The sequence below is a fragment of the Gymnodraco acuticeps genome, unplaced genomic scaffold (genome assembly GCF_902827175.1).
Source record: "Gymnodraco acuticeps unplaced genomic scaffold, fGymAcu1.1, whole genome shotgun sequence".
In the NCBI taxonomy this organism is placed as follows: Eukaryota; Metazoa; Chordata; class Actinopteri; order Perciformes; family Bathydraconidae; genus Gymnodraco; species Gymnodraco acuticeps.
This window is the reverse complement of record NW_022989849.1, coordinates 89,023-152,276: the sequence shown is the minus strand read 5'-3', so window position 1 is coordinate 152,276 and position 63,254 is coordinate 89,023. Positions and strand designations below refer to the sequence as shown.

The window sequence follows — 63,254 nt, the reverse complement described above, 5'->3', positions numbered from 1 at the left end:
TATGTTTGTGGAATCATTTACTGAAAAATGAATCTGAATTTTTCGATCTGTTACGATTATAAACTGAAGCAATATAAAAATGAGCCCATTAACTGAGTTTTAAACATCAGCATATCCGGTCATAGTCCGGTAATTACCTGCTAACAGAAACTCTGCTACACAATTCTTATTATTATTATTGAAATATGACCGGTAAGTTTCACATTTGTCCGGTAAAATAAATTCTGTCCGGACATTTGACCGGCGAGAAAAAATCCTAGCGGAAACCCTGATATACTGATATATATATATACACGCAGATTACGCAGACTCAAACCTCATCTTAGGCCCAAATGCGCTCCGCAGCCGTTGCGAGGTTCCGGCGCTAACAGTTCATGAGCGTGCTCCCCCGCCCCAACATGAGTGGCCAGCCTAAACAACAATAAGCGCTGCTTGGCAACCGTGTGTGGCGGCAAAGTACATAGACATTTTGACAGGAGAGATTTAGTTTTGCCGGTATTCAACATATTTTACCAGTCATAGTCCGGTAATTATTTACACTCTAAGAAGAGTCCTACACAACAGACATGGCGTCAAAAAGGAGTAATGTGTAGAAATATTTCGACCAGGTTAGTGAGTGCGGTGTAGAGGTCAAACTATGCCAAATTAAACTTATATATACATCAGAGGTCGCGTTAACCGAATATTTTCCGTCAATTTTTTCTAACAATGACTGAAATCTGAAAGCAGTCCGTCATTTTGACAGATTAGAACACAACTCGGAACAGCGCCAAAATGTCCACCAGCGGCCCTCATTATATTACATCCTTAGTGGCCAGGTCGACTGAGGGTGATCTACTCTACTGTAGTCTGTAACTATTATTTAGTCCTTCACACCCCTGTCCAGTTGGTGGCGAGTGTGTGTATATTAAGTAGCTATTGTCTAGTCTTGTTTTTGACCTCGTTGTTTAACCGGCTTTAGCAATCGCAAAATGTCACGGCAGCTGATCGTCCGAAGCTTTTTTAATAAGCCCAGTAATTGTGATGGTGTGGATAAACGAGGTGAAAGAGGGATTGATGCGGTGGAGGATGAAGGACAAGCCAGTAAGACTAAAACTGACAACGTTCAGCCAGCGGCAGAGGGGCAACCAAGTGGCAAGGAGTTCAAGCGGGAGTACCGGGTTCAGTGGGAGTACCGGGTTCAGTGGGAGCAAGAGTTTAAGTGGCTGAGGAGGGAAGACGGCAAAATGTTCAGCGACATCTGTAGAAAAGCTAAGATGAGTAACGGATTCGTCCGAGGGTGCACGGCGATGCAGAAATCAGCATTCAGGCTACAGCAGGTCAATTGAGTTGTTCTTGTAAATGTTTTGTTCATATTCTGATTGTAATTGTCTCATTTAAAACGATGGCATTGTTCATATTTGCCTGTTTAGGCACAATGGTCGTGGTGTTTTTAGCGGCCTCTGCCCCCCTCTGCTGTCTGTCAGTGCAGGAACAAATAAATCATTCAAGTTCGTGTTGACATGAAAAGTGACCACTCTGTTCATCTTTTTTCTCCATGCCCTTAAAAGTTCTGTATGAATCATTAAAAAAAAATGAATGAATGAGCATTTGCTGCTCAGTACCCAAACATACATATTAAATATGTCTCATCTCATCATTAAAACATGAAAAATAAAATGACGGGTAATAATGGATTATGACGGAAATGTTACGATCCTGTCCGTCAAAATGACGGACAATGAAAAAGTCTAATGCAACCACTGATATACATGCTATACCTTGCTATACCCGCAACCTCCGTTCCAGCTGAGAGGGTCTTCTCTACAGCTGGCCTGATTGTGAATCGCCTCTGCACATGAAAGCTGTAGGCCTATAGCTGTCAAACTGTGATCACCAGTTCAATACATTTGACAAATTCGACTTGGTTCCTATACTTATTTGAACATGTATTTATTTATTTCCAAAAGTTATTGAAAAAAAATGTTTGTAAATTTTTTACCCATTTTTATTGTTTTTTATTTTTTATAGGATATGTACATTTTGGTTAACCATTTTTTGGGGGGTCGAATATTCGAATATACATTTGCTTTCAAATTCCCATCCCTAATATATATATATATATATATATATATATATATATATATATTTTACTTTTTAGTTCCGTTTCTATTTTTTGAGACGTTCATATTTTACGTTTGATTACTTTTTCAAACTAAGTGCAATGCCTTTCTTTTAACATGCTGCTGTCACGTACACATTTTAGGATTAATAAAGTGTATCTTATCTTGAGCTAAGTGTCGGAAACTTGCTGGACTTCATAACAGTAATTCAGAAATTAAGAGTTAAAAACCCTCTGATTTCATGCATTTCTTTATTACAGCACGGCATGTGTATTTGTTTAATCTCCCCCTAAAATACAAGTTCATTCTAGTATTTTAAACCTGTGATAAATCATGATTGATCACAGAATATATTTCTTTAATTGAAAGACTGATCCACACAAAAAACGGAGAGATCTAATGCATTTTTAATAGATTCTAAGGGAGCTAAATTGAATACTTGTAAAGACGACTTAAGGTCTGACGACACATGGCAGTGTTTGCAACAATGAAATGTGAAAAGTGCAGATGTTCCTGTACCCTGTTGGCCAGCGTCAGGAAGTTGACATATGGCGCAGCGGAGACAACGAGATCCAAAACCGCGGTGATGACGACTCGTTGACAATCGACAAACTGCACACGCAACAAGCGCTCCTGCAGAAACTCTGGCTCTGGAACTCTCTGAAGAAGCAGAAAAAGGTGGTGTTAATGAGCAGGAGAAGAAACACTCGACAAAAGATTGACATGAGTGTTGTTAAAGACTTACACCGCCGCTTAACTTCATCATAGTCGTGTACATCATTTCCTGCAACAAAAAAAACAACAAGTCAGATTGTTATCCCATCCTGATGATGACAAGTGTCGCAGTGTGTTTTTCCCCAAGAGTCCGTACCTCACTGGATGCAGGAAGTATTGGTTCCAAGACGAAGTGAATGTTGATTGTGTGGCATCCGAACATGACTGGTTTTGAGATGTGACTTTGAGCAAATTTGCAGCACATCGTCCAGTCAGCGAATAACACAAAGGCCTAGAGGTGAAGAGAACAACAGATCTCAATTTAAATCGAATCGAGAGGTAATCTGCACAGGAGAAATGTGATGTTTTTCTTTTACTAGGTTTTGTTTCATTAAGATAAGCGGTAGGTGGCGCCAATTCTCCAGACAGAAACTATCTAGCAGCAAGATGACGAATGCTCCGTTCCGTAAGTCATGTTTTCAGTTCAATGGAGTATTTTAAACCATAGTGTTTCTACTCCTATTCATCCAGGTACTTTTTACACCATTTTCTCCACCAATCATAGAACCTTTCGTTGCATTGTTTCTAGTTTAACTCAAACAATGGTTGAGAAACCAACAGACGTGCGATCGTGTGCTGCTATATTGTATTGCCATGTCATAAATACTTCGGTATTCTACTCTTGCATTTTGTGTTTGTACTGCTATGGTTCGTAATTGTCTTAATGTTTTATGTGAGGGACTGCGGATGGAAAGTAGCTCAAAGTTAAATCCGGCATATTTACACTTGGCACATTTCATGTTTTAAGTGTTCAGTAATGTGCAATAGCCAAATAAACTAATAAATAAAGTTTATACAGATTAGACTTTTGGTCTTCCCCTTACCCTCTTCTGCAGTGGTAAGATCAGCACGTTGTAGTAGAGGGAGTCCAGGTCCTGTTCGGGGAAATAGCTCAGGAACAACGTTGCCATCTCCTCGTATTTGTAGAATCCGTCTGGTAGACCCGTCAACATGATGGTGGGAAACATGGAGCCACTACCACTGGCCTTCTGGAGAAACACAAGGTACAAAACACATGGTGGATTCATATGACGAGCAGAAACACACAACGTGACTCACCAGAATGTAAGGAAAACCGTCTGGAACTTTTTAGGTTTATTTATGCTTTCTTGATACTATCGTATTGAGCAGAATATAAGAGGTTGTTTTTCCTATAAAAAAATCTGACTAAAGAGGGGGTTGTCTTATATTTAGGGTCTAGACTTTTCGATGTAGTCACAACAACAGATCGTGCCAAACGAGACACCGTCTTAAAGTACGTTAGCAGCAACAGGAGAGAAAAAGATGGAGAGAGACAGAGACCAACTTAACAAAGTGGATCAAAAGTTACTGAACAAGAGATGAGAAGTTACAATGCCAATTTTAAAGGTCACCTATCATGCTATTTTTAGGCAATAGCATAGGTCTCAGATATATAAAAAACATGTCTATGAAGTGTTTTGCTCAAAATACCAAACAGATCACCCATTCTAGCCATGCCTCATATCCTTCTATTTCACTTTCTGTGTATTTAGAAAAAAATTGATAACAAAAAAAAGGGGGGGTCTGAGCTCATGCGGGGACCCGGCAGCTACTGTCTAAACTAAATGCTGCCGTGATGAAACGCCATATCATGGATTATCAAGGATTCTCTCTGAAACAGTTTGGAGCTCAAAGGCTTTCTCTCTTGCCGGTTTATACCACAAGGTGAGTTCCTTTTTACTTCCTGCTTCTTCACACACATGCTCTCCAGCTCTCTGAGTGTTAGCATGCTAATGTAAACACCATATTACGTCCAAAACAGTCGGGCATTGTTTCTGATAGCAACGTTTCTGATTGGGTCGTGTGTGTAAAGCCAGCCTACATTTCCAATATTACGTCATATCGGACGCAAATCTCGATCAGCTCTTTTGTAGCCCCGTTTTTAGAGATTTGGGTATGGAGGAAAAGAGAGGGTTTTATTTTCCGACGCTGCGTGAGTTCCCCGACACACCGGGGACACATCTTTATGTATAAAAAACATCAAAAAGTGCATTTTGCATGACAGGTCCCCTTTAAGATAATGGTGATCAACGAAGTCATCAAACAACTGTCGAACAGCAAAGAAATGTGATGTTAAAGAGTATAAAGTTAGAAGACGGCGAGCTCAAAAATGTAAACAGTCAGAGAAAAGCATTCTGCGGTCCGCAAAGGGGCCGTGGAAAAGGTATTTTTCCAAAATGTAGTCTTGAAAAAGAGGGGTCGTCTTACATTCGAGTCAATACAGTACGAGAAAATGTTAACATGCTGTATTCCGCCTCATGCTGATTCTGCAGCATAGTCTGCTCTGATTGGATAAGAAATTAACAACACCTGGAACATTATAGGTTTTCCTGACGTTTGTTCTTGGCTCAGTTGTGCTATGTATATCTCTCCGTCTTCAGCATGAACCCTAGAACTGCTAACATACGTTTTGTTTTATGCATGTCTTTACGGGAACATTTGAGAGAGAAATGACCGAGCAGGACAGCAGAGGAAGAAAGCTTTTGTTGTGGAAATAAAGAGCTAAATAAATTGTTAGCATGATGCTACATGTAGGCAGAGTACTATTTGTGTGTTCAGTGACTAAGATGCTAGGCAGAGATTATTTAAGGTAATTATTAATGTTAGCAAAACAACTAAGAAAGTGATCAAAGTATACAATAGTAGTTTTACTGTAACGTTAGCAACATATTGGAACAGTCTCCTGTACAATATCAACATAAGTGAATATGGAATAACTGATCCTCACAATTATTGCCCTATTTGTCCTGCATATCGTTGGCTTTTTTACGATACCACTAAACGATACTCGACCGATACATATCGTGATACTTTCATGTTGCATAACGGAAAAATGTAAGCGCTTTATGATATAGTTAACATGTCAAATTAATATTACAATTAATTGTGGGACTTCGACCTTTTAATACTGAACAAACAATGAAAAACACATTTGACAACAAGACCGTACATTCCTGTACTCTAATTTTATGTGACAGTAGCAAATGTTTTGAGAGGTTGGATGTGTTGCCGCCTTTCCCAGAAATAAACGTATTGCAGTGGTTACTGACCCCACCATTCAGACTGGCAGTCATATGCAGCTACACTTTAGATGTTCGTGCCGAAATCGAGCTAATGAAAAAACGAAAGCTAACCGAACGGCTCAGACGTTCGGGAGGAAGGTGAAGGGCGTTGCTTGGCAATCAAGCCAATCACCAAAGCCGTTGCAAGACGTGCAATCTGATTGGCTGGCGGTTTGGGCGTGAGTTTAAGGATATTACGCCTCACTTTATATAGGTAAAAAATCAAATTGAAAAAAATTGAAAGTACCGAAAACTGGATCCGATTTCTGTACGGTATACCGAAGCCGCCAGTAACCGGTATTTCGGTAATACCGGGAACCGGTATGCACCCCTAGTCCTGTTACAACGTAATAATGATATAGTAGTAGTAAAGACAAATGGAAATGTATAGGCTTTTACATTAGGCACACCTAATAGCTCATATGCTACTGGATCAATATTATAAAAAGGTCCTCCTAAACTATGTATATAATATAAAATAGGAAAGCTGAACTTAAATGTGCTTACCTCAATGTCGTCCTCTCCTCTGACTGTCAGGTAATCTTGGGGTTAAAAGTAAACAATCTGTTACTCTACTGAATACGTAAACATGGTAGTATCAGATCATCACATTGAATGAAGTCATGATAATCAACTTGTGGAAATGATATTGTAACAAGGTCTCTTACCAGGAATGACAAAGGTAGGAGTCGTGGTAGGAAACATGAAGGGGTGACTCTTCAGAGTGAGAAAAAAACTTCCAGGTTCTTCTTGCGGTGTGTTTCCTGTATGGGGTTAAAGTTGATGTCAATAATATGTGTGTAAATTGTAAATGTAAAACACCTTCCACAAATGCATTCAAAAGATTTGCAAACTCACTCAATTACTATAATAGACAGCGGTACGTTATGTACATTCTTTATCATCATCATGTCATAGTGATACAGTTAGTTTGTGTACAGCCTATATCGAATATATAACTCTTCATAATTTATTGTGTCATTACACTAATGTAAATGTTTACGGTTAATATTGTTGAAGGTTTTATTGTCCTTTTTATACTATTGGCTAGTTTAATATACACCAATGCATTATATTGTTTCAAGGCATGATATAAGTTTCTCAGAGATTGTGACTGCGTATTTGTATAAGATGGTACAAGCAAAACAAATGAGGAATTAACTAAAGGTGATACATCAATGAAGTGGAGTAAAAAGTAAGAATAATCCATAAAATGTGTTCATTTCGACATCCATCCGGCAATAAGTGTAGGGTTAGGTGCCGGTAAAGAGCAATACAGGGACAATACCATTCAAAATAATTTACATCTACCCACAAATTATAATACACAAATCTAACCCCATATTCCTGGCACTTTCGTTTATTAGTCTTTGTCGTACAGCAAAAATGAAAAAAAGTAAAGAAGTGTCTACATGTTTTTTGTATTTTCACCATTGCCATATCACCGATACAGAAATGTGGGGGGTGTGTGTGAGAGAGAAACTCCCTCTGGAGGTAACACAGGGATTTTAGCCTTTGCAGACCATTTACATGCATTAAAAAACAATATAAACACACTACAGGAAAGGGAAAACCCCTAAAAAAGCAGGCCCTTTGAGACTTACCACTGTGTGGAAGCATTTTTGGGAAAAACTTTTTTAGTCTGTGGATTTCGTGGCAGGGCTCTCCGTTCTGACTGTACCAAGCTCCGAGTCGATCAACATCAGCTTTGATATCGAATTCTATAAATACCTGGAACACACACACACACACCTACAGGTAAGACAAAAAGGACGTCCTTTTCCAAAAGCCACATCCTTGCATGTGTTGGTTCATACCTTTTCGAGGAGAGGGAGGAAGTTCCTGACAGAATGAATACCAACTTCTTTCAAAGTTTCTCTCAACTTCAGGGAATCTGTCCGTGAAATGTTGTTGATGAGGACTATATTCTCTCCATCACGAACCGTGCTCTGCATCAAGAACAGGAAGTGAACAAGCAAACCGCAAAGTTAACAAGGAAAGAGCCAATGTCTTAATATGATCTGAATGCAGGTATATATGTGTGTGTGTGTGTGTGTGTGTGTGTGTGTGTGTGTGTGTGTGTGTGTGTGTGTGTTACTTACCTCACCGATGAACTTCATCAGCCAGTTATAAAACCCAAGCTATAACAGAGACATTAGAGTAGACAGTGTTAAGATGCCTGCTGATAATTAGGTAAAACAATATTTTCTGTGTTTCTTTGAACGGACGACTACTGGGAGACTAGGATGATAATCAGCCCTGGTTGTCTCAATGCTTACCGGTCTCATTACAAATGGGGGCTCCATGCCGTCGCAAGTAAGCTCACAACCATGTAACTTTAACTCTTTCTTCTGACAGGCTTCCACTAGCTTCGGCACATGCTTACATGATGGCACACAGATGAATGCCTGAGAAAAAAAACGAGAAAAACAACTGCTTGTGGCTTTACTGCTAGCATTTAAAGTCTTTCAATATGCATAAAAACAGTCTGAAACAGGTAATAGTGTATATATGATCTTGGTTATGGTGTATATAAGATCTTGGTAATAGTGTATATAAGATCTTGGTAATGGTGTATATATGATCTTGGTTATGGTGTATATAAGATCTTGGTAATAGTGTATATAAGATCTTGGTAATGGTGTATATAAGATCTTGGTAATGGTGTATATATGATCTTGGTAATGGTGTATATAAGATCTTGGTAATGGTGTATATAAGATCTTGATAATAGTGTATATAAGATCTTGGTAATGGTGTATATAAGATCTTGGTAATAGTGTATATAAGATCTTGGTAATAGTGTATATAAGATCTTGGTAATGGTGTATATAAGATCTTGGTAATAGTGTATATAAGATCTTGGTAATGGTGTATATAAGATCTTGGTAATAGTGTATATAAGATCTTGGTAATGGTGTATATAAGATCTTGGTTATGGTGTATATAAGATCTTGGTAATGGTGTATATAAGATCTTGGTAATGGTGTATATGAGATCTTGGTAATGGTGTATATAAGATCTTGGTTATGGTGTATATAAGATCTTGGTAATGGTGTATATGAGATCTTGGTAATGGTGTATATAAGATCTTGGTTATGGTGTATATAAGATCTTGGTAATGGTGTATATGAGATCTTGGTAATAGTGTATATATGATCTTGGTTATGGTGTATATAAGATCTTGGTAATAGTGTATATAAGATCTTGGTTATGGTGTATATAAGATCTTGGTTATGGTGTATATAAGATCTTGGTAATGGTGTATATGAGATCTTGGTAATGGTGTATATAAGATCTTGGTTATGGTGTATATAAGATCTTGGTAATGGTGTATATGAGATCTTGGTAATAGTGTATATATGATCTTGGTTATGGTGTATATAAGATCTTGGTAATAGTGTATATAAGATCTTGGTAATAGTGTATATATGAGATCTTGGTAATAGTGTATCTAAGATCTTGGTAATAGTGTATATAAGATCTTGGTAATAGTGTATATAAGATCTTGGTAATAGTGTATATAAGATCTTGGTAATGGTGTATATAAGATCTTGGTAATGGTGTATATAAGATCTTGGTAATAGTGTATATAAGATCTTGGTAATGGTGTATATAAGATCTTGGTAATAGTGTATATAAGATCTTGGTAATAGTGTATATATGATCTTGGTTATGGTGTATATAAGATCTTGGTAATAGTGTATATAAGATCTTGGTAATGGTGTATATAAGATCTTGGTAATGGTGTATATAAGATCTTGGTAATGGTGTATATAAGATCTTGGTAATGGTGTATATAAGATCTTGGTAATGGTGTATATAAGATCTTGGTAATGGTGTATATGAGATCTTGGTAATGGTGTATATAAGATCTTGGTAATGGTGTATATAAGATCTTGGTAATGGTGTATATAAGATCTTGGTAATGGTGTATATAAGATCTTGGTAATGGTGTATATAAGATCTTGGTAAAATAAAAAACCAATACAATTCGGCAGAAACACGAGATTAATAAACCAAACCGACAGATTTGGTGTACGTACCAAACGCAACTGAGGAAAGGCATAGATTAATCTTTCAGAGCAGTCAACTATATATGGAATAAGTTGCTGGACGATGTCGTTTAAAGTGTAGCTGGACTCGCGATAATCCGGCAGGTTGGAAATGAGCATGTGCGGGACATTCTTTTTAAGAAACTGGAAAAAAAGAGGAAAAGATGGTCATAATTACAGGTTGCTTGTTTAATGAAGATGTTTTGAGTAAACTGTATTGTGTTGGAGCAGTACGTTACAAAAGACTGAAGACTTGGCTACTAGATTGATTTATATCTTTAGAAAAAAACACATTTGTAAATCTAGCAAGACTTATTACAATAGATTTGAGGAAACCCACCAGTGCCTTAAACAAGAGTTCCGGCAACAGCGTCCCTGTGAAAGAGAGACAATGAAAATGTGAAACAAAATAAGAGAAAAGAGGCAAAATATATAATCGCATGCAGACCATGTTGAGGAATTCTTACTTATTCTCGATGGACACAGGTATTTGTCTACAAGTTCCTCGCAAGTCAGCGATTCATCTTGACATACTTCAGAGGCATTCTCGGCTCGTGAACCGCTTTGTTTCTTCGCTTTAGTCCCAGGACCTTCAAAAGATCAAATTGAAATAAAAGATTAATGTCAGGAAGAGGTGAACACCTACATGCTGGCTACTTGTTCTCTTGTGGTGTTTGATAAATAAAAGTCACCATGGTTTGCAACTCCACCTCCTCTCGTGGTCGATTATTTCACTGGAAATCCAGCCGCTAAAGGGTCGCTGTCTCACAAATGTATGTCTTTCTCCTTGACATACATCCGTCTTTTTACGGCACCATTGTTCTACAAAACACTACAACTGTACATGTCGTCTGTCATAATAGGCCTGAAGTTTAAGGGATGAGCTTAACATAACCTTAAGTCAACATAATGTTATACAAGATCATTTTCAATTCAAATTAAAGCTAAAGCGTGGCTATCCAAAAAGCCATATACTTTTGGACACCCTCATTTATCGGAGACTCTGGTTTGAGTCATTGGGAATGAACATATTCAATATTTCCATCCTTATCCTTTCCTGAAAAAAAGGGCAGGCCATATTTGTATTTCTTCATCCAAAGAAATGGAACATAGAGTAAATGATGTCAGGCACTAAAGATTTATTGGAGGTTATGGAGAGAGAATTGACAATGTTGAAACACCGTACGTGACACATCTTCAACTTTGAGGTTCTCTAGCTCACTTCTGAATATTTAAATCGTCATTATACGACAAGATACTGCAAATCCTGTCCCTAGCAGAGATGAATTGGTTCATTAGATCGACTCCAAGAAGTCCCTCCTGCTCGTTGAGACTGTGCCTGAAATATACGTCCTGTTTTGATGTGAAGAAAATATTGTTTTTGACTCCGTTTAAGGACAAGAAGATTCAACTATTGGGTCAAATCTGGCCTTATTATACCGGGAGAAGCTGCTCTCCCAAGGGCTTTTACCTGTGCTTGTTAGGAGAAGAGTAAGAGGAGGTAAAGGCTAAATCATCTAAACTAAGAGATACTTTATTGATCCCAATTTGGGAAATGTTTGCATTGCAGCAAAGCCCCCATGAAGACTGAGGAAAATATTTGTTGTGGCCAAACGGCGGTACTACACTTCCGTATCAGTCGCTGGACCCGGAAAGACTTTTCCCCATTGACTAACATTGGGAAAGAGACGTCTGTAAATCGTTGGATAATCTTTTTTTAAACTAAATAAGCTGCCCAGTATGAACGTTTGTATAGCCCTTATTAAAAACATTCGGTCCTCAAGTTGTAAAATGTGCAAATAAAGTTATTCTGAGAGTTATTTTCATCGACATTATGAACGCAGATCTAACCCACGGGACCGCGCCGCCCGGCACGTTCATTTGACGTGTTCAGTACTACTTTTTCGAGTTTTACCTTTACCCATGGATGCACAATAAGAACGGATTATATGAATACTTTCGTGACGTTTTGCTCTCTCAAAAGTTGGGCCATTTTATCATAATGCGCCAATGAGCAACTCTCATAGGAATGAACGAGGCCCCGCCTCCCACGCTGTATCCAATTCTTATTATACATCCACGGTTGCAGCAGCATTAAAAACAAAACGAGTAGAAATTAAAGGTGGGGTAGGTGATTTTGGAGAAACTAGCTCGAGTGCGCTAGAATTTGAAAATACACCACCAGAAGAAATCTGCCACTTCCTTACAGAGCCCCTCCTCCAACACACACGAACGCGCACATGACCAATGAGGGCACGAGATAAGTTTGTGCACAGATGGAAGGCTGACAGGCAGGTAGGCCATCCAGTTACTTTAGCCGGCTCAGATGATTGGTCGTGCTTTTTACAGCGCCACGGCCTCCACAGATTATGTTTTTTTATGGATTTTTTGTCAAAGCACTTCAGATATTCATTGCTATCGGGATGTTAAGAGCATTCCATGGAATATAACAAGTGTATCTCGAGCCGGTTTCTCAAACTTACCTACCCCACCTTTAAGGGCTCCCAACTAACTTTTTTCCCCATCCTCCCGGAACCGTCCCGAAATACAATCTAAGCCGTCCCGAAATTAATGTGGACCGTCCCGAATTTAAAATCTTAGTTTTTCTACATTATCATTAGTTAAAATCATTCAAAGTGACCTTTAACATAAATAAAACATCATACAAATCATTAGATGATAATTCATCAACTTTTTTATTTGAGTAAATCATTCAATCACATAAACAAAGGCCAAATATATTTAAACAAACACAAACGATAAAATTACTCTAATATTGAATCCAATCAAGTCCCATCCAATTAACAAAAAAATCCAACACTCTGTCCTGAAGACAGAACCCAGAGTAACCGCTAACCAGGATGACAGTCTGTAACACAGTCAGGAGACCTTTACAAACGGCCCCGCCCCCTGCACACGGACGGGAGAGAGAGATCTCGTCTGGATTGGAAAGCTCGAAAATACATCATAGACGCATGTTGTAGTCTTATTGCATATTAGAAACGGAGTTGGCGAAACTAAAACTGCGATATAATGTTTATGTAGCAATAATACATATGACATGTATTTTTTAAATGTCTCCAGTACCGATAAAAAGTCCGATAACGTCGGAGTTTAACGTTACCACTGTCTTTAATAATTCCGGCCCGGGGCCCGTTTAATACCGGGGCTCGGTACCCCATCCCTACATGGAGAGAGGCGCAGCATATTGCTAAGGACTAAATACGATGGAGAGTTCTCATCTCAGCCTTATACCATAGGGGATGAAGAGGAGTAAGTAAATAAAGAGGCCGGCGCTCCAGGGTCTGGTTCTGCTGTGCGTTTTTGTGATGTAACGGTAAAACATTTCAGAATTCCTCCACGGGATGCCATTGTACATCACTCAACCCGCGAAATACACACACTCCGTACATAGCTAGACCCGCGAATTCGCGGGCACACACAGTAGCTACGTACTGTGTGTGTGTGTGTATTTCACGAGTTGCTAAATGTTTTGTGCGTGTGTGTTTATGTTGACAAGGAGGTTTAATAACTGTGTGCTACACAAAACGTGCAGTCGGTTTCATTTTCGTCGCCGTTTGTAGTAGTTAGCAGGGTATTTTTATTTTAACTCTTGTCCCAAATTCGTCCCAAAATTATTTTTTATCCTCCCCGACACTATTTTTTCCGGCCCCGGGACGTCCTTAAGCTCGAGCCCTGCCACCTTTAAAGAGTGGAAATAAACAATACTAGAATTTAAAAATCTAAAAATAGAATTAAAGCAGTATTAACATATACAGTAGGCCGTGAAGATAATTAATCTATAATCTCAAACAATAAAACACTATTGAATGGCTTTAGACACAATGTAAAGCAGGACATTATTTACATTTAGAGTTAACTAACCCTAACCCATGGAATGTAATATTAAATAAAAAATACGCCAAGTGCCAAATAAACAAGTCCCTATCAAACGTACCTTTCTGAATTGTTTTCGTCTCCACCTCTACTTCTGGAAGATGTGCATCCACAGGTGCTTTGGTGGAGCTTCCTGCAGTTTCCTGTTGAGCATCTGAAGCCTCTGTGTTGGTCTCCGATGCTTCAGCAGTGGACTCTGTGACGGTGCTCTGCTCGACCTCTGGTAAAGCTTTGAGAGAGCTTTCCATCGGCTGGGTCTCCTCTGCTGGTTCACTCTCCCTGCATTTGTCTGCTGAGTTTTCTGGAACAGCCTCTGTAGTAGTTTCTTCTTGGGAACAACTTTCAACATCCATGGGTTGTTCCACTTTAACTCCCACTCCCTCAACCTCCATTGGTTTAGCATCTCCTGCATCTTTAGCTTTGTCATGTTTTTCCTGGGGTTCAATAAGGATCACATCATCATCATCAATAATAATAGGCGTGTCTTTCGGCACAGCTTCTTGAACCGTGGTTTCAGATGGTCTTTTGACATCAGATGGTCTTTTGACATCAGATGGTCTTTTGACATCAGATGGTCTTTTAACATCAGATGTTTTTTTGACATCAGATGGTTTTTTGACATCAGATGGTTTTTTGACATCAGATGGTTTTTTGACATCAGATGTTTTTTTGACATCAGATGTTTTTTTGACATCAGATGTTTTTTTGACATCAGATGGTTTTTTGACATCAGATGGTTTTTTGACATCAGGCTGTTTTTCTGGAGCTGTGGAAGGTTTTTTCTTCACCACAGTCTTTTTCACAGCTCCCTTCGCAGGAACCTTTCTCGTTTCAGATATCTGCTTGGTAGAGACGTTTTTCACTTTGGAAACCAAGACTTTGGCTTTAGTGGCACCCGTTAGGCTTTTAGCTGCACTTTTCTGATTGGTAGGCTTTCCTGATGCAGCTCCAGGAGGTTTTTTGAGGTCTTTCTGAAGAGGCTTGGTGTTAGCTGTAGTTTGAGGTGTGGAGGACTCAGACGTGGCAGGTTTTCTGTAAAGGAAAAATAATGACATGGGTTAAACAGGAGAACATTGAGAATCAAGGTATTAATGTTTTTATTAGGGCTGTCAGTCGATTAAAATATTGAATCGCATGATTGTCCATAGTTAATCGCAAATTGTATCTGTTCTAAATGTACCATAGAGGAATATTTTTCAAGTTTGTAATACTCTTAACATATGAGTGGACAAATATGCTTTATGCAAATGTTTGTTTATTACCATTGGAACAATGACAAATATTCTCCTGAATATTTTCAATACAACCTGGAACCTCTCTCTCTTCACTCTCTCCCAACCCTGTCTACTTCTTTGCACTGAGCCAGTTGCTCAAACAGACAGTGGTCGCTCCTCTGTCTTCATACCAGTCAAAGCATGAGACTGAAGTTCCCACTTAAGGTCAAAATAATGCGCTGTGATGTGCAGTCGACACGTTGGATGCGATCCGAATTATCTAACGCAGCCCCTCGTCCTCCACAATGTTAAGCTGTAGCCCCCCATTTAGCTATCGCTGTTGTTGTCCAGGTGTCTCCCCGGCAAACTTTAAAGCGTGGTCTGCCGCAAGCGAGCGGCAGGAGCGGGGCTGTCAGCATCAGCTGTGTGCTTGGCTTGCTGTTTAAAAACACCTTTTTTTGTATCCATATCTCTCGCTAGAATCTCCCACCATCCAACTAACAACAACAACGCTAAGACTTTGGGCTCTGAAACTACGGGGCGGGACGACGACAAATACACATGCGTTAATCGCACGTTAAAATTATTTGTGGCGTTAAAAGAACATTTCGTTAATTAACGCGTTAACTTGACAGCCCTAGTTTTTATATGTGGTTCATGTGGTTCATCCCCTGTGCAAAGAAACATAAATACATCATTTGGTACATTTTTATTTTCAACAAGGACATAAATAAACTAAGGAAACAACAATATTTATAGTAATAAATATAATAAAAACGGTTAAAAGAGATGAGTAAAATATATCTTACTTCTGACGAGGAATCCTTTGCTCCTGTAAACAAAATAATTTAGATTTGTGATTTTAACTGGAGCAAACAGATGAGAACATTTACATAATCCAGGGACAGAAAATCAAAAAGGGCGATACCTTTTCACAGCCAATTGGGACCCTCGTTCCTTTCACCACAAAGTCCTTAAGGATCCTTAATTTCGGAGCGTCTGCTGCATTCTCGAAACGCACCACTGCCTACATGGGCACATACACAAAAGCACATATTCGTATGTTACTTTTAAAACAAAAGCATCAGTGGATTAGATTTGGGAATCTATTTTGTACTACCGATGAGTTTATGACTAAACGGTTAAAAAAAATGATGACCCTAAAATGGGGTTTACAACAGGTTCATCAAAGATCGGACCCTTTTATTTTGCTCTTAAAGTGCACCAGACTTTATGTTAAAATGTATAAAATGTTCAACCACGGTATAGATTTCTTTGCAGATAGATTAGGGGTTTAATTCCCTGGTCAATGCTATACAAGCACTGTGGATAAAAGCAACAGATGTCAAGAGGAAACGTACATTGTGTAGTATCTTTTGCATATTAAACATACCTCACTTGTGGATCGAAACATTATAATTGAATTTGTTTTTCCAAAGTGCTCCACGGCATTCTTGATATCTGTGTAAGATAGGGATCTAGGAACACATCTGAGCATCACAACGTTTTCAGGTAGAACTTCAGCATCCTGAGAAAGAGAAAGAGAAACACGTAATTAGGAAAATAGACTGCTGAAACCGTTTGTCTTTTAAAAATGGTTTGAACAAAATTCATCCTACTAAAGAAGTGACCAATTCCACCAGACGCGGCGCGTTACGGCTAGAAGCGTCCCAGAAGCGTCTCGGCGCTGGGCTTCGCAAAAAATAGGAGGCTGGTCTATTTTTTACGTGAGGCGTTGCATAGCGCCAGGCAGGAAGCGGACCGGTCAGAGCATCCAGTCAATCCCCAAAATAAACTAATTTTGCAGACCCTATCCCTCCGTAGTCTTTCAAGTAGGAGGAGAAATGCCAGCGTTCTCTTCCGGTTTACAGGCACTGTGTAAATTATATATATATATATATTAGTGTAACGGTTCACAAAGATTTCGGTTCGGTACGTACCTCGGTTTTTAGGTCACGGTTCGGTTTGTTTTCGGTACAGCAGAAAAAATTATCACAAAACATAAAATATTTGTTTGTTTTTTAATTATTATTAAACTGTGAATAATGTATTTACTCAAATAAATACAAAATATAATAAAATAAACATTAAGGTGCAGCATTTCGATGAACTGAAATAATCTGTATTTGAACTTTACTGTACTAGTAGGCTACTCACAAAACAAATTAGTTTTGGAGTTTTAATTATTATTAAACTGTGAATATTCACTCAAATAAATACAAAATATAATAAAATAAACATTAAGGTGCAACATTTCGACGAACTGAAATAATCTGTATTTGAACTGTACTAGCACCTAAGCAGCCAGCTTGACATTAGGACTTGCTTGTCATTGTATTTTCATGTTTTTTTAAAGAAAAATGAACTTGTCCACATTGCTTGCAGAAAGGGCAGATCTGCTGACACTAACAATGTCTCCTGCTGTGGAGAACACCCTCTCTAGGGACAGAGGTAGCAGATACAGCCAGGTAGCGCTTTGCTAACATGGCAACATAAGGATATTTGGCATTTGTAATAGCTTTGGCTCGGTCTAAACTTTTTGCGAGTGGTGGAGGCTTACATGGGAGTTGGGTTTGCACTTCAGTCTTTTTTTCTTTTGGTACCGGTGATATTCACGTTCGGGTGATGCCTTTTCAAATGAGTGTGCAAGTTTGATGTATTGCCAGCCGCGTAACCAATGTTAGTTGAACAATGCCGACAAACAGCTTTGGTTCGGTCCACCTGTCTTTGTCCGTCATCCTTGTACGTAACTGCGAAACCAAAATGTTCCCAAACCGGAGACTGCAATGATGCTGGAGGATTTTCGAGCTCAACTTTATCCAGTGGCGAACCGTCAGGGCCTTCAAGGTATTCAGAGAATACCCTGGAACACTCAGATAAAACAAACAAAAAATCGAATTAATTATATAAATAAAATGTATATAAAATGAATAAATGAGAATGGTATCCGTGTCGTTGATCTGTAATATCACAGTGTTACGTTGATTTGTTTGTCCTTCTCGGACCATGCTACGCATTTCAGTGGTTTTGTGTTAGAAAATAAAGCAACCAATCAGATCTTGTTCTGGGTCGAACATCCTTCAACCAAGGTATTCTACATCCTTGATCGAATGCCCTGGCCGTTGCACTGAATGAGAGCGTACGTTTGGACTGACAGTTTGATCAACCAATCATATATTGATTTGTAGCCAATGGGCGTATTCTTTGAGAGTTCCCCTCGGTTCCAGGTGCTCTAGAAGGCCCGCTAGTTAACTGGCTCGAGACAGAGGATCTAGATGAATGCGACGAAGCAATTCATGCCATTGTATTGTTTTTAACGTTGAAATGACAAGTGCAACAGGTGAAGATGAAGTTGTTGCGGAATTGTTGCGAGTACCCTTTTCAAGACGACAATTCAGTGAAAAGACGGACATTATAATGCCGCGGAGGGGGGGGGGGGGGGCGGGTGTGTCTACAGAAGGTCCAGTTGTGATGGCCACGGTTCGCCACTGACTTTATCTGCATTCGCCATTTCGACAGCTCCTCAAATTACTGACTAAATTTGAACGCATCCCTGTGACCAGCTCTCATAGTATGCCTCTCGTCCAATGAAATGACTTGGTCGCTCTATGACACGTTGAACCTCTGAATGCTGCGACGCAGCACCTGAGATTACTTCCAAAATTTTTTTCACGTTCTCAATGTTTTACGTTATATTCATTCGGTACATTTCGGCACCGAAACGAAGGGCCCGTACCGAATAATTTCGGTACGGGTACGTATACCGTTACACACCTACATAATTATGATGATTGCATTTTTTTACCACTAAAATACAGCAACACGTCTTTGATTCATGTAATTTATAACTGGACTATTACAATTATTATTAACTTTGTCTGTACAAAGTAGCCTGTACAGGAAATATGCCCAAATCAACAAAAACTACGAGCCGGCACGCAAGACGCTTTCAAGAGTAAAGGTTTACCAGAGGATTGACTGGTGATAAATCTCTGGTAAATTACACACACTGTACCAACCTTGGTCTGTCTAGGACAGGGGTCGGCAACCTTTTTGATATGAAGTGCCATTTAAAAAAGAAATTGTGATCAGTGTGCCAACTAGGGATGCCAGTGATTATTCGATTATTCGTTACAGTCTCCATAATCGAATATTATTTTTAAAAATCGATTTTATTTATATATTTTTTTATTATTATTTATGTTTTTTTTTTTTTTTGGCTTAGTTTCAGCCAAAATATAGACTAATGCTAATAATAGTAATAGTATTAATAATTGTAAATGGCCATTGGTCACACCACCAGTTTGTTTTACTGTAAACTTGGAGGAAGCCTGCGTGCAGAGCAGACTGCTGCTGCAGCATGCTACACACCGACCCCGCCCCCCCTCTCACGTGCGACTCAAGATGAACAAAGCTGCAGGTAAAAAGAGTTCCTCCTCGTGGAACTACTTCGAACTCAGAAGTCCAAAGGAAGTTAAATGCAAGCTCTGCGAAAAGACGTTGGTCTATCACAGCTCAACCGCAACAATGCGTTTTGAGTGCATCCATTTGAAGATGCGCGATGCACGCACAATTTATTTATTGCAATGCTGCTATTATTAATAATACAGGCTACAGCCTGTATTAATAATAGCATTGCAATAAATAAATTGCTATAATAATATTTATTGCAATGCTGCTATTATTAATACAAGCTGTAGCCTGTATTTAATAATGGCAGCATTGCAATAAATACATTGTGCGCGCATAGCGCATCTCCAAATAAAAAGGCAATGGCAGGCACTTTAGAAAATAACAAAAAATAAACCAACATCATGTACTGTTAAACATGTTCCAGTAAAGAAAACAACGGAATTCCTTTTGTCTGAGTTTTTTTTTTCTCTCCCGCAGGGAGAATAATCGATTATTATTCGCCAGGGCTGCCGAATAATCGATTTTGATCATGGTCAGTTTCTGGTAACCCTAGTGCCGACGCTCGTGAATGGTCAACAGGGGGGGGGGGGGGGTGAAGAGCTCGACGTTCGTGAACTGTCAACAGGAGGGCGGGGGAGCCTCGCTGTGGACCTCTTTCATCCGTTAGCGCAACTTACATGATGCGGTTTAAACAAATTTAAATAATTGGTTTAAACGGCATGATAATGACGACCGTCCGTCCTGTGATTCTCCAGAACACACAGATGGCCAGTCCGCCCCTGTGTAGCATATTATTTTCTATGAGAGATGAGCAGATCGCCACTGGGCTTTCAACTAAAGACACAGCCACGCAAAAACTGCGGCATTTGTACAGCTCCTTATGGGTAGCCTACTGCAATTTGTGAAATGCTGGAGCGCTCCGGCAGCACTATACCCCTGATCGCAGGAATTCTACTGGAGTTAAAGAGAGCGGGGCTGCGTTGCGTGCATAGCTTCCTTCTGCAGGTAACGGGGAGACGAGCTCTGGCGATGTGGTGGCACGCTTGCCAGGGGTTGCCAACCCCTGGTCTAGGACTTGCCATGTTCTTCATATTTACCTTAGAGGGCTTTTTTGTCCTAGGCTTTCCTGCTGTTGCTGAGGTGGAGGCTGAGGAAGATGCATTTGAAGACTTCAGCTTGGCTAGCTCGGCCAGTAAGGCAGGAGCCAGAGATTTAACCACGGCTTCCAGGTCAGAAGGGTTCGCCAAAGACTGCGCAGCTAAAGAGAGGGAAACAAAAAGAGCGTCAATGAAAATTGTTGTGTTTCGGCCTCAATGGTACTTTCTTACGTTGCATACAATAAAATGCCAAATATGGTGTTCCACAAGGATTAGTACTCGGTCCTCTTGTTTTGTGTTTACTTATTGCCTCTGAGATTCAAGGGTACAATTGACACACAATACATCTTTAAACCTGGGCTACAAGTCTTTCAAATGTTGTGAATTTACCTGTTGCTCCCAGGAGTTTCTTAGCCAGGTTTTCTGCACTGCTTGCCCTCTTTTGCCGATTCCTCCTTGTTGGCGATCGTCTCTCGTCATTTCCCTTCAGAGGTGATAGTCTCTCGCGGCTATTGTTCGGAGATGACCATCTCTCGTGGCTACTCCTTGGAGATAATCGTCTGTCGTATCTCCTCCATGGTGAGGACATTTGGTCGTCTCTCCTTGGCGACCATTTTCTCTCAGAGCTCCTTGATCGTGATCGATAGCGGGAGGAGTTATACCGTGGAGAAAATGAACGAGACCGGGACCTGATGAAAGTACAGATGAAATCTTATGATAATCCAGAATCAGTTAACATTTCAAGCTTTGGTTTTTCCAGGGGGAGCTAAATGCTAACGCTGATGCAGATAATCTTCAAGGGGGTGACAAACACAAATACACAGTGGGCCAAAATAAAAAAAATGGGTACTAGTCGAGGGCCGGACTGGTTCAATGTTTATTGCAAAACGTATTGAAGTTAACTTATTGCACATATTAAACCTGGAACTAACAAAGCTTAAATTATTGCCTATAAAAACTACATTAAACATTAAATAATCAGTTGCATTCATTTCTTATGGCTCTATCTGCAGCTTTTCCAGAGTCATTTCTTATGGCTCTATCTGCAGCTTTTCTTAGGATTACATTTTCCCACAGGCCAACAACAGCTTCAAAAAAACTATTTCCCTCAAAGAAAAAAAACAAACATGCCCCGTTGTCGCAAGAGAAAAAGTGCGGAAGGAAACATCCATTGAAACTCAGTTTGCTGCTCTGTGATGCTAGGTCAAGCCAGATACTTGGCATCTCATCTTGGGTGCAAGTTCATCAATGACAACAGGCTCATGGGGTCAGGCTCTGAGCGGAGGAGATCCTCAGGATGGAGTGAAGGTGTGCGTGCAATATACCAGCGGGCCAGATCTAATAGTAATGAAAAATGATCCTGCGGGCCGAAATTAAATCCACCACGGGCCTGCTTTGGCCCCCGGGCCTTGAGTTTGACACATGTGTCCTAGAGGAACATATTTGGTAATGGCAATGTACTGTTATTGGTCTAATAAGAATGTATGCATCACACACCTGCGATTGTGTCTGGAGCTGTGCGGCAAGCGTGATGAACTCCTGCGTTTTTCCCTTTTACCCTCCGAGCCATGGCGACGGGGGCTTGGCGAATGGGAATAAGAACGAGAGCGGCTTCCACGTCTGGTTTTCTGACGCTGCTGGTAAGACTGTGAAGAGGTTTTGGGCGAGGGCTTGGTATCTTTACCTGCAGCACTGAAGGGGGCAATGGACGAGAAAAAGCTCAGTGAAGGATCTCATCCAAATGTGTATGCACAAGACAAATAAAATCTCACAGTACCTGGACTTGAACCCTATCTCACCATCCCACAGTGGATGTCTGTGAAGAAAGAAAAAACAGATAGGCATTTTAAAAACAGGTCAAAAGAGGTTTAGGTTAGAAAGCAAATATGTTTTATTATTTAATCTTGTTAGTCAAGACACTTGTTTAAGTAAATAGAATCCACAGTTGGTGTACATATAACTGAAATGATGCTTCCCAGTGTAGTCTGAGATACAGTCGTCAGAAATAGACGTAGAAAAAGAAAAAGACTGACTGTGTTCGGAGGAGTCTGCAGTTCTCAAGGTGAAGGGCGGTGTTCTGGTGTGAGATCCAATCCTATTAGAACGACAAGCGCAGCATTTAGATAAAACTCATTATCGACACATCTGTTATCGGCTCTTACATCTGAACTGTCCTTTTTGTGATGTCTGAAAACAGATATCCTTAATTAGACATCAGGAGCCTTAAAGAGGAAACAGGAACACGCCGTTCTGTCGAGTGTCAATTTCAAATGTCCATTTCCATTTCTCCCCACTTGTGTAGAAATCAGTTATTGTTGATAAGTGTTCATGTAAAAAAAATAAAATATGGTTTCTTTAAACCTTCAGCCAACAGCAGTCTTTCAGATTACAGGAACAATCGGGAGCCCAAGAGACGCTGAGACATTAGCCAACAGTATATAAAGATGTAAGTGTTAAAATGGTGGCTTTGATATAAGCCAAAACAAATGTTATCTTATGGACAAAATAAGGGACATGAAATCCTACTTTGACAACAATTTCCTTTAAAAAAAGTCAGCAAATATAAAACACATACAGGGGTGCCAGTAACAAACATAACATTTTCTCCTTCTTGGGTTCTTGATGTTACGATCAGTCGGGTTCTTCTGTCCTCTGGGGTTTTAGAAGATTTCCTGATGTTTGTAGAAGGTAATCTCAGCAGAAATCCCCCAGACAGGAAGATGTGGAAAGGGGTGGGCCGGCATCTTCTTTTTTTTTTATTAGACAAAATGTGAATTGCACAAAGGGGTGGATAGTGAAAGCTAGATGATTGCGTGATTCATGAAGTAAGATGCTTTGGGGTTGATGTATTCGCAGTTGGAATTCCTTTTGGGTAATTTTTTGGGGCAAAAGAGGGGCTAAGCTTCAAATAGTAGTATCAGTATTACAACAAAAGATTGATACTCAATGTTGGATAAAACAATGTTTTACCGAGAGCTCCAATATTAGGAATACAAGATAGAAATTGTCACTATCTACTTTCAAAAACAATGTAGAAATTAAAATACAAATGTTGGCAGAAAAAAGATAAAAAGGGAACGACAGCCATCTTCGCCACGTCTTCTTGGTCCCATGTTCAAAAACCGTCTCAAACGTTGGTCGCATCTCATTTTATCAAACAATGCAACATTAAAAAGTTTGTGTAAATCTGACAATTGCTACTACATACCAATGACTGTCATCTCTCGTAAGTAGACAATACAAAATAATAGTAATTATAATAAGTTTGTAACTTTGTTTTTTGCACATACACACACACACAAAAAAGTGGTACAAAGGTTATACGTGGTGACAGTGTTTCTACCAGCATGTCTGAGTTATTGTTGGTCAATTCAGAAAATATTTTACATAAATACTTTGAATGGAACCCCTTTCACATTTTTCAACCTTTTTCCAACTCCCAAAGACATAACATTTAAATTGATGACAAATTGAAAACAAACCCACAACTTCCATAAGTGAACAGGGTGCAGACTTCCACTCACCTTCATACGAGTACATTCTTTGTTACACAGAGAACAGGTATGTGGAAAGATTCTCGGCGAGGCCGCCGCATAGTCATGCATCATGGCAACAGACAGCATACGTATGGGGACGTGATGAACTGCTTGAGTCTGCGTCTTGGATGCTGGCACCGGCGGAGGAGGGAGGTTCATCGGGCCCGGGATCTGCTGTGTTGCAGCTGGAGGATCACTGGCAGGGAAAACACCACCAGGATGCTGCATGACACCAGTCACAGAATAACCTGGTGGCCACAGAGATTGTCCTATCAGCGGTATTTGCTGCTGAACCTGATGCTGCCTCGGCTGCTTCGGCTGCTGCTTCGGCTGCTGCATCGGCTGCTGCTTCGGCTGCTGCATCTGCTGCTGCATCGGCTGCTGCTTCGGCTGCTGCTTCGGCTGCTGCATCGGCTGCTGCATCTGCTTCGGCTGCTGCATCTGCATCGGCTGCTGCATCGGCTGCTGCATCTGCTTCGGCTGCTGCATCGGCTGCTGCATCGGCTGCTGCATCGGCTGCATCTGCTGCTGCATCGGCTGCATCTGCTTTTTCATCTGCTCCGGAACTGTAGACCCTTGTCCTTGAGTTTTACCCTGAACCTTGGTGCCACTGGCCTGATTACTGCCAATGAGCACCAGGCCAGGTCTGCTGGGATGCACACCGTGGTACTGAGAAACAGGTGGTTGGGTTTTGGACGTCGGCTGCCGATCTGCAGGTAGTTCTTTCAAAGTACCGTGTTTAGGGGGCTCAGACTTGAGAAGCCTGATGTCCGTGTCTTTCTTCGGCAGAGAGAAAGAGCTGAGATGGGATTGGGGAGTCTGATTTGGCGGGTTCGGCAATCGTTTAGTCTGATCATGGATTTGGGGAGCCCCAGAGCTCAGTCGTGAACCGTATGAAGAACTGAGACTGGAAATAGAGCTCGTCTGGCCTCGTGAAGAACCCAAAGCACTGCTTTTCACCTCCGCTGAGCTTGTTTGCAGTAGTTCTTGACTGCGTCTGCTACTATCGTAAGTGTCCATTTGCATCAGACTTCCACTACCACCACTGGCTCTCCCAATCTCATCTCCTGTATATTTGCCAGTATGTCCATAGTCTATCACTTTACTTAGCTGGTTAACAGCTGATGATGTTTCCTCCTGCCGCATCCTTGGCCCTCCAGAACTGCTCAAATGTTGACTGTCCAATCCACTCACAGTTCTGGGGGGTTGGGGTTTTGCCTGAGAGTCATCCGTGGCTTTCTTGGTCTTCTCAATGCGGATTTGCCTCAAGATGAACGGCAGGTTAGCGGGGGTGATCTGGTCTTCGGGGTAGGAGATGAGATGTTCCAAGTCCTCTTTCTGAAGTCCAAAGTGCACAAGGATGTTGGACGCTGATTCAGAGGTGTACTTGGGTCGACTGGACTCTGTAGGCGCAGGAGCAGGTTTATCTGGCCGTGGGTAGTCAAAACCATCACCTAAGCCTGGAATGGACTGCCTGTCACGTTCTCTTTCACTGGAGGCATTGAACCTACCGTTATCAGCGCTTGCATAGTTGGACGAAGCAGGTGGTGGATAAAATGTATTGTAATCTTCAGAAGGGGGCCTTTTGTAGAGTGATGACCAGTCCATTGAGCTACTGCCACTTTCAGCTCCTGATTGTCTTTGTCCTACAGAGGCAGAGATGGAGGGCATTGGGTAGGAGGACCTCCCTGTGCCTTGTGAGGAGAGAAACCCCTCGCTTGGAGGGCTGGTATAGCGAGGGCCCTGGTCTATGGGCGGATGTGTTGGTTGGTTAAGAAGCCTCACCTCCTCTCTGGCCCTGCTAATTTGCATGTCTATGGACCTCTCTATGTTCTCATCTATGTTGGCCCGACCCTGGTCAGGCCTGTAGCTCATGTTTGGGGGCAGCAGTGATGGGGACAGCAGTGATGGGAGCAGCAGTGATGGGGACAGCAGTGATGGGAGCATCGCCCTAGATTTGGTAGGAGCCGCAGGAGCCGCAGGAGAAGCTCCGGCAGGGCCGAAGCCAGACCCAGGAAGAAGGTGAGAGGCTACCCTCCGAGGGTCCCTCTCTGCCGGGATGTTAGGGAGTCCATACTGCCCCTGGGAGGAACTTTGGTTCCCATGGGCATAGGGGTTGTACATTGGATGGGACATGGCGTTTGTGATCTTCAGAAGGTTGAGGAGGTTGATCGCCGCTGCAGTTGGGGAGGGGGCTGTCGTGGGTATAAAGGGAGCAAGGGTGTTTGAATTGGTTGTCAAGTTCGACGGTCGGCTGCGGACGGTGAAAGCGTTGTTTATCTGCGTCAGTGCTAGCTGGGCTTTCAGTTGAGCCAGCAGCAGGAGCGCGCACCCTGGGAGGCCTCCGAGTAGGGGGCCAGTTAGGGGCCCTGCAGCAGGAGAGGGGGCACAACGCTCCGATACCAATGCAAAGCTGAAAAGTTAGGAAACAAAAAGGAAGGGGTTAATGAATGAGACAGGGCTGCAGCTTCTTGGGCGGGTCAAATCCTTCATCCGGTTGGTCCTGGCTCAACTTGTTCACTCTGGTCTTGTCGAACACATTTCATTCGTTGTTCTCTTCTAGGTCGACACTAGCGAGAAAGAACAGAGGAGGCAAAAGTACCAAGCATAGAAAAAGAGAAAACACAAGGTCACTGCTGTTAACAGGAAATACCAAAACAAACTTATTTATTTCCTATTAATGCTTATCTGTGAAGGAAAGAGTTGAGAGGCACCAGCAGACACGCAAAGCACGATGTAATAAGTCACAATTGCTATTTTTATTGCAGAATGTTACATTAAAACAAACTGATAGATCAACCTAAAAACACTGCGCTGAGTAATGGTAGTGAAAGACATTCGTAATAGGATTAAACTTCCCGTACTACAAGAGTCAGCAATATCTGACTTTCTTCTGAAGACGCATACAAAAAAAGTGTTTTCATTCCATAAGACAAACGCAGAGAATATTGTTTTGTAGCTGACAAATCCAATGTCAGAGTTTGGCAGATCTGGTACAAAACAGCAACTCTGAGACGTAGAAGCCATGTCGAACACTGAATACAAGGATATGTCGCTCATGATGCATTTTAACTAACCCTGACAGTAGCATCATGATTACCCAGGCCTAGATGAAGGCAACATTCAGACTGACTTTAGTTCTGCTTGATGTCGGTGATATAGCAGGGGTGATGGTGTAGAAGAAAATGCAGGAGACACAACACCAGCAATTTCCTCAGTCAAGGGTTGGGTTGGACAGGTGTAAAAATCTTCAAACCGGTATGATTTGAACCCAAACACCAGACTGTTGTTGAAGGCTACTTTTGGCTGGCTAATACATGTGGCTAAAATGCAAGAATGTGTCATTATAACAAATGCCAGTTTGCATTAAAGAGTCTCCCAACAACTGTTGTGCAATGAAATATTGGGCTACTAGTAATCCTGAACAGTCAGCTTAAAAAAGAAGGTGCGATACCGTTCCGATCAGTGTTTCCGCAAGAGCAGGGGGGGGGTGAGACGTCACGTCGTGTCACGTGACTTGAATTTTGAATTGAGCCGTCCCTTAAGTTATAGATACTATCTCTTTACATATTAGTGATGGGAACTCTTTCGGCTCCTAAACGGCTCTTTATTTTACCACGGAGCCTTAGTTTCGCTGCTGCGAGCCTCCGGCGCTCGCAGTTCACGCGTGTGGTCCACTGGCACCCCCCGCCAAGGCTCGCCGGCAGTACACTTTCCGTCACAGGAACATACTTTGCTGGTGGCGAAAATAATCCCATCAGACTCCTTTGCCCGTCCCTTTTCGTCATTTTAAGCGATAAAAACTCGATCTTCTCTCTAAAATTTTTGGGCGCCCTCGGCTCGAGTTCAGGACGTTCCGAGCTGAATAAGAGCGTCAAATGACGGCAAGACGCCACCCTGGCGGAAACGCTGGTTCCGATAAATATCAATAATTTAGAACATCGCGGGGAAATTCCTTCGACTAATTTTGAAGTTTTGGGGGAAGCCGGAAGTGACGTCAGTGCGGGAACGCTTCACTGTGCGGCAAGAGAGCCAAACACGGACAAAGTGTGTTGTCATGCGTAGAAATGGTGAATTACTGAGTTTAGGCACGTTAATAACGCTTTAATGAAGTTGACTACAGTATATTCTTATTAGTCAGTGCTTTCATGTCAATTCGGCGAACATAAACATAAATGATCGTGGTGAAGATGATGATTAAATTAGGATTAAAAATCGGTAGTGAGAGATGCATACTTGGCAACCTTGAGACCTCAGAAAACGGGAGCATTTCAAAACCACCGCGGGGGGAGGGTGCTAGTGGATCCCCGGAGCTGCTAGTGGATCGCCGGAGCTGTTAGATTAACATTAACATGCTTATTGTAGTTCTGAGTGCACTGCCTTGCGGCCTGTAGCACCATCCTCTTGATGGAACGTGTGGGCTGGATCAGGAAAGGAGTGGGCAGAGGGTCGAGTTGTCGATACTTGTTCTGTTTTTCTGTGACTATCTAGTTGCGCACGCTACTAAAGAGACGCGCTACCATGGAAACCAAACAATGGTGTAGCTGTAATAAAGTCAGAGTGGAAACAGTCCTGAGTAAATCTGATTTTATCAGAAATCGGGAGAGGGCTATGAAATCGGGAGTCTCCCGCGAAAATCGGGAGAGTTGGCAAGTATGGCCGGATGTGATATAAAAACAAATCGATTATTTTTGTAGTTGTAAACTCAAGTGGATGAAACTACATTTATTAGTGCTTTCATGTCAATTCGGCGAACATGATACATTAAATGATCGTGAGGATGATGATTAAAAATCATTTGTTTGAGCCGTCTGCATTTCCTGATGAAAAAACAAACCGATGCTTTTTGTAGTTGTAGTACACCAACATGGATTAAAGCGTTTTTCACCACAATGTTGGGAAATTAATGGATAAAATGCACGGATTATTATTATTATTATTATTCCCACTCCCGCAGCGAGGCTCCCCCCGTTGACAGTTTACGTGGGCTGGGTGCAGTGGCGGACTGGCCATCGAGACGAATCCCGATGGGCCGGTACCGAAGTGGGCCGGTCGGATAAGTCACTAGCACATCCCCCACTCCCCCCGTTGACAATTTACTAGCGGTGCCGTAGTGGGCCGGTCGAGAGTCCCGGGATGATTTTTAGTCCCAGTCCACCACTGTCTACATGACCGTATGATCGCCCATATTGACGCACCTAATTCCTAAACTTCTAACATAAACCGATCCTTCAGCCTCATGAGCTCTCAGACAAGTTCAACATTAAACTGTCATCATCGCTGTCTGCTGTGCGTTTGCATGCAGATGCTGGGATCCGGAACGGTGCAGCTGGAGCTCTTGGCCCGCAATTACATCACACATAATTTGGAGGGATTTGAAGAATCCCCAAGAAGATCAAGAATATGGTCAACATTGAAGGGGAGATTAATGGTTATCAAAGTACAAATATCCCAAATCAGTTCAGTGACGGTTTCAAGGGGACAATATTTACTAAAATGTATGGGTTTGGATGATGGGTGAAGCCCGTGTCACAGGCTCTTTAAATCAAACTGGTTTAAGTTTGCAAACAAGTCCATACCGGTAAATCTCGAAATCAACCCAACTTTACTATCAACAACAACATTTGATCTACCTGTACATTACATTTGACCATAGTTTGTCAGTGTGAGAATGCCCTTTTCCACTCAAAATAGCCAAATATAAGTCAATGCAAGTTGAGACACCATACAACACATCTTCAAATGACCCTAGGTTTAATTTAGATGACGCTTTTATCCAAAGCAGGTTTACAGATGGCAGAACACACACACACACACACACACAGTTGTGATCACACACTGCAACCTGCACATATGGGCTGCACAGAGGAGGAAGAAGTACTCAGATCTTGTACTTTACTTACAATTGTATTAAAATACAGTACTTGAGTAAATGTACGTGTGTACGCCTCTGATGGTGACGCAGCCGTTTGATATAAAATACAGGCCTGAGCACGACCGTTGGAGACGTTAAGACTGTCCAGATCTCATTTTAACACACAGAAAACACAACAAAACATCTGAAATGTTGTTATGTTTACTTCCTCGCGTTTATTATGGTCTAAAAAGTAAAAAAATAAAGATAAAATGGCTAAACTAGACCGGCGTGCTGCTGCTAGCCTAAAGCTAACAGCACGGCCCGGTTAATAACAACCGTTAAAGACGGTTTTTAAATGTACATGGTTAATAATCGAGTTTATTAAGCATTGTTTCGCTCCGGGTTTTATTATAATTCCGTGGTTTATTTCATACCTTCCGTTATTTGTGGATTTCTTGCGTCGCTGATGGGTGGAAACTCATCTTCGAGCTGTTAGCAGGCAGGAAATTCTATCAAGACGACTTCCTGTTTCGGTGTCGAAGCTTCAATATAAAAGCACGAGCGTTTGAAGGCGATGTGAGCACGAGGCAGTCAATTGAAGGTTTCATATTTAAAGTGCAGGGTCAGTGTATGTTTTGGTCATTAGATTTTCTTTTCACAAATGGATATTCAAAAACAAAAAACGACTGGATATTTGATTTTCATTTTCAAATTGAAAAATTGAAATACAAGGCGTTTTTCTTTATCATGGTCAAAAATGGATTTACTAAACTTAAAAAACGGGATGATTTCCATTTCCAACTTCTCAAAACAAAAAATAAATCACTAGAAAACAGAAACAAAAAACCCCCCGTTTTTTCATATTCTGCTACCGGAAGTTGTCTTTCAAAATAAGAGCGCAGATGAGGACGGTCAATCCGTGTATCTACGGTCCATTTGTTTTCACAACGAAAACAGCCAAGACACATATTGAGCCCAGAAAATGAATGTTATTAAGGGCTGTAAATATAATAGGCCTATGTCTAAAATGGACAACATTGTTAGGAGATTTAAACTATACAGCGATTCTGCACTGCGGTCAGCCGTCTCGAGTTTGTTATAATTTGTTCTGCCATTAGTTCTTCGTGAGATCGATCCTGTTGGACTCAGTAGGCTAGTAGTGAAACTACTCCCACAAGTACTATGAAGTAGCCTAGTACTTACTGTGTACTTTTTGACTAATCCTCTGTCAATTTCCCCTCCTGAGAACAAGAATGCATGTTTCTCTGCTATTTTGAATCAACGTTAAAAAACCTTTCTTCATGAGACTGATATTGTTGGACTGAGTATTTTAAGAGGATGACAGACATGATATCAGCAATACTTCCAGTCAGTAGTCCGGCAGCAGCATTTGTACCCCTTGGAAAGTCTTGCTCGCTATTTAAATTGACTTTGATTGAAGTTAATAACAATATTGATATTCTATAGATATATAGATATAGCATATTTGATGCAGTCTTTCTGAACACTTTTAAAATAAAATACTGCAAATGAGGAATATTTGTAATGTTCTGCACACATTTGAAAACACGTGGCAGCTTTATTAATACAGCAGTTGAAAAGATTTGTGGAAGGATACATTCTTCATGGGCTTCAATGGCTCTCTAGCTAAAGGGCGTGGTTGCTTGTATTATCCTCAGATAGGGGTTTGTTTAAATAACTAGTGACATTTTAATAAATATTGCAAAAAAAGGCATATATCCTGGCCGGCTTAGCCAGTGTGTATTTTTTCAAGCACCACAAGATTCATAGTTTATAAAATACAATTCTGGGCCATTGATTGTGTCATTTCTCCAAACACATACAGTAGAAATGCCTGTTTTGAAGCCTTACAATGGTGCAGGAAAAGGACTTTACATTGGGTTATACTTAAAGACAGGACTATTCAGTTAAGAGAAGAGAAAAAAGGAAAGAAAACTGTTATAATGGGTGATTTAACATGAATGACAGACATAATATGAGGTCCTTGGCACACATTGAGTGATCAGCATCAGGACAATATCATGGACACTGGAAGTGTGCTGGAGGCGTTGGGACTGATGGAAGGATGAGGCTGATGAGACTGAAGAATCTGCGAGGAACGAATTAGCGACTGAGAAATAGTTATATATTAAAAAACACCAGCATCATAAGAGGCCAACCAGAGTGACAGAGTGTGTCAGTGTGCTGAAGGATATTTGTGACCAGCTATCCAGGCCAGACTCTAAAGAAGTTCCAAGGTGTAAAAATGCTGCTGCCGGAGTATACTGGAAGTATTGCTGATATCATGTCTGTCATCCTCTTAAAATACTCTGTCCAACAATATCAGTCTCAGGAAGAAATGTTTTTTAACGCTTATTAAAAGAAAAACATGCATTCTTGTAGTCGGGAGGGGACATTGACAGAGGATTACTGGAAAAGTACACAGTAAGTACTTCATAGTACTTGTGGGGGTAGTTTCAAGGCAAGGCAAGTTTATTTATATAGCACTTTTCAACACAAGGCAATTCAAAGTGCTTTACAAAAAATGAAAGACATTAAGAAAATGGCATTTAAAATCAGTCATTAAAAAGAAAAGCTAATAAAATAAACATTAAAAGAAAAAGTACATGGATAAAAGTTACAGTGCAGTCAATTAAACATTAAAAGAAAAAGTACATGGATAAAAGTTACAGTGCAGTTTAAGATGTGAATAGTTCAATTAAAAGCAGCGACAAAAAGAAAAGTCTTCAGCCTGGATTTGAAAGTAGTCAGAGTTGCAGCGGACCTGCAGGTTTCTGGGAGTTTGTTCCAGATATTTGGAGCATAATAACTGAACGCTGCTTCTCCATGTTTAGTTCTGACTCTGGGGACAGAAAGCTGACCAGTCCCTGAAGACATGGGGCCTCATTTATAAAGGGATATACGCTCAAAAGATGGCGTACGCCAGTTGCTACGCAATGTTTGCGATTTATAAAATACTAACTTGACGGGAAAACGTGCGGTCCTCCACGCAAACTCTAACCCATGCGTACGCACTAAGCACAACAACGGGAGGGACGAGAAACTGCGACACCGTTGGCAGAAGGAAGAATGGAGAGAAATATGTGGAAATAATACCATCAATAAAATGTTACCTCTCATTTATCATATATGAAGAATTCATTTTCAAACATTGATTAAAGCCAATCTTAAAATGATTAAACAAACGCCTGTTTGAGACTCCTCAGTGCACACAAACACATAACTTGGAGAAATAAATAAATAAAACCACCTCGAATATGTTGTGTTAATGTTATGAAATGTTTTCTCATAAATGATGCGGTTTTGTATTTCTAGGTTGCACGAGCATGGTTTTATATACTACCATGTTTAATCATGTTTTATGCCGTTTGCTAAGACTTGATAAGTCGCTCATAAAACACAGGAGGTATGGAAACTAAGAACACCATATGTGGTAAATTGTACAGCTAATATAACACAACACATTAGTTGTATTTCCTTTAACTGGTGGATATAGAGTTGCTGCAGTGGAGACGCTGCGCACAGCTGATCGACAGCTGGGACACAAACCACCAAATACTAAAACATAATTCAGATCCAGTCGTCATGACTCCACTCCGGAGGGATTCCCCGATCATTTCTTAGTCTCTCATCAAGGGGGGGTCTCCTGTCCCCGGTACAAACACACTGCCTGAGGAAGGCTATGTGTATTGTTTTTGTCATGAACCTTTTTCGGGCCATTTATTTATTTATTTTGGTGACGATCCGACCTCCATGCTGCTACTCTGGTTCAAACTGCATCCACCAAACAATATGATTTATCTCGACCTCCCCAAAATAACCAGAACCTGACACGGTGTGAGATGTCTTTTTTAGCTGTTCTGTCGTCATTTCCTGCGATCTTCTTCATGCAGTCAGTCAGAATGAATGAATGGGCGTTTCTTTGACTATTTATAGGCAAATATGGGCGTTACGTGAACCCCGCAAAAGCTGCACCGCATTTCGAGTCGGTTGTGATTTATAAAGGGAAACCGGCGTAGGAAGTGCTGTACGCACTTTCCTCGCCGGTACGCAATGTTTTGTGAATCGGAAAATGTCGGAACATTTCTGTACCTATTTTTTGGATTTCTGCTACGTAAGCAACCTTCCCACGTGAATCCTACGCACGGCGTTATACATGAGGCCCCTGGTCACCCAGACGGCTGAGCTGACCGCAGTGCAGAATCTCTGTATAGTTGAAATCTCCTAACAATGTTGTCCATTTTAGAAATAGGCCTATTAGGCCTATATTTAGCCCTTAATAACATTCATTTTCTTGGCTCAAAGTGTGTCTTGGCCGTTTTCATTGTGATCGCTAAATTCCCCTTGTTTATAATAATCACAGTTCCTTCAACAGGATACTGTAGTGATTCAAAGTGTGATTTTAGCATAGTCTACGAGTGCTTTTGTTTTGAAATCACTTTCGTGAGTTTCGTCTGCGCTCTTATTTTGTAAGGTAACTTCCGGTAGCAGAATATGAAAAAACGGTAGTTTTTTTGTTTCTGTTTTCTAGTGATTTATTTTTTGTTTTGAGAAGTAGAAAATGAAAATCATCCCGTTTTTTAAGTTTAGTAAATCCCTTTTTGACCATGATAAAGAAAAACGCCTTGTATTTCAATTTTGGTTTTTCAATTTGAAAACGAAAATCAAATATCCAGTGGTTTTTTGTTTTTGAATATCCATTTGTGAAAAGAAAATCCAATGACCAAAACATACCGAGCAGTTTAATAAAACATATATTTAAAAAAATGCATTCCCTATGTCTTACTAAATTCACATTATTTTAAGTACTCGTTATTTAAAAAAAGTGAAAAGTTATACAATTTAATAAAGAAATCATAATAATAATATTGAAAAGTCTATGCATTTAATATTTCTTACTGTTATAAAAACAAATGTACACAGGTAGGCTAATGCATAATGGCCTATGGCATAATAATTGTTGGAATATCCATGAATTGTTAATGCCTTATATTTAAGCCACTGGTGCTGCATATGGTGAAGCACATTTTTTATTGTAATATAACATCATTTTTAAATGTATTTATATGAATTGCAACACTGTCTAAAGGGATTTCAATAAATACTGCACCAATGTACTGTTTAAACTTGTCTTCTTCATTTAATTTAACTACAACAGAAAATAAGATGAGGTGTGTTATTATAACCCTGCCAGACAGCGGCGCTATTCTCACATACATGCATGTTTTGTACCAAACACTGCACAGGAACCGCACTTTTATGACAAACTTTAAAAGAGTAGTGTTGATGTATTTCATCGCTAGATATTTTTGCAAGGCTATCCTTAGTGATATTTCATCCATAGATGTGAAGTTCAACTCATAGCCTATGTGTGTACAATATTGGTAGTGTTAAGTAAACCCAAATAGAATAAACCCTCATCCTGCAATTAAAAACGTGAATTAAAGAGGATTTTGTTGCAACAAGCCAATCGAGTTCAAAATCACAATGTGACTCACACCGAGACGCATCCCTACGAAATATTTATAGACCTTAAGTCTTTAATCAGAAAAGCTGTTGACTGTACAGAGTGTTAAATCAACAGTTTATTAAAGGTGATGATGAATATTTGTATTAAAGGATCACTCTCTTTGGGGGATTGCAGTAAATTAATAATATATCCCCTTGTATCCCATCCCCTGGACCACAGGGCTTAGCGCCCGAACCACGACACAACAGCTGACTGGCAGCGCTTCAGTGTGTGTGTGTGTGTGTGTGTGTGTGTGTGTGTGTGTGTGTGTGTGTGTGTGTGTGTGTGTGTGTGTGTGTGTGTGTGTGTGTGTGTGTGTGTGTGTGTGTGTGTTTGTCTGTGTCTGGAAGGGGACTTGAGCTCAAAGATTTTTATTTTCGGCTGTCATCGCTATACCCTGACAGAGGCCTGGTCTGGCTCGAGGCGGTGAAGTCACGATGGAGCACACACACACACACACACACACACACACACACACACACACACACACACACACACACACACACACACACACACACACACACACACACACACACACAGGACTTAATAACTCATTTTGTGTGTGCGTGATTTTGATCGCAGCTCCAAATTTCTCCAGTAAAATTTCCATTTCTATATTACTGCAGAGTGGATACTACTACTTGTCAGACTATATTTGTATTTTGCCCATTTTACTTTTACTTAAGTTAGGTTTTGACGCTTACTTTATTGACATATCTTAATGCTTCCTTAACCACCGGTGCACTGGGAATTCTTTTTAAGTGTCTACAAGCCTAAATTCAATGCAGTGTGAAATAATATGTAATGAGCTGCTGTTTGATTGACACCTAAGATGTGTAGCTGTGATCCTAATTATGAGATAAGTTGATCCTTTACACACACACACACACACACACACACACACACACACACACACACACACACACACACACACACACACACACACACACACACACACATTCATCTGTGTCGCTACATGAATGTGCAGCATCTACCCCCCCCAATAACACAAGGTCAGATCCTCTCTAATGATCTCAACATTCCTGCTGCAGGTAAGCTGACCCCGGATCAGTGGTGACGCTATGACTGATGACGAGGAATGAGACATCTGAAATGAGTATCTGTCTTCAAGAGAGGGGGAAACTTCCAGAACAAAATGGCTCCTATTTCATCCACTTGGCAAAAAAGTGAGAGACTAATGGACTGAGGATGTACAAAGGTGTCTAAAAATGCAGACAAAACTAATACGTTTGATTAAGTTTAATCCGTGAAAACGTAACATCAAACCGTGTGTGTGTGTGTGTGTGTGTGTGTGTGTGTGTGTGTGTGTGTGTGTGTGTGTGTGTGTGTGTGTGTGTGTGTGTGTGTGTGTGTGTGTGTGTGTGTGTGTGTGTGTGTGTGTGTGTGTGTGTGTGTGTGTGTGTGTGTGTGTGTGTGTGTGTGTGTGTGTGTGTGTGTGATTAAAGGACACACGCACAGAGACGTATTGAGATGCATGAGGGTGTTGGTTATAAATACTGAACATTTATTACTTTTTATAGAGCTGTTGGAAGTCTTTTGGGAGCCCAGTCTGCTCTGATTGGTTAGCTGGCCGGCTCTGTATGTGATTGGTCAACTGCTTAGAGATGTCCCGCCCCTTAGACTATCAGGTATGTGTTGGAGCACTAGCCAAAACAAGTACGACAGTTACACAGTGATGTCATTATATTCCTGAAGTAAAGGGGGGAGTGTGTGAGAGATTCTTTTTAGCCTTTGCAGACCATTTACATGCACTAAAAGCTACACTACAGGGAAGGAAAGACCCAAAAAACAGCAGAGTCCGACCTCTTTAAACGATCTAAAAAGTTGCAAGTGAATTTTCTAGTTGTTTCAGTTTTACTTGTATAGTCCGTTGGCGAGTTTAATTACAACAAAACATCACATTTCATAAGCTATACGTATGTTTTGTTGTGCACAAATCCGAATCTGTAAAGAATATCTGATTTGTATTTCCTTTAAATGCCACTTGAGGAAAATCGGGGGAACACGAGTAGCTATACGTGACTGCATCGTCTCGTGTAAAAATCTCCAAAATATTTCCTGTCTGACTTCACCGGGAGCTCGACAGCTGAAAATGAAAGTGATACGGCGCCAGGTAACGCGGCGTGAATGTGTGTGTGTGTGTGTGTGTGTGTGTGTGTGTGTGTGTGTGTGTGTGTGTGTGTGTGTGTGTGTGTGTGTGTGTGTGTGTGTGGTTCGAGTTACATCATTGCACATGGGCTTGTCTTACAGCGAGGCGTGTCACCGTCTCAGACATGAAATATACTTGACATATAGGCCTATCAACTGATATGCTGAGCTGTCTTCAAGACGTTTTTAGGAGACTAAAAATATACGTTTAAGAAGATATAATTCTCCTGCCACAGAAACATGACTGTGTCCTGTGACGAGGCTTATACACGTGTATATGTTAGTCTAGTTTATTGTTTACTACACAAACATAACATACAAAACGATGACAGGGCAGAAAACCAAGCTTTCAACTAAATAACGCAACAAAAAAGTACATTAATGTACAAAAAATGTGATTAATGTATTTGTATGCATGGTCCTTGTTGAAATAGATACATAATATATAAAGAAGAAGGGACCATTTATTTTTATAATTCCAATATATCTACTTCTTTTCTCTTGTTATTTTTCTTTACTTGCTTGTAAAGCCCTTTGAGCACCAGGAAAAGAGCTATATATATAACATGTATTATTATTATTACCTGCATGCGCTCTATTTTCTCGCATCTTAAAACCATGTCGCTGACTTCCTGTCCACAGTCAATGTCCTCAGTGAGAGTTTGGCAGACTGACCCAGAATCAGTTTCACAAGTGGAGGAGCTAAAGGACTCTCAAACACTAACGGGGTCTAACACACATCTGTACTGAAGTTATGTCCACAACACCACACATGCTGTGGATGCTCCTGCTTTCAAACTGTAGAAAATATCTCGTCTTGAGATGAAAGCGTCTGCATTTAAACAAAAATAAAAATGGGGGTTTTCCTTCAATAACGCCAGCATACTAAACATTAATTAACTGTAATACAATAAGCTGTTTAGTGCCATGTCACCAAAGCTGTGATGCTGATGAGGAACAAAGTTGATCCTTTACACATACACACACACACACACACACACATACATACACACACACACACACACACACACACACACACACACACACACACACACACACACACACACACACACACACACACACACACACACACACACACAGTCATCTGTGTCGCTACATGAATGTGCAGCATCTACCCCCCCCCCCCAATAACACAAGGTCAGATCCTCTCTAATGATCTCAACATTCCTGCTGCAGGTAAGCTGACCCCGGATCAGTGGTGACGCTATGACTGATGACGAGCAATGAGACATCTGAAATGAGTATCTGTCTTCAAGAGAGGGGGAAACTTCCAGAACAAAATGACATCCATTATTTTTATATATATATATGTCTTATACTTAATGTGTTACTCTTGTTTAGGGTTGAATACGGAGGCCTACCAAAAATACAAAGTAATGCACAGCTGGCTATCCTTTTTTCTTTTGCTGTAGTTTGTGATTTTAACATATTTATGTTGGCTGTTTGTAAGTGATATTGGAAAATAAACTATTTTTGGGTGGTACCCTCATGAGCAAATGACAAGTGAAGAGGTCTTTAATGAGCAACTTCTCACCTATTAAAATGTCCTTTACAACAAGCCTGTATAACGTAGGCCTATATAGAGTGTGTATACATAAAGCTGAGGGGAACTTTTATAACGATACCGAGGAGTGACAAATGCTAGTAGGAATGCTCCGATTGATCGGCCGCCGATCGATATCGGCCGATACTCACTCATGCCGATAGATCGGGGCTCTCTAAAAATACTGATCGCGAGAGCCGATCGCATGACGTAAAATACATGACACTTTTCTCTGTGTGCGGCAAAACAAGCTCGCCAAAATGGCTTCACCGGTCTGGTAGTATTTGAAGTGTCCGAAAAAGACAATAAAATAGCGGTGTGCAACGTGTGTGAAGCAGAAATCCTGCAGCTCCGCCCGCTGTGACGGACCGCTGAGCGGAGCAACACACACACTAAGAGTTAGACCTAACACACTTAGCTATTTGATCTACCTCTGGAACTAGCTACACTAGTTCAGGGGCGGTGCCAGGGGGGAGCTAGGGGGTGCTGAAGCACCCCCCAGGATTGCCAAAGCACCCCCTAAGCACCCCCAAGAAATGTTTTTTTCGAAAATAATAATAATAATTTTTATTAAATTAAATTAGAAACATTATTGATTACATCAATGCAAATGTGAAACAAACACATTTTTGACCAAAAACATAAAGCCAACACAGGTGATATGATTAGGCCAATGGCCAGCACCCATTCGATTTTTGACCTACCCATAGGCTAAATGACTTTGTGACACTTGAGTGACTTCCTGTTAGCTAGAGCGCCAACTGATTTGCTAACAGCAAAGTGAAACATTTATCGTTTTTTAGTCCTTAAACGTCCACGTGTGGACACTCAATCAAAACCACCTGAAAGCGAGAGGGATTCTGCACATAATAGCATAGCCTCGTGAGTACAAGTAGCTTACTTCTGGGTCTCTGTGTTTCATTCAAGCTCTGCTCTGTGTGTGTGTGGCACGAGCCATTATGTGTGCGTGCGCGAGCGAGAGAGCTCACGCACTGGTGGGTATCTACTGGAGATCGCTGTGGTTAGCATCTGGTGCTAGCTAGCCAAGCTAACGGATATAAGGAGCTTTTTCAACAACAAGGTGGAGGGAGAACTCTCTCCTGTCAGACGGAGAGTCTCAGATTACCTCAGCTCAGGTGAAGTAAAAGACTCTCAGTGTTTAGATAGTTATCTTTAGTCTAGTTATCTCAGTGGGTCTCAAACGGTTTGTTTTAAAAGGGGAGTTGTAAAATATCTATAAAGAAATAGAAAATCTGTTTACAGTTCTGTTTCATCTGGGTGTTGAGAGATGTATCCATAGATCTCTTCACGTTGCTCTCAAAGTGCACCAGATTGATGCTTTTAACTTCAATATTTAAAAAAAACCTAGGTCCACTCCCCACTTGTAAAAATAGCACTTTAGCCCTGCTTACACCTATATGCCGTGAGCTGATTATCGAGCCTTCATTGTAACAGTCGCGGGTGCACTGTGTGTGTGTGTGGGGAGTGTTGCAGTAGAAAATTCAACTGTAGCGCTGGTAATGTTTGAGCACCCTCTATGAAACGTCAAGCTACCCCACAGCACCCCCTAGAGTTAATCTCTGGCGCCGCCACTGCACTAGTTATACATATATTAATTATTCACTGTCGGGTCACTCAATACTGGATCAGCGAGCTGCATGAGACGACACTGACGGGCTGTCAGGAGAGAGAGAGAGAGAGAGAGAGAGAGAGAGAGAGAGAGAGAGAGAGAGAGAGAGAGAGAGAGAGAGAGAGAGAGAGAGAGAGAGAGAGAGAGAGAGATAGAGAGAGAGAGAGAGAGAGAGAGAGAGAGAGAGAGAGAGAGAGAGAGAGAGAGAGAGAGAGAGAGAGAGAGAGAGAGAGAGAGAGAGAGAGAGAGAGAGAGAGAGAGAAAGATCCCCATAGGCCCCGCCCACTCCATCGGATCGCGATCGGTATCGGCTGATACTGATTCCGGCGATCTGCCCAAAAATTGGCGATCGGAGCATCCCTACTTATAGATGCTCAATTGGATTAATATTCCAGGAATAAACACGCTGACTGTTGCTGTAACAAAACAATTTCCTAAATATGTAAATCTAAATATCTACATATGAAGCTACAGCAGTTGGCTAACTTAGCTTAGCATAACACAACATACAAACACATAAACAGCTTGTTAAGGGCCAATTACGGAGGCCTATATGCACCAAAATTAAAAGAAATACATGCAGCTGGGAATCCTTTTTGTTTCTCTTGGATTTCAGTGGGACAACAAGCATGTTTTACAACACAACAGGTCTTTTACGACCTTCTCACCTATTAAAATGCCCTTTACAACAAACCTTTATAACTTATATAGAGTGTTGTTTACATAAAGCTGAGGGGAACTATGTTAAAGATATTGAGGAGTGACAAATGCTTAATTTCATGTAATAGATACTTGCTAGATGCTCGATAGGATTGATATACCAGAAAGATCAAGATGACCTTGTGCAATGCCTAGTTTACATGCTGCTGTAACAAAACAATTTCCCAAAATGGGATCAATAAAGTAAATCTAAATATCTAAATATGAAGCTACGGCCAGTATGGAGGCCTATATGTGCCAAAAATGAAAAGTAATGCACTCTGGGAATCTTTTTTTGTTGCCTTTGTTTCTCTTGTTTTGGGTTTGGACAACATTCATGTTTTTCATGAGCTAATTACAACGCAGCAGGTCTTTTACGATCTTCTCACCTATTAAAATGTCCTTTACAACAACTTAGAGTGTGTATACACATACAGCTGAGAGGAACTATTTTAAAGATTATAGGCGCTTTCACACCAAGTACTTTTCCATACTTAGTTCATCAGAACTTAGTTCATGAGAACTCTTTAGTTCTCATGAACTAAGTTCAGATCGCGTTCACACCGGAATAAGCCCCTGGGGGAGGATTAGGCAAATGAAGCCGCTGACGTCACTTCTTCTTCTTCTGCTTTGGGGAACTATGTTAAAGATATTGAGGAGTGACAAATGCTTAATTTCATGTAATAGATACTATAGATGCTCGATAGGATTGATATACCAGAAAGATGACCTTGTGCAATGCCTAGTTTACATGCTGCTGTAACAAAACTATTTCCCAAAATGGGATCAATAAAGTAAATCTAAAATCTAAATATCTAAATATGAAGCTACAGCTAAGTATGGAGTAAGTATTTTCTTTTGCCTTTGTTTCTCTTGATTTTTCGGTGAGACAACAAGCATGTTTTCATGAGCTAATTACAACACAACAGGTTTTTTACGAACTTCTCGCCTATTAAAATGTCCTTTACAACAAGCCTGTATCGTACACAGAGTGTTTACATACATAGAGCTGAGGGGAACGTTTATAAAGATATTGAAGAGTGCTGCTTCAAGTGACTTCATGTCTTGTAACAGATACTTGTTAGATTGGATTGATATTCCAGGAAGATCAAGTTCAAGTCGGAAACACACTGACCTTGTAGTGGAACAAAGTCACACACACACACACACACACATTTAGCCTCCGTTACACACTCCCCATATGACGGCAAACACCTCGTAAACGTTTGAGAGCGCCCTGGTTTTACAGCGTGACAGGTGTGATTAACACGTGGCGTGTGTCAGAAGGAGAAACAGGTGGATTTAAAAAAAAACGCAGCTGCTGCTTTTCCTTCATTTCTTTGACTATTGCTCATCATATCTCCATCACTTGAAGGCACTCAAACTCCCGTCTTGTTTGGACAGTGTCCTGTTCTCTCACACCTGTCGGCCGTTAACACTTGAACAAGGAGACCCTCCTCTAGTCTGGCTGGGTTTACGGCTTCAAGTTCAAGAGAGTGCTCTAAAGAAAAAACTCAAGTACACGGGTTTGCAATATATACTTTGCAAATATAAAATAACACGTGATATCAGGATAAGGGGTCTTAAAGGGGCCGTTGACTTAAAAAGGAATGTTCAAGTCAATGTTGTTTTGAATGCCTGAAAGATTGTTTTAAACTGTCGCTGTAATTTCGACCTTTGTCACTAATGTGTGTGTAAGACAAGCTGAGATCCAAAAGAAAAGATCACATATAGACGACAGGCACGAATATAAATCTAAGCGGAGCAATAACGAGGAATAGAAACATCCCGAGTCCGTGTGTGTGTGTGTGTGTGTGTGTGTGTGTGTGCGTGTGTGGCTGTACATTGGTCTTGACATGACTTGTGCTTCAAGCATCAGATGACAGAGCTGTGATACAACCTGAAAATAGAGACAAGGAGGACACCGAGGTAAATCAGATTTGCTCACACACACACAGACACACACACAGACACACACACAGACACACACACAGACACACACACACACAGACACACACACAGACACACACACACACACACACACACACATACACACACACAGACAGACACACACACAGACACACACACACACACACACACACACACACACACACACAGACACACACACAGACACACACACACACACACACACACAGACACACACACACACACACACACACACACACACACACACACACACACACACACACACACACAGACAGACAGACAGACAGACAGACAGACAGACAGACAGACACACACACACACACACACACACACACACACACACACACACTACTTAAACACTCCTAAATCCACAGCAACAGAGAGCTCAGAGCAAAGCCTTGCTTCAGACCGAAGATATTTCACACCTTACATAAACTAGACACTCTGACAGTATCACCGTTTTATTCTGTCCATTTTTATTTCTGGACTTCTTCTCCTCTTCATCAGTCCATCTTCATCACCTTCCCCTCTCTTGTCCACTTGTAACCGTCACACAGTTGATATTCTTATGAAAATACTTCCCTTTATACTATCATCCCATCAAAACCCAGCTAGGGCCAATAATGTCCTCGAGGCATGGGATGGTAAAACACACACACACGCACGTACACGTACACACACACACACACACACACTTTGTTTTGAGGCTACAAACGTACAATTATTTACACCGTTGATCATTATGGTGATTATTATCTATAAAGTGTCTTAAAGAGTAACAATGTTTATCCCAGTGTAACAAAGCACAAGGTTTTAACCCTAAGTCTTTAACTTGTAAGGTCAGTACAAAAAACGAATCTATTCACTTTATTATGATTGAAAACAGAGAAAAGCAGGACAATTATGTATGTGTGTGTGTGTGTGTGTGTGTGTGTGTGTGTGTGTGTGTGTGTGTGTGTGTGTGTGTGTGTGTGTGTGTGATGCTAAAAGGAGTATTTTCTGCCATTTTCTGCATGAAAAACAACTTAAATTATTATTGTTTACTGTCGATTGTTACTTAATGGTGTAAAACTGCTTTCAGCTCGCTCAGTTTAGCAGACTTAAAACCCCACCAGTTTTAACTGCACCTAAAATAAATACAAATAAAGTTAATTAAATCATATCAAATGAAAGAGATCAAATAAAATAAAATAACGAATAAATAAATGAATGTAGCGCTACCAATGATTTGAACTTCATAGCTAATTTACTAGCGTTTAAAATGAGTTTCTTCATGGTTTAATGCACTTATTATGGGTCCATTTGGATACAAGCGTCTGCTAAATGTGATATAAAGCTTCGATCACTTGAATGAATCTTTAGCAACCTCTTCCCGCCACATACTGCCTGCCATCGGATGAAATTTAGCAACATGTGTGTGTCGATTCTGGATGATACGCATAGTGAAACTCTTAAACCTCGGGCTTTAGACACATGAGGCCTCCTCTCGTAACGTACACACAACGCTCATACAGTTGTCTCCTTGTTTTAGCTTCAGGCTAGGCGGAGAAGCCGGGGTTAAAGCCAGAGGAGCATTTCACGCCTGCTCCGTCTGCACACATGGCCCAACCAGAGTGTGGTCACTATACACTAAACGTGGATGGACTCCTATTGAAGTGCACACATCAAGACTATAACCCATCTCTTCAACTCTGTCTATCCATAAGCCCCTCAATCAACTTCCTCTTGACTGCCTTTTCTGTTTATTTCTATTTTCATTGATATATCTATAAGTACAAATGACAATAAAAGCCTTGAATCTTGAATAATCTACCACAGTCCTCCACATATCAAGTTTACATGACAGAGACACTTTTAGTTGTATGGTTTAGCAGGTGTAGGTAACATTATCCAGTTTATAAAAGTGATAAATATGTAGATCTTACCGGTGTGCACCGCTGCTGTTTGAGATGAGGTTGGTTTTAATCGTGCTGTTGTGGATCTTTTGTGGGTGACTTGTGTCCGTTGACCCCGGGCCCTTCTTTTCCTCCAGCATGGCCACAAATCCACACACAAATCCACACACACACAGACATATAAACACACTCTCTTAATGACTCTAATCACACACTTGCAACACTAAACATGTCCACTTTTGAGTTTGCTTTCAAATCCAAATAGAAATCCACAAGAGAAATAGGGTGTTATCCAACAGGTCCAGGAATCCTCCCGCAGTTCTGGAGAATTAAGGCTATGAATCCATCAGGGTCCAATTTTAACACCGGATAAAAAAAGTTAAAAGTAAATACACCGATGCAGAACTATACGTCTTTAAATGAGAGCAGAAGAAACATGTTGAATCCTCTTCCTGTGTTTTATCCCAGGTGTTTCTGGACTCGAGCGTTTTGCATTTCTGAGGCTTAAAGCCATTTCGTGGCTCAGTGGGATTTAAGCAGCGAGACACTGAAGGGCCAGAGAGAGGACACACACACACACACACACACACACACACACACACACACACACACACACACACACACACACACACACACACACACACACACACACACACACACACACACACACACACACACACACTCCCTCTGAGACAGCAGCTGGAGGGGGAGAGAGGGGGAGAACACCAGGACTCACATCTCTTGTATTTCTCCTACTAAGTGTATATATTATCAATATTATAAAATGTAATTAATCATGATAATAATGTGTAATTAATCATGACTAATCCCAAATTTAAAATACAATTTTTTTTTATAATTTAATGCCAAAAATGTGTGTTTTTTTTTTTTAATCATGCAACATATTCCTGATAAGGAAGGTAAGGGATAATATGCAGCGATGCAGATCAGGCTGATCCAAGATCCCTCCGCCTCGCGTCGGGCTCTTGATCAGCCTGTCGGGTGTTCTTTTCCCCATAATGACCAAGTACATTATCCCGCTTATCACACGGCCACATTCTCAACAAAGTAACGATATGACTCCAATATTAATTGAAATGCTTTTTATAGATTTAGAAAATGTTTTTATTGATTTAAAAAATAGTGGGCCATTATTTATTTAAAATGACATGCATCCGCTAAGAAAAATATTCCGTTGTTACCGTTTGCCTGAGATCGCATGCTGTGGTTTTATTAAATGTGCCAACTGCTAGGACCGTCTTAGGGAAGACAGCTTTTAGATGCGCAGCTCCTCTGTCTGGAACAGTCTGCAAATTAAATGGAAACTGAACAATCTGGTGCCACTAAATGTTTTTAAAGCTCGGTTGGATGCTACTCAATCGGAAGCTATTGGTACCTGTTTATGTGGATAATTATGTAAATGATGCTGTATGATGTGCTTTTGTTGTTCTATTTATGTTGTTATGTTTCATGTGGAACTACTTGAGCAGGTCTCCCTTGAAAAAGAGATCAATGATCTCAATGGGATTTATCTGTCTAAATAAAGGTTTGAAATGAAACTACGTAGCAACGGCAGGAAGTGCTTCGATAGCGTTTTTGATAACAGATTTGAAAACATCGTTGCTTGCTTTAAAAGTAGCACAATTCATGATGTCAAACCTTGGGAAGTATCTAGATATCCCTGCCCTAATGCCAAAGTAACTGCACACTGAATATGTGTCACCGTTTGATGTCTATGTCAAAAGGAGGGTTTCTGCCCCGTTACTTCTGCGCTGTTTTCAGTTTGAAAAGCTGCATGCAGTTCAATCGACCTTTTCTGCAGATGTGAGCGTCCTTAACAACGGTCAATAAATCCTTCACAGCGGTCTGTCTGTTCTGGATTAAGAACGTGTCACGTGTTCTGAATTGACCAATCAGAATCGAGTATTCAACTAAACCATGTATTTCTGTCGTCACAATGTCCCAAAAAAACCCATTTCGTAGTCCATCCCGAAATGTCCTGCATGAAAACTGTGCAATAACATTTCCCCAGTTATTGATCTGAAATGATGTGTGAAAGACAGACGTGTCGACTTCTTCCTAAACGGATTTAAACCTGACTGAGTGCATCACACATGTTGTCATTTGATGCTTGCGGCACATGGCAGGTGTGTTTTGAAACCCCACTCGTGTTTTAGGGTCAGTTTGAAGGATTTGGTGACACCTAGTGGTGAAGTTGCAGATTGCATCAAACTGGATACCCGTGTTTAAAGATGTTTACTTTGATCTCCAGATTTTATATAAATATGTTAATTGTGTGTTATCTTTTTTATGGCATATCCTTAATTAACCTTCTTGTGTTTTAATATATATCTTGATTCTATCATTTTTTTCATTCTGTTCTTAAATAGAGTAATTGTTACCAAGCATATCTTGTTTTACCTCAGGATAAAGTATTGTTATTATTACTATAATTATATATAACTAAGTTGTGCAGCTTTTGTACAATTTGTACATTTCAGGCAGGACGCTTTTGACGTCAGGGGCCAACAATGTGACCAATGGAGGCCCCTATAAATACAAATATTTACTTTTATATTGCTAATATCTTTCCCATGTTTCCAAATCACAAAATATTCAGTAATAATGACACAAAAAAATCACAAAAAGCTGTCTATTTATATCTGAAAATAAGACACATTTGAGTCAGAGCACGTTGTTAAAAGTATTACTTCTTTGTTTCACAATATACAAAAATCCATCCACCGGAACAATATGGACAAAAGCATACAGTAGTATTTATCAGAACGATGTAGTGCAACAGGTTTCACAGTCAGCAGGTACTTACACCACTCAGCCACAAGGGGGCGCAACAGCTGGATCATTCTGTGCAGACCATAATAATCAACACCTGAATATATATTTATTTACACTTTTACAGAGGAGACGCACAGAGAGACGAGTAAATAGATCCTTCCCTGTGTGTGGTTAATCGTTCAAAAGCATTTAGAGGGATATTAGATCTTATATTTGACTCGTTTCCAGTGACGTTTAGAAGATCAGCTGCAGGTATCTCCGATGTGAATCATTTTCAAGCAAAGAAATAAAGAGTTAAATGCCCCAAAATGAATATGTGAGATGATTAATGAAAATAATGCCACTTAATCCTGAATGAATGCCTTATAAATGTCCCAACATGAATTCATTGTATATCCGACATAATATAATGCGCGTTACCGAACAAACAATGCCCCAAAAACACGTGGTTTAAATTATCCCCTGCATTTCATTTTCTGATCCCGAAGAAAATCAGCTCCAATTTGAATTTAAATGCGAATATAAATGTATTTCTGAAGGAATTTTCACGTGTTTTTGTTCGTTTCTAGTACAGAGATAACAAGAAAAGAGAAATGACTCAAAAACAAGCGTTGAGTCAAAAGATTGGACTTCATTTCATTACAAAAATAAGTCCATCTTGTTTCTTCCTTCTCATTGATTAGCATAAATATTTGGTAATGATTATAGAACTTAACATAAACTAAAACCCCTCCTTCACTGAGACCTATCCACACAAATCCTATCTCTCTATTATCTCATTATAATTTGGGGCACATCATGTTTAAATAACATTGTCGTGAACATTAGTCTAATTGAAACAACCGGGTCAAAACCGAAATAATTTAAACATTTTCTTTCTTTCATTTAACTATTTTCTCTTCATCCTCTTCGCAAACAACCGCCCCCAGTTAGTTATGGGGTCAAACATCTGCATGTCTTACTTATCTTATGAACATTTCTTTGTGTTAAATCCCCTTGAGTTTGAAGTTTGATTTTTCATGTTGAATGCATCTTCTCCTCTCTCCTTGTCTCATCTATGCTTTATTCCTTTCCTCTCTTCCATCACTAGCCATCTCACCTTCCTTCCTTTCCTCCCCCTCTCTACGTGAAGTTGGATATGGGGTCGCTGATCTTCAGACACCTCCAGTAGACGGTTCTGAACATGGTGAGGAGAGCGAGGAGGATCAGAAAAACCCAGGAGACGTAGATCCCTTTTGAGTCCTGAGCGGGACGCCATGTTCCAGCCTGAAGAGGGATTAGATTAAACACACACTTTAAAGGTCACCTATTATGCAACATCCTCTTCTTCATGTCTCTTCTACATCAACATGTGTCCCCTCTTCTTCATGTCTCTTCTACATCAACATGTGTCCCCTCTTCTTCATGTCTCTTCTACATCAACATGTGTCCCCTCTTCTTCATGTCTCTTCTACATCAACATGTGTCCCCTCTTCTTCATGTCTCTTCTACATCAACATGTGTCCCCTCTGTGGAAAGAGACTCTGAAAGTTTCAGGAACAAAGATTCTCTCTCTTTTTGATCCATTTCTATAAAAAACCTGTCTGAAAATGAGCTGATCAGATTTTGGCCACTTGATGATGTCATAACGATGTTTTGTCTTGTGTAACCATTAGCCAATCAGCAACCAAGGTAACCCCCCCCCCTCTTATCACCTGAATCTCCTCCTAGAGCTCCATTGTGTTCTTTGTAACTAAATGTCTCTCAGAGGGGCGTGGGGAGGGGCTCCTTATTTTCATCTAAAGTAACAGACAGAGAATCAGCACTTTGGAAACAGGGCTGAAACAGAGGGGATTATGGGTAATGCTGCAATGTTTGGTGTTTCAGCCAATCAGAGACAAGCTCTGGATATATCTGAGACCTATAATATATTGATGAAAAACAGTAGAATTAATTAATTAATTAATTTCAGATTATGACCTTGTTTTTGATGCGTTGTGTTGAAATAGTAGGATTTGGCAAAAAATGAACTAATTGCTATTATTTTGATTGATATGTCTATTGCGTTATGATTTGCGCTGTTCAACATTAAAACACATATTAAAATAATAATAGGTAACACACAAACACACACACACCACGAGTCCTGCAGTGGAGGCGGCGAGGACGATGAAGAGCAGGAAGCACAACAGGCTCCTCCTCCTGGGGTAATGCCGACCAATAGAAGAGCTGGAAATAAAAAAACGTGAATAAATTAGTTGTCAAGGCAACAGAAAAAAGGAATTATTGAAGCTCTTACACTTTTCTGCAGTGTGGACATCGGGCCAAAGTCCGGTCTGAAAACTCCGTCCACTGGAAAAGAAACAGGAAGTGAGAATTCAAAATACTAACTGTAGATGTTATAGAGAAGTTAAATATGCACTGTCATTTAGAATAGTCTATCTGTCTGTGAGAGAGAGAGAGTGTGAGTGTGTGTGTGTGTGTGTGTGAGTGTGTTACCAGGAAAGTGTTGGAGCAGTGTCCACAGATGATCCTGATGCCGACGGGCTGGTTCCGAGGCTCCGGACTCTCCCTCTCGATGCGAACCGGTCCCAGGTTGATGACACGTTTACTGAACAGAGAAAACCCAAATACACTAAATAATAATAATGAAACAAAACACACACACACACACACACACACACACACACACACACACACACACACACACACACACCACACACACACACACACACACACACACACACACACACACACACACACACACACACACACACACACACACACACACACACACACACACACACACACACACACACACACACACAACACACACACACACACACACACACACACACACACACACACACACACACACACACACACACACACACACACACACACACACACACACACACACACACACACACACACACACACACACACACACACACACACACACACACACACACACACACACACACACACACACACACCACACACACACACACACACACACACACACACTCACTCACTCACTCACTCAAATGAAGACAACATGACAAGGGAAAATATATCTTACTCTACAGATTGTAAACTTCAGACTAGACACATATATCAAGTGTGTTTAAACTCCTTTAAGAAGGGCCTAAACTTGTGTTTATTTAAAGCAGGGGTGTCAAACTCAAGGCCCGGGGGCCAAATCCGGCCCGCCACTTCATTTTATGTGGCCCTGCAAGAGCTTACAAAGAATATAATGAGTTTATTATAATGTTACATGTCGCTTTACAGGAGAACATTGCCCATAAACTACATGTCCCACAATGCATCTCATTTTGTGACATGTGCAATGAAGAGACTTGCAATTATTTTCCCTAGACTTCTGCTTTCAGACGTAGTTAATTATGAAGTTATTACCGTGTCCGATAATAATCCAATGCAGAGGCAATAGTGTAAAATAATACATTATTGTATATTTATATAGTCTTAAAGTTACCACCGGCCCTTTGAGTGCAACCATAATTCTAATGTGGCCCGCGATGAAATTGAGTTTGACACCCCTGATTTAAAGTATATTAAACCCCTTGTAGCACTTTGAGATTACTTTTAGCAATGAACGGTGCTCTTACAAATACAATGTATTGTTATTCTTAAACTGAAAATATGGCTGCACATAAAGCAATTGGGCGTTAATGGACAAGCAGACCATAGAGAAGAGCTCAAGTTGAGAAATACCCCTTTTTAATTTACATTTGAGATGTTACTATTTGTGGTGATGATCACTGTTATTACTAGTTCAGTAATAAAGGGGTATAACCATTTTGAGGAAAACCCAGGGTCTCCCGTCTCTCCTGCAGGATGCTACAAACGTTCCCTTTCTGTATTTGATACGTCTGGTTATCTATTGGGAAATTGCTGCTGACTTAATTTGCACTGCAGCTCCTTCGCTGTCTCCGTGTTTGATGACTGTCTTCCTGCCGCACAGACGGAGCCAAATATGAGGAGGTGAAAATGAACTCATTCTGTTCCTCACCAGTACGGCCTCGGACAGGCGATCCTCTGAGACGTGACTTTGCAGATCAGGAGACAGTTACAGGGACAGCGGACGTACTTCTTCCCAACCGGAGCGTTCTTTATAGGCTGCAGAGAAACGAGATGAAGAAAGAGGGCGGAGGAGGAGGAGTAAGAAAACGTCCCACACAGCACTTTTTCAGTTTCTGTCTCGAGGCTTTTCCTCATTTCTGGGTTCTTAAATAGTTCACTTTGGATCCTATCAGCAACTCTTCTGTGAGGAGACGAAGGGAAGACTTCCTGACACAGGAAATACGAGACACTGCCGACGTCTGGGTTGAGAAACTTGACACTGAAGTTTGAGCGTCTGACCGCAGTCTTTCTAAAACCCTAATCCGGCATGTGTGTCTGTCTCACAATGTGTTTCAATACTCACTGTAACACAGATATACTGGGGAAGAAGGTGGACAAGCAGGACTAATGTTGGGATACACCCTTTAATGCTCTGTGAGAGAACACAGATCGTTCCCCCGCTGATGATCTGTGTGTGTGACTCACCGTGGCTTCGTTGCAGATGCTGCACTTCACCACGTGCTGGTGCGTCTTGCCCTCCACGGAGATGGCGCTCTGACACACCCGGCAGCTGATCACCGGAGAGCTGCCGCTGTCCGGGCTGCCCTGCGGGGAGTACGGGGGGGGGGGCTCATCTGGTGCCACCGAGTTGGGGAACTCCGCTGTTAGAAAAATATCACTCGTCAACGGCTTGAGCTTCAACCTCAGGATCCATGTGTCTGTGATCCTCTCCAGAATGGAAGGAGTCATCACATACAGAGCATCAACTAGTTCCTGAACAGTGTCCTTCACATGCTGATATCCAAGAGAGGGAGTCACACAGTCACAAGATGGAGGAATAGAAAGCAGTATTCAATGTTTACTTCAGATTAGCTCCACGTCAGAAATGAGCATGCTTGATGTCTCTCTCCATAGAGGCTGAATCATCATGTTAATCACATAGCTATCATATGCCTCAAACAGTCCTGATGCTCTTCTAGGTCATCACACATCCTGTCATGTTCACAGCTACAGTTGGGATACCTTTGTTATCATGTTACTCTCATGTTGGAAGAGGACACTCAGTAGAAGAGTCTCTAATGAAAACAGATGTGCAAGAACGTTGCATGTTATTTTTAATATAAATATTAGCACATGAAGTGATACTAATAATGTTGTATTAAAGCAACCTTTAGTATGCAGAAGTGTTACTTATAGTGGAGTATTTTCAGTGTGCTCCTGCTTTACTTAAGGTACTTTCACTTAAGTAAAAGGGCATGAATACTTCCACCTATGCAACTGTTGTTGCTATTTGGGATCATGTCATTACATTGTGGCAGCCTTAAAAGGTTTCCAGACCTTAAAAACAAATCGTAAAGTGAATTTCCATGAGTGAAACCTCTTTATCTGTGACTGTAAATGCATGACTTAGTGCTAACGTCAGCTAGCTAGCTAACATTGGTGTTCAAGTGGTCGACATTCAGCAGCTTGAATAAAACATTAGTCCTCGTATGTTCCTTCCTTCTATAAACACTTTAAATATGTCTGAATAGCTTCAGTTCACAGCCTTAAAACGTTGCCAGACTTTCATAACAAAACCTAAAGTGAGTTCCCTTTGAGCTAAACCTCTTTATCTGTGACTGTACGTTCATTATCAAAAAACAAAATGCAGTTTAATGCAATGCAATGTAATGTATTGTAATGTAATGATTTAGTGCTAATAGCTAGCTAGCTTGCAAGCCACAACTGACACTAGCTAACGTTTGTTTACAAGTTGTCGACATTGTCCAGCTTAAATTAAACAATAAAATCCTTGAATGTTGATGTTATAACAACTTTAAATATGTCTGAATGGTTTCGGCGGACACATACTCTGTGTTTTTCTCTGATATCCATGAACAATCTGACCGGTAGAGAAGCCGTTGGTCCCGTCGTGTTGATCAGACAGAAGAGGCGACCGTTCCCCGTCCGACATCCCGTCCTCAACAGCAGTCCTGGGGGGGGAATCCCAAGGTAGAGATAAATTAACCTTATTTCAACCTTAAAAAGCCAGTCAGGGGTTTTGACATCCACGTGATGAGGCGATAACACTGAAGGCAGGAAGCGAACAAAAACATCTGTCACATGACTGTGATCTGAGTCACGGCGGTGATTGACAGCACGGTCGACCAATGAGCGAGCGCGCTGGTGGGTTTGGGCGGGATCTGTTTTGGGTTGGACCGTTTGACAGTTGGCCCGTTTTTTAATTATATTTTTTATTAATCAATTACAGTTTACAACATTAAAGGCACTCATTTTCGGTCTATAACATTGAATAGTGCACTTACAGTATGGATCAAATTAAGCTTTAATTGACATTACTCAACAAAAACATCTGTCACATGACTGGGATCTGAGTCACGGCTGTGATTGACAGTACACTCGACCAATGAGTGAGCGCGCTGGTGGAGATGGGCGGGATCTGTTTTCGATTGGATCCGTTTGACAGTAGGGCCGTGTTCCAATGCTAAAACAGGGTGCATTCCAACTCTCTTTTTACATTACAGAGCAATTAGCTGATGCTTTTATCCGAAGCGACGTACAATAAGTGCAACAGACCATACAGATTAAAACTAAGGACAAAAAGAACAGCTGACATATTGGCTTCAAACAAGCAAGACCCTAGTAAGTGCTGGTGATAAAGCATTAGATAAACTGTGGCCCTTTCTCATTTCTCTAATTGCCTCGACTCCTATCCTCGTGTCTTAGTCCCACCCACATGAGATGCGAGCGGAGGAGTCGAGGAGGGGAACCGAGGAGAGAGGAGGGGAAGCAGAAGGCGGTTAGAGAAATGAGAAATCCTCTCCGCTGTCATTTTAAAGAGACGTCCATTAATGATGACAGGAGGCACAGCAGCCCTGTCTGATGGACGGAACTGTGTTCATGATGACTTTTAATTAATTCACAGTGCGGTATAATGAGACAATAACAGGCTACAGTCGGGATATATATATAAAGTTTAACACACACATATATATTTATATAAATAGGCCTATATACAATTTCAGAATCAAACAAGTATGAGAGCACTCTCATAACGTAACACTATAAGAGACTAGATATTTTGTTATATAGTTATATTTGATGAAAACATTTAAATATTAAGAGTAGCCTACATACAAAATAGGGGGTCAGTGATAGAAATATAGAATATCAAATATCAAGAAGACACTGCAGTGATCTCTACAATAAAATAGTTTAGTGCAGGACGTGCAAAGACATTAACAGGAGGATGTGCAAAACAGACCAACTAATATGGCTGAATGTTACTCAGGTGCAACTAAAGTCTGATTTAAGGGTTGTTTATATTTCACATCATTAATCAGAATCTGCAAAGTAACAAAAATAAATGTAAAAATACCAGGTTAACCTCTGAATAGTAGAACAAAGTACATGCTGCTGTAACACAAGCATTTGGGATCAATAAAGTATCTTATCTTAAGATGATCAATGGCTACTGCCATATTTGCAAAATGTGCCTCTGAACCTACAAGTGCATGTTTCAGGTTTATCAATTAACAAGAGGGGTCAGAGACATAAGACCAGTTCTTAAATAAAGTTCTTCTGACCATATGTCATGTGGGTATATTAATGCTGCCCATTATGGACACAAGCATTTTTCACCCATTTATTAATTATATGTTTTAAATGTGATAACACCACTGTGTTTCGTATCCCCTAAAACAGGGGTGTAAACAGTTTAATGATTAGGATGATTTTGATAGTTTACTTAACTATTGGAATTGGACTATTAACACATGTAAAAGGATGACTCGGAATCAGCTGGTGAAAGTAACATTTGTTTATTAGAAAAGGGGAGCTGGGAGCTCAGCTGGGTTAGGTTAGGTTGGTTATGGCAGCAGTGGGAAACAGTAGTGATGTTACGTATTGCGCTGAGGCTTCGGAGCGTGTGTAGAGTAATCCCCGAATCTTTTTGTGAAGCTTGTATCGAGGCTTGCATCGTTTTGGGCCAGTAACGTCATCGATGACAAACGAAGCCTTGCTGCCTGTCGATACCACGTGACTGCTTCAGGAAGCGATTCAGATCGGTTGAACCACAACGCTCATAATACCCATGGATGTATAATAAGAACCATATTACCCCTCCTGTACCCGGGCCCGGTGACACGATGGAATCAAGAGAGCTCAGACCCTCACTTATATAGAGGTCGGAACATGTCATCAGTATAAATAGATACAAGCATAAATAAATGTAGGAATAAAAACATGAATAAATAAAGGAATAAATATGATCCAGTATTTTCAGATGAATTTAGTGTGTGTGCTGTGGCTCACGACCGCAGGGTTCCTGGTTCAACGACTGAACAATACGTATTTGTTGTTGTTTATAAAAGCTATACAGATAATGTAATGTAATGTAGTTAATAAATGTATTCTTTGATATGGTTTAGCCTTTCTCCAGCTACAACATGGTTAAGTTTATGAATATTATTAAGGAATACAAATCCCTCTTTGCAATGTTTACCAGCCTCCTATAGGCTTTTCAATCACAATCGTTAAACTGGAATAAATACAATATTGTTAACATGAAAATATGATTTTATGTTCGTTGTTTAGAGTTATTCTAAGGCTTTACTCATTGGGAACTCGGTATGAGATAGAGCACACCAGTGGCGGCGCTAGGGTTGGCTACTTGGGCTCAAGCCCCGGATGTTTTCTGAAAAGCCCCGGATGTTTCACTTAAAAAAAAATATATATATTTTTTTTTAAAAAACGTCTCGGGAGTAATGTGCAGTACCAGAGTCCACCAGAGAGGCAGCCACTATGGGACATTAGCCTGCGTACTGCGTAGCCTGCCCTGAAGAAGAAGTGATCCTTCCTAGTGCCTGACGAGTTTTATGGTTTTAAGCTAATAGCCTACAGTTATGGATATTAGAAAGTTATTGTCATCGAAGCAGCCGGCGCCACAAGCTGCAGCAGCAGCAGTATCAGCAGCTGACAACAATGTCATCACCAGCAGTCAAGAAATGGATGTTTCAGGTTTGTTAATATAATGGTGATATCTGCACTCTGGCTGACTGAGTAAGAAGTGAAAAAGAGTGATGTAACGTTAATGTTATAGCTAGTAAACATGGAGCAACCACACTAAGTATACCCTTATATGTTAGTATGTATACAGAACATGACTAAAAATTATCCTAAGATGTAACGTTAACCCTTCATACCTCAGTCTACTTTTAAGACACTAAAATAACGTATTCCAATTTTATTTTGTTTTCACGCGTGGAATTATACCGGCTCTCGTTTCAGTACACATAACAACAGAACTGACAGGCAACCCTCTGAATCAGACTCCGATTGGCTGTGACTGCATCCACTCAGAGTGTCCGATTCAGAAACGTGACTCTTACACTCTTTACGTTACAAACAAAGATGGTGGATGAGAATAGATCTATAAAACGATAAGCAATGCGCCAGAATCAAGGTGAGACTATCCGCATCCTTTAAAACTCTACGCACATTCGTTTCACCTTAATAAGTAAACGACTATTTGAGTGAGTTAAGGCATTAGTTTGCTTCATTAAAGGGTGTTAATGAGTGTTCTCCAGTGCCTTTTGTCCGCTTTAAGGTGTTATTAAGGTAGGGTTAATGTTGCTCTCAAAGTGCACCAGATTGATGCTTTCAACTTCAATATTTAAAAAAAATCTTCCCGGGGGAGCATGCCCCCGGACCCCCCAACAGGAGGTGACGACCCCCCTAAAGGATGTTCGGTCCACTCCCCACTTATAAAAAATAGCACTGTACCCCTGCACCCCCCCCCCCCAACCCAACAACTCCTGGGCTAAGCCCCGGATCTCCTACAATCCTAAATCCGCCACTGGAGCACACTGTTGAGATGTCCAATCTGCCTGTTCTACACACTTTGACCAACAAGGGTTTGTGTTCAAATGAAGCCCATGATGAAGCCTCACGAGATGAACCCTTTTGCGAACCAATTGGCCGGAAAGCTTCAAAGCTTCATAAGGCTTCATCTCGCCATCACTAGGAAACAGTTGTTCCAGGGTGGAGAGGCCTGGCTGGTCTTGGGAGTGTGGAAGGCCTTGCATTAGTGATGGCAGTTTGACACTGAAGCTTTGAACGGAGCTTCAACCCTGGACTTCCTATTCCATAGAAGCAGTGCTTCGAAGCTTGCTTCAAATCACGTGACATATGACGTCCGAAGCAGCAACTGCTTCAAATCACGTGACATGTGACGTCCGAAGCAGCAACTGCTTCATTTCCTGAATGAATCAACTCACTGGTTGGCCGTCCAATCAGGCGATTCAATGCACTGCCTCGTCTCGATTCTGACAGGTGACAGGTTGAAACAGTTTCAAACGTTGCTGTAACTGAAGCTTCGAGAAATGAACCTATTTCCGACACAATTGTCCAAGTGGTTCGACGCTTCATTCAAAGCTTCATTTTGCCATCACTACCTTGGATTCCTCCTGGGAGAGACACACAAATGAGTGTGAGGCAAAAGCAGGCAAAGTTGTCAAAGAATATGCTGGCAAAAAGCTAGCGCGGCACGCAACAATCCGGCAGGGAATGAGTGCAGGCTGCAGGCTTTCATAGTGTGGCTGATGAGCAGGTGTGGTTGATTGGAGATTGCTCCCAGCTGTGTAGAGCAGACCAGCAGGCAGGTAGGGGGGGGGGGGGGGGGGAGGGAGAGAGAGAGAGAGACACACACAGTAGAGACAAACACATACAAACAGGGCATGTGACAGGGGTTTCAGGGGAAGGGCAGTGATAGTCGGTCCGTTCCTCTACATGTCTGTCGGTCTCAAATCTAAAGGGTGCAATAACGGTTTTATCCAATATGCATAAACAGCGGACACTATACGCAGCCCTCACAAACCACACATGGCCAGATAGCTTATCTAATAGTTAGAACCTATATAGTCCTATAATACCTATAATACCTATAATATTCACTCAAGTGCATGTGAGTGAATATTGGCATGAAAATTCGTTTTTATACGTCCTATTCATTTTCTCAATTTGTTCATACATCTTAAGAAAGTTATCATCAAAAATGTTAAGAATGTTTTTAGAGAACGTCATCCTACCTTTCAGAAGAACATTCTGGGAGCCAAACTAAAACGTCCCGCTGAAAACATTCCTAGAACAATTAATGGTAACAAACATTTCTAGCTGGGAACTCACACATGCCACCGCAAACATGCAATATCAGCTTAAAGTTTATCATGAATTACGTGCTTGTTTGTTTTTCTCAAAAGGAAAATACGGTGACATCAGATTTTTTTTAAACATCCTTTCAAACAAATGCAACAAGTTTGTTTTTTAAAGCGCTCTAGAAATAAATCTGACGTTGACCATGACCGTGCTAATATTTGCCATCACAGGAACGTTTTATAAAAAAAGAATAACCTCCCAAAAAAAAAAATCAGAATGTTTCTTGGAGAATGTTCTTCATTTGTTATCAGGTAACATTGAGGGAACGTTTTATAAAGAATATATTTAATGTGTTACCCAACAACGTCCAAAACACATCCTTAGAATGTAGGAGGCAAAACGTTCCACCTTTGTTAACATATCACATTAAAGGAACAATGTTCTGTCATCTCAGGCCTTAATAACATCCTCAAAACATCCTCTGAATGTTGCAGTTTAAACGTTATGTCTTAGTTAACCTTAAACCTTATAGGAACATTATTTGAAAAAATAAACATCCTAAAAAGGTTCTTTGAACATCAGATTAAAACGTTTCTTTAAAACCTTATTAGAACCTGTAGGTAACGTTAGCCAACGTTGTGAGAACGTTCCCCGCTAGCTGGGGTGCCATAGAACATGTTGCGAAACACACAATAGCCAGCATGTGTAGTTCTGGACCCGTCCAAGTCCAGTTTTGGAAAGTCTGCCGTGGTTCCATTCCATTTCAAAGAGCTGTTGGACACTCGGCGTAACCTTGTCGCACTGCCACTCCAACATCCAATCACAGAGCTTGAGGACTAATCACGGGGTTTGTAAAGCAAGGCGGATGTTGTAGTCCCAAACGATAGCTGGGGGTTCTGGGTAGTGTAGTGTCTTTGGAAACTCTGTAGTGTCTAAACTCCGAAAAAAAATGTGTTTCTCCGAATCGAATGTTAAAAACACAAAAGCATTGTACACAATTTAAACCAATCAATATTGTGTAATTAACAAGGATAAACTGATGTTTTTTAGTGGATGAGTAATGCAGATATCACTGTGTAATCATTTGACAGTGTGGGGAATACTTCCGGTTTTATTATGAAAACTTCGAGACTGGAAATACTGTTTTCACCCACGCTAACTTTACATAGAAGCTGCCGCATATACACGTTCGCCTGGCGAGACCTCAAATAATCTTCGTAATATCTAACTATAGATCCTACACATCCACTGGACGTAGATTATAAAAGTACAATATACACTTCTTGCTAGAAATCTAATAAAAAAGCATTTTAATGGCCAAACTATTCCACAATTTAGGATTTTCCAGAGAGGGTTATTTGTGAATAAACGACCCTCCGGAGCGTTTGCAATCAACGGGAGCATGTTGTTTCTTACACGACCACTAGAGGTGCTACACTTTAAAACGTGACTCTGGGTCGTATTAAGCTGCTCAACAATTGACCTATATGGTTGTTTTTTGTAGGACAGGCTGGACTCTACGCCTCGTCAGAGCAACCGCTCTTCAAATGTGTGAGGAAGATCCAAATTCCTCTCTCACTGTCTGCTAACATTTTTTTTAGAAAGAGAAGTTCATTATAAACAGATAAGATATCATGAAATCCATGAGCTGAGTTTCAGTTCTCCTTCAGTCTTGATATGTGGTTTGAGAGTGGGCGGGGTCGAAACTGTGATTGGTCAAATGATGATGATGAAGTTGAATTGATGACACTCAAAGATGTATGGTTAAAATAATGGACGTAGTGTCCGTGACGTCACCCATAGGATTCTGCAGTTGCCGAATAGCCCTTAGTAGGCGGAGTCGGCCACTAACGGCTTGACAGCAACGTCAGAGTCTAATCCCGCCTGCTCCAAATAAGGGCAAAGAGGCGGAGCCGAGGTGGGACCTGCTGCCTCCGAACTGGAAGTAAACAGAGCTAGCTCAGGCTAAGAAGCTAAGCTAAGATGAAATACATGCATACCAAGTTACTGCTAACAGTGTAGTTCCCCTATATAAACGTTATATTCATAATCAAATGAGACAATCTGCAAGAGAATTAGCTATATTTTGTTATTTTTTAATGCTTGTCATTCACACGTTAAGAAAATAAGTACCGATACATAGCAGAACAATTGTGGCGATGTTCAGCTTAATAAGCCTTGTTCAACATAATTTATTTAGCTAATACTACAGCAGGCGAACCAAGTCTGCATTTCGCTGCATTCCTTGATCTCCAGTTATAACAACGGACTCCACCGCCCGGACCTAACGGAGCCGCAGTGGGCTAGCTCCGGGACGCCAGCTGGAGCTAGCCCCCTGCGGCTCCGTTAGCTCCGGCGGCCACCACTGGGATAATTGGGTCCCCTATTAACATTTGCTCCCGTTTAGCATTATGGGCGTCATAGCCATAGACTATAAAAGTCTTACCCAAGGCTGAATCATAAACTAAAATGTATATGTATGTATAAAGGGTTACGTCCTTAGCTGGCTAATAAGTAGCAAGCTAAGCTACCAAGCACACAAACACCTGCGAACGGGGTTAACATGTATAATATTATCATTTTAGACTTCTTCTCTGTTAGTACATTCAAGCGCACAGCACGACATTGTAATTGTCTGGTATTTGTAACAATATTCCCTAAAAGGCACAATCACCACGGACACGGCTAAAGCTAAAGGGTCAAGTACAGTACTATGACTAATTAACGGTGTAGCCTCTATGGTTGTAGCCTAGCAGAGTGGACAAGTTGCTGTTAGCTGACAGTGAGGCATGTACGTGTCCATCAAAGTGTCCACGCCCTAATTTATGCAAAAACTTTAAGACCTAATATAAATAAAAGGGTCGTGTTAGAAAACAATTCACTCACAGATTCATAATCATGAAGGTGGAATCTAACTATATCGATAATAATATTTATTGCATCCATGGGTAGAAACATGTTTTTTTCTGCTGTAAAGTTGGGCATTTTAACATGGGGGTCTATGGAAATGGCTCCTTTCTGCAACCAGTCCCTAGCGGCCCATGTATGAACTGCAGTGTGTGGCAGTGGCACTTCCGTATTGGCGTCCCGGCTGTTCCCCAGAGTTTGCCGCTTGGTTAAAATGTATTATTTGAAAGTAAATAATGTAATTTGTTTGTTAAGTTTGTGACCAATCGCAACTAATCAAGTGACCTGATTGGCCAATTTGAATTGGGAAGGCGGGCTCTATTGCTTTGTAAGTGACTGGAATGAGAGGAAAGAGGAATCTTGTTTTTGTTTTTAGAAAGAGCAGCATCTTGTTCTGTTTCTTTTGATACATGTTTCTGTTTGAGAGCTGAACATAAAACTGCATATTTTTCTTTTCATAAAAAACATCTTTGCAAGTGTCATGTTTTGCCTTTTTCCACGTTTCCACCAAGCGGCAAACTATGGGGTAGAGCCGGGAAGCCAATACGGAAGTGCCACACACTGCAGTTCATATATTGGCCGATAGGCGATGGCTGCAGAAAGGAGCAATTTCCATAGACCCCCATGTTAAAATGCCCAACTTTACAGCAGAAAAAAACATGTTTCTACCCCTGGCTCCATACATTTTATTATCGATATAGTTAGATTCCACCTTCATAATTATGGATCTGTGAGTGAATTGTTTTCTAACGTGACCCTTTTATTTATATTAGGTCTTAAAGTTTGTGCATAGATTAGGGCGTGGTCACATTGAGTGACGGCTCTGTCAAGTGCCTGCCACTGTTAGCTTCTTGTCTCTCTGCTACCTGCTC

At 40.8% G+C, this 63,254-nt stretch overlaps 3 protein-coding genes across 4 annotated transcripts in view; 1 reads left to right on the top strand and 2 right to left on the bottom strand.

Annotated features, from left to right (window-relative positions):
• Positions 1-2,513: 2,513 nt before the first annotated feature.
• LOC117561620 lies at positions 2,514-30,564 on the bottom strand. The gene is made up of 24 exons (XM_034239149.1): positions 30,463-30,564; positions 24,160-26,584; positions 22,669-22,730; positions 22,413-22,451; positions 22,133-22,327; positions 21,026-21,324; positions 20,636-20,796; positions 16,519-16,653; positions 16,054-16,152; positions 15,935-15,957; positions 13,973-14,943; positions 10,482-10,604; positions 10,355-10,389; positions 10,006-10,158; positions 8,239-8,367; positions 8,062-8,100; positions 7,777-7,908; positions 7,564-7,690; positions 6,628-6,723; positions 6,467-6,501; positions 3,701-3,865; positions 2,974-3,108; positions 2,848-2,886; positions 2,514-2,762 (listed from the first exon to the last, which is right to left on the bottom strand). The coding sequence occupies exons 2-24, from the start codon at positions 26,305-26,307 to the stop codon at positions 2,529-2,531; spliced, it is 5,574 nt and encodes a 1,857-aa protein (XP_034095040.1). The 5' UTR covers positions 26,308-26,584; positions 30,463-30,564; the 3' UTR covers positions 2,514-2,528.
• Positions 30,565-48,153: 17,589 nt separating this feature from the next.
• On the bottom strand, positions 48,154-54,433 carry LOC117561627 (type I phosphatidylinositol 4,5-bisphosphate 4-phosphatase-B-like). 2 transcript variants are annotated; one of them, XM_034239167.1, is made up of 7 exons: positions 54,172-54,433; positions 52,807-52,982; positions 52,271-52,377; positions 50,737-50,848; positions 50,537-50,589; positions 50,362-50,466; positions 48,154-49,524 (listed from the first exon to the last, which is right to left on the bottom strand). In XM_034239167.1, exons 1-7 carry the CDS (start codon positions 54,272-54,274, stop codon positions 49,464-49,466), a joined length of 717 nt encoding a protein of 238 aa, XP_034095058.1. In that variant the 5' UTR covers positions 54,275-54,433; the 3' UTR covers positions 48,154-49,463. The 2 variants fall into 2 exon arrangements, with proteins under 2 accessions (XP_034095058.1, XP_034095050.1); XM_034239159.1 differs by having other exon boundaries at positions 50,376-50,466; positions 54,172-54,430.
• A 6,554-nt stretch (positions 54,434-60,987) lies between these two features.
• Positions 60,988-63,254, top strand: part of LOC117561569 — a 9,660-nt gene continuing 7,393 nt past the window's right edge. Inside the window, exon 1 of the mRNA XM_034239078.1 lies at positions 60,988-61,026. The gene's annotated coding sequence lies outside the window, so the exon portion shown is untranslated. The remainder of the gene's footprint in view (positions 61,027-63,254) is intronic.

Excerpts from the sequence above, each read along its gene's own strand:
- LOC117561627 (XM_034239159.1), bottom strand. The coding sequence starts at position 54,274 with ATGTCGGACGGGGAACGGTCGCCTCTTCTGTCTGATCAACACGACGGG. Across the intron at positions 52,378-52,806 it reads GCATCTGCAACGAAGCCACG|CCTATAAAGAACGCTCCGGT; the intron begins GTGAGTCACACA and ends GTTTCTCTGCAG. Across the intron at positions 50,849-52,270 it reads GCCTGTCCGAGGCCGTACTG|TAAACGTGTCATCAACCTGG; the intron begins GTGAGGAACAGA and ends TTCTCTGTTCAG.
- LOC117561620 (XM_034239149.1), bottom strand. The coding sequence starts at position 26,307 with ATGTCCCATCCAATGTACAACCCCTATGCCCATGGGAACCAAAGTTCC. Across the intron at positions 16,654-20,635 it reads GGACAAAAAAGCCCTCTAAG|GATGCTGAAGTTCTACCTGA; the intron begins GTAAATATGAAG and ends TCTCTTTCTCAG. Across the intron at positions 10,605-13,972 it reads GACGAAAACAATTCAGAAAG|GTCCTGGGACTAAAGCGAAG; the intron begins GTACGTTTGATA and ends GATCTTTTGAAG.